The sequence below is a fragment of the Salmo trutta genome, chromosome 18 (assembly GCF_901001165.1).
Source record: "Salmo trutta chromosome 18, fSalTru1.1, whole genome shotgun sequence".
NCBI lineage: Eukaryota > Metazoa > Chordata > Actinopteri > Salmoniformes > Salmonidae > Salmo > Salmo trutta.
The window spans coordinates 7,340,957-7,403,212 of record NC_042974.1 but is presented as its reverse complement, the minus strand read 5'-3'; the positions used below and the strand labels follow the sequence as shown (position 1 = coordinate 7,403,212).

Below are 62,256 nucleotides of genomic sequence, written 5' to 3'. Positions count from 1 at the left end.
GCCAAGTGTATGTTGCAGCAGTATGTAGGAGGGAGATTCTGAAGCGTGAGAAGTGTGCAGGAGGCCATGGGACAAAAAGTGTGTAGTTTAGGTGTAAAAAGTGGAGTGTTTCAATTGTGGTGGTGGCCATGTTGCTGGGGATCAGACATGTCCTGTGCAAGTGACACAGACGGAAGTTTCCAGGGTGAGAGCAGTGCAGAAAGGGACATATGCTGATGTAACAGCTGTCCCTCGAAGACAAGTAAGACTGGTCTCGGCACCAGTGTAACAGATGCGATTGTCTAGTTTCTGGCTTGTCTTGAAATGTGAAGACAGTTATTTTTATCAAATCAATTCTCTATATGTAATTATTATCACGTGATTAAACTAATCATGTAAACTTTAATTAACTAAAAAGTCGGGGAACCACAGGAAAATGTTTATAGAGTCTATTTCCCGAATCGACTCTAAAGATTTTTTCATATCTTATCGAGTGCAGTCTTCTATTAATGAATTACTACCTCATCAGTTCTCATTCCAAACGTCGTAAAATTCTTGGCTATCTGCAAAAACCCAGCCTTTACTATAAATCATCCATTATTTATTTACTAATTAAACAATTACAGAATATACAATGCATAATAACATTATACAGTAAAATACAGTCCCTTGTGGACTAAACAAGAAAAACAGTTTAGTTATAACACGATAGATTCAGAGAGAAGAGAACTGGGGTTTGGAAGGAAGGCTAAGGAACATGGGTCTTTACCGGACCTGGGAAGCTATTTTCACATGAATACATATGCCACTAACGATCGCTCATTCAGAAAAGAAATGCATTGTATTTATGTGAAGCTGGCTTCGATAGTTGAGCTGGTGGTGTGAGGCTCTGGTTTGCCCAGTCGAGGTCACCATTATGCTTTGTTGATTCTTCCGGGTCATCGTGGCGAGGTTCACGTGGTCTGAGAGGTTCATCTCTCTCCGGAGATGCTTCCTTGTCGGTCAGTGTTTTCGTACTAGATTTGCGCATATGTTCAGCTGCAGTCTGATATAAACTCAGAAAAAAAGAAATGTCCTTTCACTGTCAACTGCGTTTATTTTCAGCAAACTTAACATGTGTAAATATTTGCATGAACATAACAAGATTCAACAACTGAGACATAAACTGAACAAGTTTCACAGACATGTGACTAACAGAAATTAAAGAATGTGTCCCTGAACAAAGGGGGGGTCAAAATCAAAAGTAACAGTCAGTATCTGGTGTGGCCACCAGCTGCATTAAGTACTGCAGTGCATCTCCTCTTAATGGACTGCACCAGATTTGCCAGTTCTTGCTGTGAGATGTTACCCCACTCTTCCACCAAGGCACCTGCAAGTTCCATCACATTTCTGGGGGGGAATGGCCCTAGCCCTCACCCTCCGATCAAACAGATCCCAGACATGCTCAATGGGATTGAGATCAGGGCTCTTCGCTGGCCATGGCAGAACACTGACATTCCTGTCTTGCAGGAAATCCCGCACAGAACGAGCAGTATGGCTGGTGGAATTGTTATGCTGGAGGGTCATGTCAGGATGAGCCTGCAGGAAGGGTACCACATGAGGGAGGAGGATGTCTTCCCTGTAACGCACAGATTTCCTGCAATGACAACAAGCTCAGTCCGATGATGCTGTGACACACCACCCCAGACCATGACATACCCTCCACCTCCAAATCGATCCCGCTCCAGAGTACAGGCCTTGGTGTAACGCTCATTCCTTTGACGATAAACACGAATCCGACCATCACTCCTGGTGACACAAAACCGTGACTCGTCAGTGAAGAGCACTTTTTGCCAGTCCTGTCTGGTCCAGCGACGATGGGTTTGTGCCCATAGGTGATGTTGTTGCTGGTGATGTCTGGTGAGGACCTGCCTTACAACAGGCCTATAAGCCCTCAGTCCAGCCTCTCTCAGCCTATTGCGGACAGTCTGAGCACTGATGGAGGGATTGTGCGTTCCTGGTGTAACTCGAGCAGTTGTTGTTGCCATCGTGTACCACCTGTTCCACAGGTGGGGTGTTTGGATGTACCGATCCTATGCAGGTGTTGTTACACATGGTCTGCCACTGCGAGGACGATCAGCTGTCCGTCCTGTCTCCCTGTAGCACTGTCTTAGGGGTCTCACAGTATGGACATTGCAATTTATTGCCCTAGCCACATCTGCAGTCCTCATGCCTCCTTGCAGCATGCCTAAGGCATGTTCACGCAGATGAGCAGGGACCCTGGGCATCTTTCTTTTGGTGTTTTTCAGAGTCAGTAGAAAGGCCTTTTTAGTGTCCTAAGTTTTCATAACTGTGACCTTAATTGCCAACCCTCTGTAAGCTGTTAGTGTCTTAACGTCCGTTCCACAGGTGCATGTTCATTAAAGGTTTATGGTTCATTGAACAAGCATTGGAAACAGTGTTTAAACCCTTTACAATGAAGATCTGTGAAGTTATTTAGATTTTTACTAATTATCTTTGAAAAACAGGGTCCTGAAAAAGGGATGTTTATTTTTTTGCTGAGTTTATGTTAGTTTAGTATGCACTTCTTCTTTAGGTGATCAATAGTTCAGAGTTAATATCATTTCAAGGATGCCACAAGCTCTCTCGTTTCCTGGCCTGTAGAGTTGAAATTAGACCTTTTCAACGTGGAGGACAAGTCCTCCCGTTATTTGGAACTTAGTTGACGGGGGCGGGGGGTCACGGGGGCTTTTATAGAAATGTAGAAAAGGGGTTGGTTCATCATTTCCAACCAATGTCCACTCACTTGGGTGTGGCTACTGACTTAGTTAAACTTTACAATGAAGGCCAATTCTCTCATTTTAAAGGTTAACATCACATTACATCATTTCGCAAATAGTTTCATCTTTACTCATTCATTTTATACAATAATTAGATGCAAGCCTCATAACTGAGGTGCCTGTATAAAACAGAGTTAGGGTAATATGGCTATATTGTCTTTCTTGAGGTCACAAACATGAATCAAACCAGACAGGGTTGTAGCTGGCTTCTCCACCGACCGTTTACAAATTCTCCAAAATAGGAATATTGTTTAATTATCAAATTCTGGGATGTAGTAGAATTTGGCGGGAGAGTTCCTTTGTTCAATTGTGACCCTCTCTCTCCCATATGGCATGGTCAGGGAGACGAGTCTCTAAAAGGAATTTACGACGTGGTTGTAAAGTTTTAAAACTGCCCCCCCCCTCCATTATTCTTTTTTTTTAACCTTTATTTAACTAGGCAAGTCAGTTAAGAACCAATTCTTATTTACAATGACAGCCTACCAAAAGGCAAAAGACCTCCTGCGAGGACGGGGCTAGGATTAAAAATAAAAAATGTAAAAATAAATAACATATAAATATAGGACAAAACACGCATCACGACAAGAGAGACAACACAACACTACATAAAGACAGACCTAAGACAACAACATAGCAAGGCAGCATGGAAGCAACACAACATGACAACAACATGGTAGCAACACAACATGGTAGCAGCACAAAACATGGTACAAACATTATTGGGCACAGACAACAGCACAAAGGGCAAGAAGGTAGAGACAACAATACATCATGCAAAGCAGCCACAACTGTCAGTAAGAGTGTCCATGATTGAGTCTTTGAATGAAGAGATTGAGATAAAACTGTCCAGTTTGAGTGTTTGTTGCAGCTTGTTCAAGTCGCTAGCTGCAGCAAACTGAAAAGAAGAGTGACCCAGAGATGTGTGCGTTTTGGGGACCTTTAACAGAATGTGACTGGCAGAATGGGTGTTGTATGTGGAGGATGAGGGCTGCAGTAGATATCTCAGATAAAGGGGAGTGAGGCCTAAGAGGGTTTTATAAATAAGCATCAACCAGTGGGTCTTGCGACGGGTATACAGAGATGACCAGTTTACAGAGGAGTATAGAGTGCAGTGATGTGTCCTATAAGAAGCATTGGTGGCAAATCTGATGGCCGAATGGTAAAGAACATCTAGCCGCTCGAGAGCTCGCTTACCTGCCGATCTATAAATTATGTCTCTGTAATCTAGCATGGGTAGGACGGTCATCTGAATCAGGGTTAGTTTGGCAGCTGGGGTGAAAGAGGAGCAATTACGATAGAGGAAACCAAGTCTAGATTTAACTTTAGCCTGCAGCTTTGATATGTGCTGAGAGAAGGACAGTGTACTGTCAAGCCATACTCCCAAGTACTTGTATGAGGGGACTACCTCAAGCTCTTAACTTGACGGGCTCGTCCCGTAAGCGGGACGGACATCCAACGAAAAAATCCTATCGCCATTAGCATAACGAAATGTAATATATATATTTTTTCAAATATAGGACTATGTCATATCGTTTTATAGATACACCTCTCCTGAATCGAACCACGTTGTCCGATTTCAAAAAGGCTTTACAGCAAAAGATTAGATTATGTTAGAGGAGTATATCGTAAAAGTAGCCACATAGCCATTTTCCGACCAACCACATGCATCACAAATAACCAAAAAACAGCTAAATGCAGCACTAACCTTTTACAAACTTCATCAGATGACACTCCTAGGACATCATGTTACACAATACATGCATTCTTTTGTTCGATAAAGTTCATATTTATATATAAAAACAGCATTTTACATAGGCGCGTAACGTTGACTAACTATTTTCCCTCAAATGCATCCGGTGAAACAGTGCTACAATTTACTAAATTACTATTTGAAAACATTTTTTAAATGTAATATTGTCATTCTAAGATTTATAGATTAATATCTCTTGAAAGCACCTGTAATGCCAGATTTAAAAATAACTTTACTGGGTAATCACACTTTGCGATAAAAGGGGATGCGCTACTCAGAAAATAGGCTAGTAATACAGGTCAGCGCCATCTTGGAACAATCGCATATCAAATCTAGTCTTGTATACTATTGTCAATAATCCCTTACCTTTGGTTGTCTTCATCAGAAAGCACTTCCAGGTCCACAACAAATGTATTTTCGTTCTAAAAAATTACTCCTTTATGTTCCAATAGCTTGTTCTTGTTAGCGCGTCTGAAGGCTGCTCCAAAACTTCCGTCGTGCGCGGGACAGCTCTTTCGGAAAAATTCATTTTTTTTTCATTTAGGTTCGTTCAAACATGTCAAACGTTGTATAACATAAATCTTTAGGGCCTTTTTCAACCATAGCTCCAATAAGATTCAAGGGGGATGATTGCATTGTCTTTCAAAACGTTTCGAAAGGGGAGGGTAGCCAGGGGCACCGGCGTCATAATGTTGATGGCCCTCCTCATGTGACCAATTTCAACAGCATCTCATTCATTCAGTTTTCACAGTAGGAGACTCAAATCACTTTGTAAAGACTGGGGATATCTAGTGGAAGCAATAGGAAGTGCTCAATGAACCATTGCTCACTGTGTGAATTACAGGCAAAGTGGTGAAGTTGAGTCCGCAATTCAGAATTCCACATCCTGTTACGATCGGTCTCGGGGTTTTGACTGCCATATGAGTTCTGTTATACATACAGACACCATTCAAACAGTTTTAGAAACTTTAGGGTGTTTTCTATCCACAAGTATTAATTATATGCATATCCTAGCTTCTGAGTTTGAGTAGGAGGCCGTTTAAAATGGCCACAAATGTTTTTCAAAAATCACTGTAGCGCCCCCTATCCTAGGCGACCGTCAAGAGGTTAACGCTCAGAGGTAGTAATCACACCTGTGGGGAGAGGGGCATTCTTCTTACCAAACCACATGACCTTTGTTTTGGAGGTGTTCAGAACAAGGTTAAGGATAGAAAAAGCTTGCTGGACACTAAGAAAACTTTGTTGTAGAGCATTTAACACAAAATCCAGGGAGGGGCCAGCTGAGTATAAGACAGTGTCATCTACATATAAATGGATGAGAGAGCTTCCTACTGCCTGAGCTATGCTGTTGATGTAAATTGAGAAGAACACGGGGCCTAGGACTGAGCCTTGGGGTACTCCCTTGGTGACAGACAGTTGCTGAGACAGCAAATTTTCAGACTTTAAACACTGCACTCTTTGAGAGAGGTAGTTAGCAAACCAGGCCAAAGACCCCTCAGAGACACCAATATTCCTTAGCAAGCCCACAAGAATGGAATGGTCTACCGTATCAAAAGCTTTGGCCAAGTCAATAAAAATAGCAGCACAACATTGCTTAGAATCAAGGGGAATGGTGACATCATTGAGGACCTTTAAGGTTGCAGTGACACATCCATAACCTGAACGGAAACCAGATTGCATACCCGAGAGAATACTATAGACATCAAGAAAGACAGTCAGTTGATTATTGACAAGTTTTTACAACACTTTTGATAAACAGGGCAAAATAGAAATAGGCCCTTAACAGTTAGGATCAGATGTTAATGCGAGTGTAGCGAAATTATTGTGCTTCTAGTTCCGGCCATGCAGTAATATCTAACAAGTAATCTAAAAATGTCACAACAACTACCTTATACACAAAAGTGTAAAGGAATGAATAAGAATATTTACATAAAAATATATGGATTAGCGATGGCCGAACGGCATAGGCAAGATGCAGTAGATGGTATAGAGTACAGTATATACATATGATGAGTAATGTAGTGTATGTAAACATTATATAAAGTGGCATTGTTTAAAGTGTCTAGTGATACATTTATTACATCCGATTTTTAATTATTAAAGTGGCTAGAGATTTGAGTCAGTATGTTGGCAGCAGCCACTCAATGTTAGTGATGGCTGTTTAACAGTCTGATGGCCTTGAGATAGAAGCTGTTTTTCAGTCTCTCGATCCCCGCTTTGATGCACCTGTACTGACCTCGCCTTCTGGATGATAGCGGGGTGAACAGGCAGTGGCTCGGGTGGTTGTTGTCCTTGATGATCTTTTTGGCCTTCCTGTGACATCGGGTGGTGTAGGTGTCCTGGAGGGCAAGTAGTTTGCCCCCGGTGATGCGTTGTGCAGACCTTACTACCCTCTGGAGAGCCTTACGGTTGTGGGCGGAGCAGTTGCCGTACCAGGCAGTGATACAGCCCAACAGGATGCTCTCGATTGTGCATCTGTAAATGTTTTTGAGTGATTTTGGTGTCAAGCCAAATTTCTTCAGCCTCCTTCAGCTGCTGCATCTTCATCACCACGTTGTCTGTGTGGGTGGACCATTTCAGTTTGTCCGTGATGTGTACACCGAGGAACTTAAAACTTTCCACCTTCTCCACTACTGTCCCGTCGATGTGGATAGGGGGCTGCTCCCTCTCCTTTGTTTTGTTGACATTGAGTGTGAGGTTATTTTCCTGACACCACACTCCGAGGGCTCTCTCCTCCTCCCTGTGGGCTGTCTCGTTGTTGTTGGTAATCAAGCCTACCAAATCAAATCAAATTTATTTATATAGCCCTTCGTATATATCAGCTGAAATCTCAAAGTGCTGTACAGAAACCCAGCCTAAAACCCCAAACAGCAAGCAATGCATGTGAAAGAGGCACGGTGGCTAGGAAAAACTCCCTAGGAAAAACTCCCTAGAAAGGCCAAAAACCTAGGAAGAAACCTAGAGAGGAACCAGGCTATGAGGGGTGGCCAGTCCTCTTCTGGCTGTGCCGGGTGGATATGAACAGGTCAGGGTTCCGTAGCCGCAGGCAGAACAGTTGAAACTGGAGCAGCAGCATGGCCAGGTGGACTGGGGACAGCAAGGAGTCATCATGCCAGGTAGTCCCGAGGCATGGTCCTAGGGCTCAGGTCCTCCGAGAGAAAGAAAGAAAGAAAGAGAGAAAGAGAGAATTCGAGAGAGCATATTTAAATTCACACAGGACACCGGATAAGACAAGAGAATACTCCAGATGAAACAGACTGACCCTAGCCCCCCGGCACATAAACTACTGCAGCATAAATACTGGAGGCTGAGACAGGAGGGATCAGAAGACACTGTGGCCCCATCCGATGATACCCCCGGACAGGGCCAAACAGGCAGGATATAACCCCACCCACTTTGCCAAAGCACAGCCCCCACACCACTAGAGGGATGTCTACAACCACCAACTTACCGTCCGAAGACAAGGCCGAGTATAGCCCACAAAATTCTCCGCCATGCCACAACTCAAGGGGGGGGCGCCAACCCAGACAGGAAGACCACGTCAGTGACTCAACCCACTCAAGTGACGCACCCCTCCCATGGACGGCATGGAAGAACACCAGTAAGTCAGTGACTCAGCCCCTGTAATAGGGTTAGAGGCAGAGAATCCCAGTGGAAAGAGGGGAACCGGCAAGGCAGAGACAGCAAGGGCGGTTCGTTGCTCCAGCCTTTCCGTTCACCTTCACACTCCTGGGCCAGACTATACTTAATCATAGGACCTACTGAAGAGATAAGTCTTCAATAAAGACTTAAAGGTTGAGACTGAGTCTGCGTCTCTCACATGGGTAGGCAGACTATTCCATAAAAATGGAGCTCTATAGGAGAAAGCCCTACCTCCAGCCGTTTGCTTAGAAATTCTAGGGACAATTAGGAGGCCTGCGTCTTGTGACCGTAGCGTACGTGTAGGTATGTACGGCAGGACCAAATCGGAAAGATAGGTAGGAGCAAGCCCATGTAATGCTTTGTAGGTTAGCAGTAAAACCTTGAAATCAGCCCTTGCCTTAACAGGAAGCCAGTGTAGGGAGGCTAGCACTGGAGTAATATGATACATTTTTTTGGTTCTAGTCAGGATTCTAGCAGCCGTATTTAGCACTAACTGAAGTTTGTTTAGTGCTTTATCCAGGTAGCCGGAAAGTAGAGCATTGCAGTAGTCCAGCCTAGAAGTAACAAAAGCATGGATTAATTTTTCTGCGTCATTTTTGGACAGAAAGTTTCTGATTTTTGCAATGTTACGTAGATGGAAAAAAGCTGTCCTTGAAACAGTCTTGATATGTTCTTCAAAAGAGAGATCAGGGTCCAGAGTAACACCGAGGTCCTTCACAGTTTTATTTGAGACGACTGTACAACCATCCAGATTAATTGTCAGATTGAACAGAAGATCTCTTTGTTTCTTGGGACCTAGAACAAGCATCTCTGTTTTGTCCGAGTTTAAAAGTAGAAAGTTTGCAGCCATCCACTTCCTTATGTCTGAAACACAGGCTTCTAGCGAGGGCAATTTTGGAGCTTCACCATGTTTCATTGAAATGTACAGCTGTGTGTCATCCGCATAGCAGTGAAATGTAACATTATGTTTTCGAATGACATCCCCAAGAGGTAAAATATATAGTGAAAACAATAGTGGTCCTAAAACGGAACCTTGAGGAACACCGAAATGTACAATTGATTTGTCAGAGGACAAACCATTCACAGAGACAAACTGATATCTTTCCGACAGATAAGATCTAAACCAGGCCAGAACTTGTCCATGTAGACCAATTTGGGTTTCCAATCTCTCCAAAAGAATGTGGTGATCGATGGTATCAAAAGCGGCACTAAGATCTAGGAGCACGAGGACAGATGCAGAGCCTCGGTCTGACGTCATTAAAAGGTCATTTACCACCTTCACAAGTGCAGTCTCAGTGCTATGATGGGGTCTAAAACCAGACTGAAGCGTTTCGTATACATTGTTTGTCTTCAGGAAGGCAGTGAGTTGCTGTGCAACAGCTTTTTCTACAATTTTTGAGAGGAATGGAAGATTCGATATAGGCCGATAGTTTTTTATAATTTCTGGGTCAAGATTCGGCTTTTTCAAGAGAGGCTTTATTACTGCCACTTTTAGTGAGCTTGGTACACATCCGGTGGATAGAGAGCCGTTTATTATGTTCAACATAGGAGGGCCAAGCACAGGAAGCAGCTCTTTCAGTAGTTTAGTTGGAATAGGGTCCAGTATGCAGCTTGAGGGTTTGGAGGCCATGATTATTTTCATCATTGTGTCAAGAGATATAGTACTAAAACACTTTAGTATCTCCCTTGAGCCAAGGTCCTGGCAGAGTTGTGCAGACTCAGGACAATGGAGCTTTGGAGGAATACCCAGATTTAAAGAGTAGTCCGTAATTTGCTTTCTAATGATCATGATCTTTTCCTCAAAGAAGTTCATAAATGTATTACTGCTGAAGTGAAAGCCATCCTCCATTTGAGAATGCTGCTTTTTAGTTAGCTTTGCGACAGTATCAAAAAGAAATTTCGGATTGTTCTTATTTTCCTCAATTAAGTTGGAAAAATAGGATGATCCAGCAGCAGTGAGGGCTCTTCGATACTGCACGGTACTGTCTTTCCAAGCTAGTCGGAAGACTTCCAGTTTGGTGTGGCGCCATTTCCGTTCCAATTTTCTGGAAGCTTGCTTCAGAGCTCGTGTATTTTCTGTATACCAGGGAGCTAGTTTCTTATGACAGATGTTTTTAGGGTATTGCATCTAGGGTATTGCGCAAGGTTAAATTGAGTTCCTCGGTTAGGTGGTTAACTGATTTTTGTCCTCTGACGTCCTTGGGTAGGCAGAGGGAGTCTGGAAGGGCATCAAGGAATCTTTGGGTTGTCTGAGAATTTATAGCACGACTTTTAATGCTCCTTGGTTGGGGTCTGAGCAGATTATTTGTTGCAATTGTAAACGCAATAAAATGGTGGTCCGATAATCCAGGATTATGAGGAAAAACATTAAGATCCACAACATTTATTCCATGGGACAAAACTAGGTCCAGAGTATGACTGTGGCAGTGAGTAGGTCCAGAGACATGTTGGACAAAACCCACTGAGTCGATGATGGCTCCGAAAGCCTTTTGGAGTGGGTCTGTGGACTTTTCCATGTGAATGTTAAAGTCACCAAAAATTAGAATATTATCTGCTATGACTACAAGATCCGATAGGAATTCAGGGAACTCAGTGAGGAACACTGCATATGGCCCAGGAGGCCTGTAAACAGTAGCTATAAAAAGTGAGTGAGTAGGCTGCATAGATTTCATGACTAGAAGCTCAAAAGACGAAAACGTCATTGTTTTTTTTTGTAAATTGAAATTTGCTATCGTAGATGTTAGCAACACCTCCCCTTTGCCGGATGCACGGGGGGTATGGTCACTAGTGTAACCAGGGGGTGAGGCCTCATTTAACACAGTAAATTCATCAGGCTTAAGCCATGTTTCAGTCAGGCCAATCACATCAAGATTACCACTGCAGTGTCGTCTGCAAACTTGATGATTGAGTTGGAGGCGTGCATGGCCACGCAGCCATGGGTGAACAGGGAGTACAGGAGAGGGCTGAGAACGCACCATTGTGGGGCCCTAGTGTTGAGGATCAGCGGGGTGGAGATGTTGTTTCCTACCCGCCCCACCTGGGGGTGGCCCATCAGGAAGTCCAGGACCCAGTTGCACAGGGCGGGGTCGAGACCCAGGGTCTTGAGCTTAATGATGAGTTTGGAGGGTACTATGGTGTTAAATGCTGAGCTGTAGTCGATGAACAGCATTCTTATATAGCTATTCCTCTTGTCCAGATGGGTTAGGGCAGTGTGCAGTGTGATTTAGATTGCGTCATCTGTGGACCTATTGTGGCGGTAAGCAAATTGGAGTGAGTCTAGGGTGTCAGGTAGGGTGGAGGTGATATGATCCTTGACTAGTCTCTCAAAGCACTTCATGATGATGGAAGTGAGTGCTACAGGGCGATAGTCCATTAGCGCAGTTACCTTAGCTTTCTTGGGAACAGGAGCAATGGTGGCCCTCTTGAAGCATGTGGGAACAGCAGACTGTGATAAGGATTGATTGAATATGTCCGTAAACACACCAGCCAGCTGGTCTGCGGATGCTCTGAGGACGCGGCTTGGGATGCCGTCTGGGCCAGTAGCCCTGCGAGGGTTAACACGTTTAAATTAGAGGTCAACCAATTATGATTTTTCAAAGCCGATACCGATACCGATTATTGACGGGCCCGAAAAAAGCCGGTACCGATTAATCGGCCAATTTAAATAAAAAAAAATTTGTAATAATGACAATTACAACAATACTGAATTAACACTTATTTTAACTTAATATAATACATCAATAAAATCAATTTAGCCTCAAATAAATAATTAAACATGTTCAATTTGGTTTAAATAATGCAAAAACAAAGTGTTGGAGAAGAAAGTAAAAGTGCAATATGTGCCATGTAAGAAAGCTAACGTTTAAGTTCCTTGCTCAGAACATGAGAACATATGAAAGCTGGTGGTTCCTTTCAACATGAGTCTTCAATATTCCCAGGTAAGAAGTTTTAGGTTGTAGTTATTATAGGAATATTTCTCTCTGTACGATTTGCATTTCATATACCTTTGACTATTGGATGTTCTTATAGGCACTTTAGTATTGCCAGTGTAACAATATTGCTTCCGTCCCTCTCCTCGCTCCTACCTGGGCTCGAACCAGGAACACATCGACAACAGCCACCCTCGAAGCAGCGCTACCCATGCAGAGCAAGGGGAACAACTACTCCAAGTCTCAGAGCGAGTGACGTTTGAAACGCTATTAGCGTGCACCCGCTAACTAGCTAGCCATTTCACATCGGTTACACCAGCCTAATCTTGGGAGTTGATAGGCTTGAAGTCATAAAAAGCGCAATTGCGAAGAGCTGCCGGCAAAACGCACGAAAGTGCTGTTTGAATGAATGCTTACGAGCCTGCTAGTGCCTACCCGGCTCAGTCAGACTGCTCTATCAAATCATAGACTTAATTATAATATAATAAACACACAGAAATACGAGCCTTATGTCATTAATATGGTCGAATCCGGAAACTACCATCTCGAAAACAAAACGTTTTTCCTTTCAGTGAAATACGGAACCGTTCTGTATTTTATCTAACGGGTGGCATCCCTACGTCTAAATATTTCTGTTACATTGCACAACCTTCAATGTTATGTCATAATTACGAAAAATTCTGGCGAATTATTTCGCAACGAGCCAGGCGGCCCAAACTGTTGCATATACCCTGACTGCGTGCAATGAATGCAAGAGAAGTGACACAATTTCACCTGGTTAATATTGCCTGCTAATCTGGATTTCTGTTAGCTAAATATGCAGGTTGAAAAATATATACTTCTGTGTATTGATTTTAATAAATAAAGGCATTGATGTTTATGGTTAGGTACAGTCGTGCAACGATTGTGCTTTTTTCGCAAATGCGCTTTTGTAAAATCATCCCCCGTTTGGCGAAGCAGGCTGTCTTTGTTTGGAAGAAATAGTCTTCACACAGTTCGCAACGAGCCAGGCGGCCCAAACTGCTACATATACCCTGACTCTGTTGCAAGAGGTGACACATTTTCCCTAGTTAAAAGAAATTCATGTTAGCAGGCAATATTAACTAAATATGCAGGTTTAAAAATATATACTTGTGTATTGATTTTAAGAAAGACATTGATGTTTAAGGTTAGGTACACGTTGGAGCAATGACAGTCCTTTGTCGCGAATGCGCACGGCATCGATTATATGCAACGCAGGACAGGCTAGATAAACTAGTAATATCATCAACCATGTATAGTTAACTAGTGATTATGATTGATTGATTGTTTTTTATAAGATAAGTTTAATGCTAGCTAGCAACTTACCTTGGCTTCTTACTGCATTCGCGTAACAGGCAGGCTCCTTGTGGAGTGCAATGTAAAGCAAGTGGTTAGAGCGTTGGACTAGTTAACCGTAAGGTTGCAAGACTGAATCCCCGAGCTGACAAGGTAAAAATCTGTCGTTCTGCCCCTGAACAAGGCAGTTAACCCACCGTTCCTAGGCCGTCATTGAAAATAAGAATGTGTTCTTAACTGACTTGCCTAGTTAAATAAAGGTGTAAAAAAAAAAAAAAAAATTAAATAAAAGAAATCGGCAAATCGGTGTCCAAAAATACCGATTACCGATTGTTATGAAATCGGTCCTAATTAATCGCCCATTCCGATTAATCGGTCGACCTCTAGTTTCCATATGTTTGATACTGTTCCATTTATTCTATTAAAATAAAATAAAATTAAATTGTATTTGTCACGTGCCGAATATGTCACGGCTGTCGTCGGTGAAGGAGTACCAAAACGCAGCAGGTAAGTGTATGCTCATTTTGATGATTTATTAACTTCAAACAATGAACGTACAAAAATAACAAACACGAGAAACGAACGAACGACAACAAACAGTCTGGCAAAGCCTCAGCTCAACACAGAACAATCACCCACGAATAACAAACACAAACACACCCTAATATATGGGACTCTCAATCAAAGGCAGATAGACAACACCTGCCTTCAACTGAGAGTCCCAACCCCAATCAGCACAACATAGAAACACACTCACCAGACTACACATAGAAATACTTAAACATAGAACATCAACCCAAAACCCCGGAAATACTAAATCAAACCCCCCTTTGAACAAACACACCACCCTGAACCACATAAAACAAATACCCCCTGCCACGCCCTGACCAAACTACAAAACAATTAACCTTATATACTGGCCAGGACGTGACAGTACCCCCCCTTAAAGGTGCTACCCCGGAAGCACCTTAACAAAAAAAAATAACCCCAAACAATACCCAAAAGAAAAATTCCCCCTTACTAAAGGGAGGGAAGGGAGGGTGGCTGCCGTCAACGACGGCACTGTGCTACACCCCCCCTCCCCAACCCACCTATTTTTGGAGGTGGCTCCGGCTCAGGCCGTTCCAGGCTGTCTGGCAGCTCGGGACAGTCTGGGCAGTCTGGCAGCTCGGGACAGTCTGGGCAGTCTGGCAGCTCGGGACAGTCTGGGCAGTCTGGCAGCTCGGGACAGTCTGGGCAGTCTGGCAGCTCGGGACAGTCTGGGCAGTCTGGCAACTCGGGACAGTCTGGGCAGTCTGGCCACTCCGGCAGTTCAGGGCAGTCTGGCCACTCCGGCAGTTCAGGGCAGTCTGGCCACTCCGGCAGTTCAGGGCAGTCTGGCCACTCCGGCAGTTCAGGGCAGTCCGGCCACTCCGGCAGTTCAGGGCAGTCTGGCCACTCCGGCAGTTCAGCGCAGTCTGGCCACTCCGGCAGTTCAGCGCAGTCTGGCCACTCCGGCAGTTCAGCGCAGTCTGGCCACTCCGGCAGTTCAGGGCAGTCTGGCCACTCCGGCAGTTCAGGGCAGTCTGGCCACTCCGGCAGTTCAGCGCAGTCTGGCCACTCCGGCAGTTCAGCGCAGTCTGGCCACTCCGGCAGTTCAGCGCAGTATGGCCACTCCGGCAGTTCAGCGCAGTCTGACCACTCCGGCGACTGTTGACTGGCGGGCAGCTCCGACGACTGTTGACTGACGGGCAGCTCCGACGACTGTTGACTGACGGGCAGCTCCGACGACTGTTGACTGATGGGCAGCTCCGACGACTGTTGACTGGCGGGCAGCTCCGACGACTGTTGACTGGCGGGCAGCTCCGACGACTGTTGACTGGCGGGCAGCTCCGACGACTGTTGACTGGCGGGCAGCTCCGACGACTGTTGACTGGCGGGCAGCTCTGACAACTGTTGACTGGCGAGGCTGGGTTTACGCACTTGCAGTTTAGTGCGGGGAGCGGGAACAGGGCGAGTTGGACTGGGTGGACGCACTTCCGGGTCCGCACGAGAGACAGGAGCTGGAAACCCAGGGCTATGGAGGCGCACAGCCGGTCTAGATCTTACCTCCTGCACAACCCGCCTTGGCTGGATGGAACTAGTAGCCCTGTACGAGCGGGGTGCTCGTACAGGGCAGACTGGGCTGTGCAGGGGCCTGATGGTAGCTGTGCGTAGAGCGGGAGTTGGGTAGCCTGGTCCTCGGAGGCGTACCGGCGACCAGATGCGCTGCGCAGGCATCCTCCTACCAGGCTGGATGCCCGCTCTAGCACGGCACCTGCGAGGGGCTGGAATAACTCGCACCGGACTGTGCGTGCGTATGGGTGAGATAGTGCGCTTCTCAGCGAAACATAGCGCTCTCCACCCCATACGCTCCTCCATATAACCACGGGTAGCTGGCTTCCGGCTCTTCCTTCGCCTAGCCAAACTACCCGTGTGCCCCCCCCAAAAAAATTATTGGGGGTGCCTCTCGTGCTTCTCCCTCAGCGCGTCTCTGGCCTCGTACCATCGCCTCTCCGCCTTGGCTGCCTCAATTTCCCACTGCGGGCGCTGATAATCCCCAGCCTGATGCCAAGGTCCGGCCCCGTCCAGAATTTCCTCCCAAGTCCACTTCTCCCGCCAGTCCAACTCGAACTCCGTCTGCTCCTTCCTCTGCTGCTTGGTCCTTTGGTGGTGGGTGATTCTGTCATGGTTGTCGTCGGTGAAGGAGGACCAAAACGCAGCAGGTACGTGTATGCTCATTTTGATGATTTATTAACTTCAAACAATGAACGTACAAAAATAACAAACACGAGAAACGAACGAACGACAACAAACAGTCTGGCAAAGCCTCAGCTCAACACAGAACAATCACCCACGAATAACAAACACAAACACACCCTAATATATGGGACTCTCAATCAAAGGCAGATAGACAACACCTGCCTTCAACTGAGAGTCCCAACCCCAATCAGCACAACATAGAAACACACTCACCAGACTATACATAGAAATACTTAAACATAGAACATCAACCCAAAACCCCGGAAATACTAAATCAAACCCCCCTTTGAACAACACACCACCCTGAACCACATAAAACAAATACCCCCTGCCACGCCCTGACCAAACTACAAAACAATTAACCTTATATACTGGCCAGGACGTGACAGAATACAACAACCTTACCTTGAAATGCTTACTTACAAGCCCTTAAAACCTGTACCGGATCGGTGGGTCCCCCGCGGGACAGTTGAACAAAAGTAGGCTAATATGATTAGCATGAGGTTGTAAGTAACAAAAACATTTCCCAGGACATAGACATATCTGATATTGGCTGAAAGCTTAAAGTCTTGTTAATCTAACTGCACTGTCCAATTTACAGTAGCTAGTATAGTTTAAGAATACCATGCTATTGTTTGATGAGAGTGCACAGTTATGAACTTGAAAATGTATTAATAAACCAATTAGGCACATTTGGGCAGTCTTGCTACAACATTTTGAACAGAAATGCAATGGTTCATTGAATCAGTCCAAAACTTTGTGTAGCGTGGTTCGTTCTGCGTTGTGTACTTTTAATTAGGACAGTGCCACAACTGGAATTATGATGGTTGAATCATGTTTATTCGACCTGCACACGAAGAGACAACACACAATATGTTAGCCCTCAGTGCAGTCACAGCTCTCGGGCACCTTGCTAGCTGAAGGTCCGGCAAAAGAGAACGATAAAAGGGTACGTAATTACGGATAACCCGCGATGGACCAAACCAAAATATACAAACTTTTACAATTAGGTGTATTTACAATATAGATATCAAAAAATGTTTGTACACCGAAAAATAATATTAACTATGCTGCTGTAATTAAATAAAGAAAACACATTGAATTATTATTATTGTTATTAACTTATTAACATCCCCTCTTGACCTGGCCTACTTGAACTGTCCTTGCGTGCAACTTGGTGCATAATCTAGGGGAACAACATCACTCTACTACATTTACCCCCACTGTTTTACACTAGATTATAGGCACAAAACAAAACACATTACCTCGAAGGTAACAAAGCAAAGAAAGAAAAAAAAAATTCATAAAAAAAATTCACACCCACAGAGCGACGGAGTAACCCATTGTAGTCCCTTAAGTCTAGACCCACAAATGGTCGATCAGCTGGAAAGCTATCCCGCGAAGGATTAGGAAAAATAAGAGGTAGCTAATCCCTTATTCAACCGTATACAAAAAATGCCAAATACATTTTATGCTGATGAACTACACACAAAGTTACATGAATTGTCAAAAATATTAGACCAACCCACAAATCACTCTAAGACCCAGTTAAATTACCATATACACACAAAAAAAATGAAAAGGTAGGCAATATCCTACCGTCACTGAGAAACCAAGAACGGTTTCATTTCCTGTGTAGACATAGTTTGGATTAACCTATTCACTGGCTTAATAAATCTACCTAGTCTAGTCCGAACACCCTCACCCAAAAACCTAGCAGGAATGTCACGGACAGCACTAACCGTGCTCAGAGGTCTAACCTCAGGTTTGGGAACACTACAACTCGACCTATCCGGAGCCAGCACACTTTCAGTTACAGACTCAACACTAGTAGTGTCAGACGACTGATCAGAATCCTGGTAGATTGCCACAGACCACACTGACAAAGCATCTTCAACCAAGTTAACAACATCTGTCACAGCACCATCCCCACTGAATGGAGTTTCGCCATCAGAACTCTTGTAGGCTTTGGGGATCTCTCTCTGGTCCACTTCTACTGAGCACACCTCACTCAAGGGGACGTCCTATGGCCGTTCCACTTCACTTCCATCAACTGGGACTACACCATCCTCTTGGAATATCCTCCCAGAAGACTCAGGAAGGCTTGCTACTCAGTTGACAGTCCTTGCGTCACTCCCATCCATTTTGCTGGACGCTGCAGGCATCTCAGAGAACACGTCACCACTCGATAGATATCCGTGACTCTCAGGTTCCTCCCATGAAGGCAAAGGCAGAAAGTTGACTGGCATAATCAGGTTCCTATGCACCGTCTTGATGCGTCCAGTGGTAGGGTGCTGTATACGATATGTGTTCAGTGAGCTGTTCTTCGCAACAACTATGTACACCGCACTGTCCCAGCAATCAGCCAGTTTCTTCTTGCCCCTCTCTCCCTTGTTAGCAATTAGAACTCTGTCTCCCTTCTCTACCGAATGACCTTTCGACCGTCTGTTGTAGACCTCGGCTTGTCTCTTTTGTTGCTTACTTGCATGCTGTTGAGCCAATGTCATGGCTTCTCTCAGATCCTCACCCAAAGACTGGACATACTTATCCACATCGACCGTGTCCCCATCCAACAGCACACTTTCAAACATAACATCTACTGGCAACCTAGGGGTGCGTCCAAACATCAAGAAGAAGGGTGGAAACCCAGTAGTCTCGTGAACAGTGCAGTTATAGGAGAATGTCAATGTGTTCAACATCTGAGGCCATTTAGCCTTGGACCTAGCTGGCAGAGCTCTAATCATCCCCCCCAGCGTGCGGTTTAGACGTTCTGCTTGACCGTTCCCCATGGGATGATAAGGTGTGGTGTGGGACTTTCCAACACCAGATAACTGAAGTAATTCTGCAATAAGTGAACTTTCAAAGTTAGCACCCCTGTCAGAATGGATACAATCAGCGAACCCATAAACGCAGAAGAAATTATTCCAGAGAACACGAGCCACAGTCTTAGCAGACTGGTTTGGACACGGATACGCACATGCCAGCTTAGTAAAGTGATCAGTCACTACTAACACATCAATAGACTTGTTGTTTGAATCTTCTGCAGTCCAGAAATCAATACACACAAGTTCCAAAGGTGCCGTTGTCACAATGGAGACAAGTGGAGCTCTTGCTTCAGGCTCAGGTGCTTTACTCAACACGCATCTCTTACAGTGGGCCACGTATTCCTTGACATCCTTTTCCATAGAGTCCCAGTAAAACCGCTGTCTCGTAAGCCACAATGTGCGCTGCTGACCCTGATGACCAGCATCATCATGAACTCCCTTCAACACAAGGCCTCTCAAAGATACAGGTACAACATACTGGAATATTTTCTTCTTACTCACTGGGTGTTTTGAGACACGATACAGAATCCCTAACCACGTGGTGAGTTTTCCCCACTGTCTTAGAGTATAAACTGTTTCATTAGCTTCAAGGACTCGCTCTCTCCTAGATGGGCGCCGGCCTCTATCTACAAAGAACATGACTCTGCTGATGACAGGATCCAGTGACTGGTTATCATACAGCTCCTTGTGTGTAAAGACAGGTAAAGGGCTCTGACCCATGGACATCAACTTCTCAAGGTGCTGCGCATGTGAAATGGCCCTCACCGTGGCACCATCATCCCATCGGCGGTGAGCATGGAGGACAGCAGACACCTCTTCACAGGAAACCAACCCACTGACATCATCTCCAGCTCTACTTAACTCACTCCCAGGAGCCATAGATGTTCCACAGCCAGCCTCGGGCTGTTCACAGGAGAGGCGGAACATGTCTTGCACATCATCCACTCGAAGACCTCTGGCTTCCTCCAGCAGGACATCATATGGAATTCTTGTCAGTCGGTGCAGAACTGTGGAGCGGACAAATGGCTCTCTGCTCAAAGCATCAGCAACGACATTCTTGGGACCTGGTATGTACTGGATATCAAAGTCAAAGGGTGCCAGCTTTGCAACCCATCTCTGCTCGCATGCATCAAGTCTTGGCTTTGTAAGAATATATTTGAGGGGATTGTTGTCGGTCCACACAGTAAACGTATGCCCTCGCAGCCAATGGCTGAATTTATCATGAATGGCCCATTTCATGGCTAGAAATTCCAGCCGGTGAGCAGGATACTTGGATTGTGCATGATTAAGAGATTTACTAGCAAAAGCTATTGGCCTGGCTATTGCCGTTCCATCTTGCACTTGGGATAGTACAGCTCCCAAACCACTAGTAGATGCATCCACAGAAAGTAAAAATGGCTGAGAAAAATCTGGATGAGCCAGCAGTGCCTGGTCAACTAGTGCCGATTTCAAAGCTTCAAAAACGAGTTGACATTCGGCAGTCCAGTCTGCAGCAGTGAGCCTGTGAGAGGGACCAGGCCTCCTCCCACCCTTGCCTCTCCTAGGCTTCTTCTGACCTGTAGTTAGCTGAAACAATGGCCTAGCAACCATGGAACAATTCTCAATGTAGTGCTGATGGTATACTACCATACCAAGAAAATAACGGATTTTGCTAGGAGACGGAGTGACACCATCAGCTTCCATCATCTCGCTCTCAGTCACGTTCAAAATAGTTTGAACTTTAGCAGGGTCAGTGGCTACACCCTCCTGAGAAATGATGTGACCCAAAAACTTAACAGACCTCCTCAAAAACTTGCACTTAGACGGAGACAGTTTAAGATTGTGCTCCTGCAACCGCTGAAAAACCATCTCAAGTCTCTGCAGACTCTCTTCCTCAGTCTTAGCAAAAACCATCAAATCATCCAAATAACAAAGGAGACTTAGAAAGTTTTGGTCACCAAAGATGGTCAGCATCATTCTCATAAACGTAGCCGGGCTGTTGCAGAGGCCCTGAGGCAACCGATTGTACTCGTGCAGACCTAAAGGAGAGGAAAAGGCAGTGTATTTCTTATCCTCTTCATGCAGTGGCACGTTATAATACCCTGACGTCAAGTCCATTGTGCTGAAGAAGGCATTACCTCCCAGCGCGGCCAGTACATCAGCCTGATGAGGCAGGGGATGAGCGTCCTTTACAGTGCGGGCATTTAACCACCTAAAGTCAGTACATAGGCGCAAGTCCCCATTCTTTTTCCATACCAGCACCAATGGTGAGGCATACTCACTGCTGGATTTTCTGACAATTTCCTTTTCCTCCATATCATCCAGTGGTTCCCTGAGTTTTTGATAATGAGCTGGAGAAAGCCTACGATAAGGTAATCGAAATGGGCGGTCATCAGTCAGCCGTATGCGATGGCAGAACCCCTTTGCCTCACCACAATCTAGGCTATGTCTAGAGAACACTGTGTCATACTTCCCAATTAAATTGACAAGTTTATCCTTCCAGAACTGTGAAACTGGACACTCCTCAACAAACAGGCCTTGAAGTCCAAGATTGCTCAGTGTACTGTTGCCATGAACTACACTGCCACCAGCTGAACTCTTAGCTGTCAGACTGCCGTGTGAGCTGTCACATTGAACTTTAGCCACGTTCTGGTAAGCTGCTTGCTGCTTGACATCATCAAAATCCTCTAATGCAATGCAAGGATACACATCCGCCACTTTAGCATTTCGTCTCAGGGTAACTGGTGATGTTGTTGGATTCACTATCTTCACAGGTAGCCATCCATCCCCCCACAGAGGCGTAACTACTCTCCCCACTAGTATGTGTCGATTCACACAACGAGACGTGCTGGGCTCGACAACAACAGTACTGCCCACAGAGAGTTTTGTCTTTGGGGGTAGGCGGCCCCACACTAGATGCTCACTCATGGGTTGGAGCGTTACTGCTCTCTTCAACTTAATGGTGCCAACTTTATCTGGGATAGAGTCTCCTCTCCATCTCTCCAGATTTGACAGGAGACGAAGGAAGTGGCTGTCATCGCACTGGCTAGAGGAACCTGGTGTACCCACCACCCGCCAGTAGCTGTCATTTGATTTGAACTGTCTAATCAAAGACTTCAACACATTAGTGCCCACAATGAGTTCATCAACCTGCCCATCTACAATAAGCACTGGGACTACATAGCTGAAACCATAAAGCTGAATTTTTAAATCACACATGCCCACTGGGCTAGTTTGCTTCCCACCACAACCCACCAGGATAATATCTGAAGGAGCTAGAAAGTTCCCCTCTACCACTCCTGCCTCCCTCAACCGAGGTACAATATCTGCGCGCAGAGTAGTAGCCATGGAGCCACTATCTAACATCCCCTTCAGCTCAACTTTATCCTGTACTAGCACGGAGGTGTAAAACAAACGGTCATTCTGCGGAATTCTCATTGTGTTCTGAAAAATGACTGTGTTGTTCTTGGGTACTGACTCACAAAAGTAAGAATAAACAGATTGGATATCATCATCAGTGGAGGAAAAATAAGACTGCCCCACATTGCCCTCCTCAGAATGGAGGCATTCTAGTTTTCCTGAGATCTGCCAGTCTGTCCACATCCAGGGCTCTGTCGCTGCCCAGCCTCACTACAGTCAAAGCTAATGTGGCCCGGAGAGAAGCACTTGAAGCACAGCTGGTGCATCTGACAGTGAGCTTTGGTCCAGTGATTAGTGCTTCCACAGACGGCTCACTCACGCTGACGTTTGTGGAACTGTTTACAGGGCCCTTTGTTCACAGACTGAGTATTGCTGACCAGAGCCTTCTCTAACAAAGTCAAAACCTTCTCTAATGTCTCACCCTCAGATATAGATGGTGCCTGGTCTGGTTCACGGCCACACTGAGAAACGGATGACACCTTAGGTCTGTTCACAGGACCCACTCCCTCCTGGGGGGAGTCAAAGACGGCAGCCACCTGCTGTGAAAGTTGTGTTCTACATGCTTTACGTTCCCTTAACAGTTCATCCAACTGATCCTGTACCTCACTGGCTGTCCAGTCATGAATGGGTTTGCTCTTGAACACTTGGGCCAACTCTCTATCAGGACAGTTGCGTACAAACATGACTGCCAACTCTGAGCACTCATTGGGTAGGGTCCTGCCCTCACTCACAAGGTACTGTTTGGCTGCCTCTGCAGCTTTGTTAAGCCTAATCCAGAAATCTATTGGACCCTCATTAGCATATGGTTTGATTGAATAGAAATCAGCTAATGGCATACCTGAGCAGACAGTATCCCCAAAGTGTTGCTTGAGAACACTGAACACCGTCTTAACATCTGTGACAACAGGGTTGTTACGCATCCAGACTTTGGTCACATCCCGTGCCCTCCCCATGAGCCTAGACATCACCTCCCCAACATTCTCAGACCCAGTGTAACCCCTCTTCTCTAAGTAGACTCCCATTAACTCCTCCCACTCCAGGACAGAGTACTTATCTGAGCCATCACCCCTAAAGAAAGGTGGAGGACTAACATCGGACTTCACAACCAGATTCAGCTTGGACGCATCAATAAAGGTTGACCCACACTGCTCAGGCAGGGGAAACTGCTGGGGTTGGTGAGGGGGACAGGCAGGAGAAAGACTTGAAACCCCAGACTGCAGTAAACTCGCTCTGATAGATTCCCCTATCTCTGAACCAATCTGCTTAATAATGTCACTAAGCTGACTCGGAGGTGGGATACCCTGGTCAGGTGGAACAAACAGCCTACCCCTCCCAGCGCTTGCAAACTCAGGACTAGCAAACGCTCTACTCCCAGGAGCTGACTGTACAATTGGCGTAAATGCAAGTACACCCCTCCCTCTACCCACACTAAAGTCCCCAGCATAACTAAATTTATGGACTTGAGAGTCTTCCATGGCTCAACAGAGCACTAAAATACAATGTAATTTACTGCATTCAAATACAAAAAAATAATTGCAATAAACAAATTCATCAAAAATATACAAATAAGCACGAATACCTGTATCTAATGAATATGCTACACTCACATTCACTGTTTACAGTATATATTAGCTTACAGCAAACCATCAACAAATGCGCATGCGCAGGTCGTGCGCCTCAGCCACATGCACAGCTCCCGGGGGTCGGCTCGAGCTGACCAGTCGGCAGGTCACGGCACCAGTTTGTAGCGTGGTTCGTTCTGCGTTGTGTACTTTTAATTAGGACACTGCCACAACTGGAATTATGATGGTTGAATCATGTTTATTCGACATGCACACGAAGAGACAACACACAATATGTTAGCCCTCAGTGCAGTCACAGCTCTCGGGCACCTTGCTAGCTGAAGGTCCTGGCAAAAGAGATTGATAGAAGGGTATGTAAGTACGGATAACCCGCGATGGACCAAACCAAAATATACAAACTTTTACAATTAGGTGTATTTACAATATAGATATCAAAAAATGTTTGTACACCGAAAAATAACATTAACTATGCTGCTGTAATTAAATAAAGAAAACACATTGAATTATTATTATTGTTATTAACTTATTAACATCCCCTCTTGACCTGGCCTACTTGAACTGTCCTTGCGTGCAACTTGGTGCATAATCTAGGGGAACAACATCACTCTACTACATTTGCACATACACTGATACCATCTAGTGTCCAAAATCTAAATTGCGCTTAGATTCCTAAGTAATTTTTTGGCCTTTCTCTTGCATTTCAAAGATGATGGTACAAAAAAAAAATACAAGAAAGTGCTTGGTTTGTTCTTTGTATTATCTTTTACCAGATCGAATGTGTTATATTCTCCTACATTAAATTAACATTTCCTCAAACTTCAAAGTGTTTCCTTTCAAATGGTATCAAAAAAAGGGTCAGATCCTTATTAACCAACAATGCAGTTCAAAAAATAGAGTTAAGAAAATATTTCCTAAATAAACTGAAGTAAAAATTTGAATAAAAAGTAAGAATAAAATAATAACACCGAGGCTATATACAGGGTACAACAGTATTACAACTACCGCCTGAGACCCCGAGGAAAGTAGGAGAGGGTGGACAGCACAGAATGACCCGAACAGTTTGTGCTTTAGTAAGGTTGGTTTCTGGTAAGTAGAGTTCCTAAAGATTATACATATGCTTTTGTTGACAGGAAACGTATTTTTTGGGGTGAAGCCGGCTATATTGTGGTAGGGTTGTTTTCCGACGCCACCCACAAGAACAATTCACAACTCAGGGAGTCCAACCAATACAGACTGTCGATGTTGTGTCCCAAAGCTGGCTAAACCGGCTGCACCGGAAATAGACGTGGCAAGCGACTAGATACTTCCTGTTCGCTGTGTTGACAAATGAAAGAGAGACAGCCAGATGGATTCATAATTTTACGATAACTCAGAAGCTAACCCGGTTTTAACTCAGGTTAGCTATCTCATGCCTTGGCAGGCGCCGTAGAAGGTAGTTAGCGAACGAGCCTTGCAGAGGTAATGGACGGGACTAGGCTGTTGTTCGTGTTGTTTGGGGGTTTGTTGGAGGTGTATTGTGGTGTGTCGGCTAACAGAGGGGGATCTCCTTCGTTTACTGATGAAATCCCATTCAAAATTAACTGGCCTGGGGCCGAATTCACCCTGGTGAGTGTTGTGTGGTTGTGTGATAGAGAATAAATATAGTTTTTGTCATAGTTAACGTTAAATCATGGCTGGTTATTTATGAGTTAATTGAAAAGCGAACGTTAGCTAGCTAGTTTTAAATGGTGATAAAGTCTGTTAAGCTTAAGCCTAGCTAGCTGATATTCCTTGTTATGGCTGTCATATGACTGCCAACGCAAAACCTGACCATGCATAGTTTGCCTGTTATGACTGCTGTAAAGTACAGTTACACTACCTGCTGTAAACACTTACACATCTGACCCAAAATCTGTCCTTCCATAGCCAACCTCAGGTGCCCTCTACAAAGAAGATGACTTTGTCATCATGACAACAACAGAGAAGGAGAAATACAAATGTCTCCTGCCTTCCCTGTCAAATGGAGATGGCGTGAGTTAGATTAATCATTTTCAGTTTCACTCTTTTCAACAACATTGCTTGTCTTGCTGATCCTCCTGTCTCTCTCTGTGTCTGTTTGTCTTTCTGCCTCTGTCTCTCCTCACCCTTCTCTCTCAGGATGATGACAAGGTGTACGCTGGTCCCACTCCAGGTGATCTGCTGGACCCACTGTTCAAACAGAACAGCTGCTCCTACAGAGTGAGAACTGAACCGTTTCACTTCTACTTCTGTCTAAATATAGGCTATATTGAGTACCACTGCAACACTAATGTCATGGGTTCCCCCCTAGGGATCACATGCTAAAGATGTACACTGTCTAAACTACTGGCACACAGCTCGGACTCCCATGCATACCCCACAAGTCATGCCACAAGAGGCCTCTTCACAGTCCCCAAGTCCAGAACAGACTATGGAGGCACACAGTACTACATAGAGCCATGACTACATGGTACTCTAGTCGACATCAAGTAACTGACGCAAGCGTAAAATTTGATTTAAAAAAACAGATAAACACCTTATGGAACAGTGAGGACTGTGAAACAACACAAGCATTGGCACAGACACATGCATACACACACACACACACACACACGATAACATACACACTATACATACACTTGGATTTAGTAATGTAGATATGGAGTAGGGACCTGAGGACACAGTGTGTTGTGAAATCTGTGAATGTATTGCAATGTTTTAAAATGGTATAAATCACCTTAATTTTGCTGGACCCCAGGAAGAGTAGTTGCTACTTTGGCAGCAGCTAATGGGGATCCATAATAAATACAAATAAATACTACCGTTCAAAAGTTTGGGGTCATTTAAAACTTTCCTTGTTTTTGAAAGAAAAGCTATTTTTTTGGTCCATTAAAATAACATCAAATTGATCAGAAATACAGTGTAGACGGCAGATTTTTTTGTATGGAATATCTACATAGGCGTACAGTGGCCCATTATCAGCAACCATCACTCCTGTAGGTAATCCGTAAAAAATCTGCCGTTTCCAGCTACAATAGTCATTTACAACATTAACAATGTCTACACTGTATTACTGATACATTTTATGTTATTTTAATGGACAAAAAAATGCTTTTCTTTCAAAAACAAGAACATTTCTAAGTGACCCCAAACTTTTGAACGGTAGTGTATGTCATGTACTGTGCTGTCACTTTCTATGGATAGGCTAACCACGGTCTCTTCTGGCATTTGTTGTGGTGTTAATTAATAGATCGAGTCATACTGGACGTATGAGGTGTGTCATGGGAAACATGTGAGACAATACCATGAGGAGAAGGAGACGGGACAGGTCAGTGGGAAATTATGTTACTTCAAAATTGGCATCATTATAATGTCTACCATCAAGTATGTTGCAATAAATAAGAAAAAATGATTTTCGTGTTGATCTGGCAGATCAAAGTTCAGGAGTACGTCTTGGGAAGCATGACCAAGTCGACAGAGTCTTCAGCCACTTCAGGAACAGAGATTGTAGAGAAAGTCGAGGAGATGGATCCTACGCCAGAAGCTGAGAAAGAGGTTGGTTGTTCAACATTTTGGCTCATACACATAAAAGAAAATTAAAAAACACTTCTTAAGACTTCTTTGAACTTTGTCTTTTCTTGTTTTATTTCTCTCTCTAATCATGGGTCGCTATTTTGAAGGTTTTACTTGCAGTGATTAGTTTATCTACCTAAGTTGAATGCGCCGATGTCTCTGCTAAGCGACAAAAATATAAATGTTTCTAGGTTCCCACTAAGAACGTGGAAGGCCAGCTGACTCCATACTACCCGGTGTTGATGGCCCACGGGACAGCGTGCGTCCTGAAACAGAACACGCCTCGCTCCACCAACGTGCTGTATGTCTGCCACCCCGAAGCCAAGAACGAGATCCTCTCTATCGCTGAGGTCACTACCTGCGAGTACGAAGTAGTGGTGCTGACCCCTCTGATCTGTGCACACCCCAAATACAGGTGGGTAGAGAGAGAATGAGGTACACACCCAAAATACAGCAGCATACCACCCTTCACCCCACTGCTGGCTTGCCACTGAAGCTAAGCAGGGTCAGTCCCTGGATGGGAAACCAGATGCTGCTGGAAGTAGTGTTGGAGGGCCAGTAGGAGGCACTCTTTCCTCTTGTCTAAAAAAATATCCCAATGCCCCAGGGCAGTGATTGGGGACATTGCCTTGTGTAGGGTGCCATCTTTCGGGTGGGACGTTAAACGGGTGTCCTGACTCTCTGTGGTCACTTAAGATCCCATGACACTTATCGTAAGAGTAGGGGTGTTAACCCCGGTGTGCTGGCTTAATTCCCAATCTGGCCCTCATACCATCACATTCACCTAATCATCCCCAGTTTACAATTGGCTCATTCATCCCCCTCCTCTCCCCTGTAACTATTCCACAGGTTGTTGCTGTAAATTAGAATGTGTTCCCAGTCAGTTAATTAAAAATATGGGTAGCAGCAGGTCTACTGTAAACTGCATCCCCAACCCAACCAATTCCCCTCATGATGTATTTCACAACTACCATAGCTGATTTAGCTAATGCAACTAGAAGTAAAGGGGACTACCTTGTTTGAAATGTTATGGAGGCTTATATCTTTATCCCGTGGTCTGTTAGGTTCAAGTCGTCCCCAGTGAATGCCATCTTCTGCCAGGCCATGTCTGGTTCTCCCCTGCGGCCTCACAGTCTCTCTCAGATGGACCGGGAGCAGGAGCTGCTGAAACCGACCTTCACTGCCGCTGCCCCGGAAAGAGAAGTGAGAAAGGAGGAGGATGGAGAGAGGGAAGGGGGGGAAGGAGAGAGACTAGGGGAGGAGAAAGAGAGACTGAGAAAGAAGACAGGAGAGAAGGGAATGTTGAAGATAAGAGGCGATGGTAGTGGGGCACAGTGGTGGAAAAAGTACCCAATTGTCATACGTGAGTAAAAGTAAAGATACCTTAATAGAAATGACTCAAGTAAAAGTCACCCAGTAAAATACTACTTGAGTAAAAGTCTAAAAGTATTTGGTTTGAAATATACTTTAGTATCAAAACTAAAAAGTATAAATTGTTTCAAATTCATTATATTAAGCAAACCAGATGGCACAATCTTTCATGTTTTATTTTTTTTTACAGATAGCCAGAGGCACACTCCAACACTCAGACATCATTCAGAAACAAAGCATTTGTGTTTAGTGAGTTGTCAGATCATAGGCAGTAGGGATGACCAGGGATGTTGTGTTGATAAGTGTGTGAATTGGACCTTTTCTGTCCTCTTAAGCATTCAAAATGTAACGAGCACTTTTGGGTGTCAGGGAAAATGTATGGAGTAAAGTACATCATTTTCTTTAGGAATGTAGTGATGTAAAAGTTGTCAAAAATATACAGATACCCCCAAAAAACTACTTAAGTAGTACATTAAAGTATTTTTACTTAAATACTTTACACCACTGATGGGGCAATACAGGGTCATGATCAGAAGAATGAAAATGTGTGTTCCTGTTGGACAAGTTCGGGTAGGTAGCTATTCCCGCTGTTTGAAAACTGTTTTGTCTGTACTGAACACAACCCAGGTTTAGAAGCTGTCTGTGTAATGTCTTCTAACTAAACACCTCCTCCCCTCTCTTGTCCTCCAGGAGGAGAGTACGTCCCCCGTGAGAGAGGAGGCCTTCTCCTCTACCCATAAGCCCCTGGTGGTGGGCGGGCAGACCCAGGTTACCGTGGGAACCACCCACATCTCCCGTCTGACAGACGAGCAGCTGATCAAAGAGTTCCTGAGTGGCTCCTACTGTCTCCATGGGGTTAGTATGAGGCCTGCTGATAGGCTGGCTGTTGAAAGAGACACCTGCTCATTGGCTACTGCTCATTGGCTTGTGTTAATTCAATGTAATATGCAGTACCTTCAAAGTATTCAGACCCCTTGACTTTTTCCACATTTTGTTACGTTACAGCCTTATTCAAAAATGTATTAAATAAGTAAAAACCCTCAGCAATCTACACACAATACCCTATAATGACATAGCGAAAACTGTTTCTTAGAAATGTTTGCAAATTTATAAAACACGTAGCTTATTTACATAAGTATTCAGCCCTTTGCTATGAGACTCGAAATTGAGCTCAGCTGTATCCTGTTTCCATTGATCATCCTTAAGATGTTCCTACATCTTGATTGGAGCTCACCTGTGGTAAATTCAACTCCCACAACTCTTCATACTGTAGCCTCTGTCTGATGTCTGGAACGTGTGTTGCAGGGAGTGGGATGGTGGAAGTATGAGTTCTGCTATGGGAAGCATGTACATCAGTACCATGAGGTAAGGGTTATTTACTTAGTAGCTCAGTAATGTTGAAATGCTTAAAGCACAATATTTCCTGTAGACCGAAAGATGTTAGTATTGGCTGGCTGGGTGCCTCATGTATTTTTTGCTATGTTAAAGTATCTAATACAGGATGATGAATTGATTCTCTCCCAGGATAAGGAGCAGGGGAAGAACATTGTGGTAGTGGGCAGTTGGAACGCTGAGGAACATCTGCAGTGGGCTCAGAAGAACGTGGCCCGATCCTACCAGTTCAAAGACGACGGGGTCCAGAAAGTCAAGTACGTCCGTCAGCTATACAATACGTTTTTTTTTACATTTTATTTCACTGATCAGCACTATGTTAATGAATATTGGGGTATTAGGGGCTGGTGTCCTGGACAAAGATTAAGCTCAATGGAGAATATCAATTGAAAGGGCGTTTTAGTCCAGGAATAGGATTCATCAGTATCCAGGAAACCTGATTGATAGTGAGGATAAGGACTTCATGGTTGTTGTACTTCCTCCCCAGACTGGTGTCCCTCTTCTACGGCCATGGGGACGTGTGTGACCTGACGGGGAAACCCAGACAGGTCATCGTCAAGCTCAAGTAGGGTCTCTTGATATTCTTATATACAGTTGAAGTCTGAAGTATACATACACTTAGGTTGGAGTCATTAAAACTTGTTTTTCAACCACTCCACAAATTTCTTCTTAACAAACTATAGTTTTGGCAAGTCGGTTAGGACATATACTTTGTGCATGACACAAGTAATTTTTCCAACAATTGTTTACAGACAGATTATTTCACTTATTATTCACTGTATCACAATTTCAGTGGGTCAGAAGTTTACATACACAAAATTGACTGTGCCTTTAAACAGCTTGGAAAATTCCAGAAAATGATGTCATGGCTTTAGAAGGCTGATTGACATCATTTGATTCAATTGGAGGTGTACCTGTGGATGTACACTGCTCAAAAAAATAAAAGGAACACTTAAACAACACAATGTAACTCCAAGTCAATCACACTTCTGTGAAATCAAACTGTCCACTTAGGAAGCAACACTGATTGACAATACATTTCACATGCTGTTGTGCAAATGGAATAGACAACAGGTGGAAATTATAGGCAATTAGCAAGACACCCCCAATAAAGGAGTGGTTCTGCAGGTGGGGACCACAGACCACTTCTCAGTTCCTATGCTTCCTGGCTGATGTTTTGGTCACTTTTGAGTGCTGGCGGTGCTTTCACTCTAGTGGTAGCATGAGACGGAGTCTACAACCCACACAAGTGGCTCAGGTAGTGCAGCTCATCCAGGATGGCACATCAATGCGAGCTGTTGCAAGAAGGTTTGCTGTGTCTGTCAGCGTAGTGTCCAGAGCATGGAGGCGCTACCAGGAGACAGGCCAGTACATCAGGAGACGTGGAGGAGGCCGTAGGAGGGCAACAACCCAGCAGCAGGACAGCTACCTCCGCCTTTGTGCAAGGAGGAGCAGGAGGAGCACTGCCAGAGCCCTGCAAAATGACCTCCAGCAGGCCACAAATGTGCATGTGTCTGCTCAAACGGTCAGAAACAGACTCCATGAGGGTGGTATGAGGGCCCGACGTCCACAGGTGGGGGTTGCTCCTAATGCAAGACAATGCTAGACCTCATGTGGCTGGAGTGTGTCAGCAGTTCCTGCAAGAGGAAGGCATTGATGCTATGGACTGGCCCGCCCGTTCCCCAGACCTGAATCCAATTGAGCAAATCTGGGACATCATGTCTCGCTCCATCCACCAACGCCACATTGCACCACAGACTGTCCAGGAGTTGGCGGATGCTTTAGTCCAGGTCTGGGAGGAGATCCCTCAGGAGACCATCCGCCACCTCATCAGGAGCATGCCCAGGCGTTGTAGGGAGGTCATACAGGCACGTGGAGGCCACACACACTACTGAGCCTCATTTTTACTTGTTTTAAGGACATTACATCAACGTTGGATCAGCCTGTAGTGTGGTTTTCCACTTTAATTTTGTGTGACTCCAAATCCAGACCTCCATGGGTTGATAAATTGGATTTCCATTGATTATTTTTGTGTGATTTTGTTGTCAGCACATTCAACTATGTAAAGAAAAAAGTATTTAATAAGATTATTTCTTTCATTCAGATCTAGGATGTGTTATTTTAGTGTTCCCTTTATTTTTTTGAGCAGTATATTTCAAGGCCTCCCTTCAAACTCAGTGCCTCTTTGCTTGACCTAATGGGAACATCAAAATAAATCAGCCAAGACCTCATAAAACAAATTGTAGACCTCCACAAGTCTGCTTCATCCTTGGGAACAATTTCCAAATGCCTGGAAGGTACCATGTTCATCTGTACAAACAATAGTAGGCAAGTATAAACACCATGGTACCACGCAGCCGTCATACCGCTCAGGAAGGAGACGCGTTCTGTCTCCTAGAGATGAACGTACTTTGGTGCGAAAAGTGCAAATCAATCCCAGAACAACAGCAATGGACCTTGTGAAGATACAAAAGTATCTATATCCACATAACCTGAAAGGCCCGCTCAGCAAGGAAGAAGGCACTTCTCCATAACCGGCATAAAAAAGCCAGACTACGGTTTGCAACTGCACATGGGGACAAATATTGTACTTTTTGGAGAAATGTCCTCTGGTCTGATGAAACAAAAATAGAACTGTTTGGCCATAATTACCATTGTTATGTCTGGAGGAAAAAGTGGGAGGCTTGCAAGCCGAAGAACACCATCCCAACCGTGAAGCACGGGGGTGGCAGCGTCATGTTGTGGGGGTGCTTTGCTGCAGGAGGGACTGGTGCACTTCACAAAATAGATGGCATCATGAGGCAGGAAAAGTACGTGGATATATTGAAGCAACATCTCAAGGCATCAGTCAGGAAGTTAAAGCTTGGTCGCAAATGGGTCTTCCAAATGGACAATGACCCCAAGCATACTTCCAAAGTTGTGGCAAAATGGCTTAAAGTCAATGCCAAGGGATTGGAGTGGCCATCACAAAGCCCTGACCCCAATCCTTTAGAATATTTGAGGGCAGAACTATAAAAGTGTGTGCGAGCAAGAAGGCCTACAAACCTGACTCAGTTACGCCAGCTCTGTCAGGAGGAATGGGCCAAAATTCACCCAACTTATTGTGGGATGTTTGTGGAAGGCTACCCGAAACGGTGATGTCTGGTGAGGACCTGCCTTACAACAGGCCTATAAGCCTATTGCCGACAGTCTGAGCACTGATGGAGGGATTGTGCGTTCCTGCTGCAACTCGGGCAGTTGTTGTTGCCCTCCTGTACCTGTTCCGCAGGTGTGGTGTACCGATCCTGTACAGGTGTTATTACACGTGGTCTGCCACTGCGAGGACGATCAGTTGTCTGTCCTGTCTCCCTGTCTTAGGTGTCTCACTGTACGGACATTGCAATTTATTAGAGTCCGTAGAAAGGCCTCTTTAGTGTTCTGTTTTCATAACTGTGACCTCAATTGCCTACCGTCTGTAAGCTGTTAGTGTCTTAACGACCGTTCCACAGGTGCATGTTCATTAATTGTTCATTGAACAAGCATGGGAAACAGTGTTTAAACCCTTTACAATGAAGATCTGTGAAGTTATTTGGATTTTTACTAATTATTTTTGAAAGACAGGGTGAAAAAGGGCCGTTTACATGATTCCATAGTTTTGATGTCTTCACTATTATTGTAAAATGTAGAAAATAGTAAAACATAAATTAAAACCCTTGAATTAGTAGGTGTGTCCAAACTTTTGACTGGTACTGTATATTGTGAGTCATCATCGGTGTGGTCTAGTAAGGTCTCTTAATATAATATACAGTACCAGTGAAAAGTTTGGCCATACCTACTCATTCAAGGATTTTTCTTAATTTTTTACTGTTTTGTACATTGTAGAATAATACTGAAGACATCAATTATGAAATAACACATATGGAATCATGTAGTAACCAAAAAAGTGTTAAAACAAAACCAAATTATTTTGAGATTCTTCAAAGTAGCCACCCTCTGCCTAGATGACAGCTTTGCAAACTTGGCATTCTCGTTCAGAACGTTTCATGTCACTGAATACACAGCCGGTCTCTGATTGAAGCCCGTCCTGTGTCTCAGGTGTAAGGAGTCTGAGTCTCCCCATGCCGTCACTGTGTACATGCTGGAGCCTCAGACCTGCCAGTACGTCCTTGGGGTAAGAATGCACACACACACACACACACATCACTCTCACCATGTTATGGTTAAACACTTGAACCCATTCTTGCTGTTTTTGTGTTTTTCCCGCAAGCGGTTGGGCGAGTCAGATTTCCAATGTATTCACTACACCTGGCAAATAAACATGATCAGGTCATTTTCTTCTCCATCAGGTTGAGTCTCCAGTTATATGCCAGATCCTGGACACAGCTGATGAGAAAGGCCTTCTATCCATCTCCAGCTAACAGCACTGACAGAGGAGACTGAAGAGACGGCAAAAAGGAGGGATGAGCAGAACTAAAAATGAAGATGTTTTACTACATTTAAATTGAGAAATTGATGTGCACATCTAGTAAAACGTATTCTTTGTTCTAGAAAATAAAGGACAGGGATTTAGGCAAAGACGTCCTGAAATGGAAGACTTGATGAACCAAGGCCCATGGCACTACTCAGGAGGTCCAGACTGACATGGACTTGGAGAGGAGCGTGTTGATCCTGGAACGGCCCTTGGAACCCAGGACCACAGCCCCCCTCTTCCACCCTGGCTTAAACCTCCTATGTACTGAACCAACTCCATGTTGCATCAAAAACCTTATGATAAACCTTACATTTGATCTGAGTTGGAAATGGGACCCTGTTCACTCCACAAGGCTCTATGGACTGGACTTCAGATCTTCCTCTTAGGGCAGGTTAGTTCTGGTGTTCTCTGGCCAAGATGCCAGGACAGAACAACCAATCATTTAAACAGCATCATCAGGAGAACCAGCTTCCATGTTGTAGTTGGTTTTATCAGCTATAAAAATAGAGTCGAACACTATAAATATATATAACTCCCAGTAATTTATTGGGTAAATCACCAACATTTCGGCATCACTGTGCCTTCTTCAGGGTAATGTCATGAATGTTAAACCAGGTTATATAGACAAACAGTGCAACCAATGACAATAGTGAGGGGTGTGTCATAACTCTTTCTAATGAACTTAATAATTGAGTGAAACTGTTAAAAAACATTGACTATCCAGTAGCAGCTCACTTTGTTGAAGCTAATCAACCAATCTTCTCCCTCAAATACACAGGCATTGAGCATGTTGCTCGACCAAGGAGAGGAGGTATCATGGAGATTCTACTACTACAAAGGGAGGCTTACTGGATATCCTATCTAAAAACATTGACCCCTAGTGGTCTGAATATTGACTTTGATCTCAGGCCCATTTTATAAACAAGTCTTATAAATGGATATATTCTTTGTACAGCTTAGCAGCATACACCTGTTGATGATTCTGATTATGCATTATGGTTGAACCAAAAGATTACATGGAACCATTTTTTTTTTAAATGAAATAGGAAACAAATAATGTATACAATATTTATGTTTCCATATGATAACAATAGCCTATCATTTTTATTTTTTAATAGTTTCACTCAATTCATTCTAATGAACCTAATTTTGACACACTCTTCACTATTGTCATTGGTTGCACTAATTGCACTGTTTGTCTACATAACCTGGTTTAAGCATTCATGACATCACCCTGAAGAAGGCACAGTGATGCTGAAACATTGGTGATTTACAGAGTGTGCGACTCTTTATTTTTAGAGCTGATAGTTTATTCTCCGGTAGTCAGCACCTCTACATAAAATAATTTTCTCTGCTCGTGTTTTTTATACGTAGCTGGTTTTATCGTCAACATTTTAACTGTATTTATTTGGGTTTAATTTCAGTATGATTACATGCTTGTCCTTGACAATTATACAGATTTTTTTTTGTAGATACAGTATCTTTTGACAAAGTCAGTTTGAATTTAAAAATATGTGGACAAACAATATCTGGGCATATTAAGACTGGGGCTTTGGTGTTGGGGTCAATTGAGGAAGTAAACTGAAATTCCAATTTCTATTTCCTCATTCGAAAGCAGTAAGGAAAATTAGGATTTGAATTTCAGTTTACTTCCGGAATTGACTGGGATGAAAAGGAATTGACCCCAACCCTGTTTGTTGTTACGTTACAGGGTGAGTGAGAGTATCTTATATACTGATGTGCTGTGAATTCAATCCCCGGATGTTATTGACGAGCGCTGATGATTAACATTGGATATGCACTGAATCGGATGTCATTTCTGTGGATTTCTAAATCTGGTGTGTTCTGTGGTTTAAATGAGGGATACACTGAAAAAATAAATAAAACTATCTGAACAAAGTTAGGTTAAAATGAATTCTAGTCATACCCCATTGTCTTGGATAGCCACAATGTGATAACCTGAATGGCCCTCAGCTCTCAACCATTATAGATTTAGTAAAAGGCCAACTGATGCTTTTCTCTAAAGAAAAAGTGACTTCTGTCTGATCACTGGTAGATCATGTGATACAATAGATCAGGGGTTCTCGGTAACCCCGTACATTCCATGTATTTTAACTATTCCACAGCTTGCTCACCTGATTGAACTTGTCAACTAATCATCAAACCCTTGACTAGGTGAATCAGGTGAGTTAGTTCAACAACATGGTGAAACGTCTGGGGGTTGAGAACCACTGTACTGGACATGACAAACGCTTGGACAGTGAGTTGCAGGTTGATTAGTTGACCACCAGAGGTCTCTTACTCCATAAGAGGTGTTTACCTTTGTGGATCTACAATACAAATTAAATTTAGATATTTTCTTTGCCAGGAGCTCACTGGACACATTGCACTTGCAAAACATTTACTGATATCATAGAACATGTATGAGACTCACAAATACAGTATTATTATGACGAGAAAGACCATTAAATTGTACAATATGAAAAATGTCATGTCAGTGTAAAAATTGATTCCACTTATTTCAGTAACATCAATAACAATATGGGATCAGTACTGTTTCTCTCCCTCTACACTAAGAGATCTTCCATTTTATATTCTAAAGTCAATGGGGGTTATTCTTTACCTCTAACAGTTCAATACCACATGATATTCAGACAATTGGTATCCCTTTACTCTGGTGTCTTGTGGTAATAGTCGTATAATATTATAGTAACTGTTAGCATCCCTGATCTATATTCCCAATCCCTCTCCAGTTTCAGCATGGTGGCTAGGTTACACTCAAAGTACAGTATCTGATCAATAAACAAATCAATTCATGTATAAATCATTGTAAGTTAGACTGAAGGTATGGAGATCTGATGCACCGAGGTGCTCGCAAAGTCCGGCAGACCCGCAAGACTATGTTAGCCCACTGAACTAAAGCCTATTGGCATTAGATTGGCGAGCCAACACAAATCTTCAGGTCTAAGCCAAGGTTATTCATCAGTTTAGACTGAAGGGATCCAATCAATCATGGTGGTTAGTCAGACTGAAGGTATGGGTATCTTATAGGCTGAGGTGCTCTCAACGTCCTGCAGCACCTCCTGGTGGATGTGATAGTGCATGGCAACGTAGGACTTATTGAACCCAAAGGCCTGGGAGGAGGAGGAGTTGGCAGCAGGCTGCAGACTGTTGGTAGGGGAGCCGGGTCCTGCAGAGGGGCTGCTGTTGTAGATACTGTAGTAGGGCTCAATACGGGTGTTGATGGGGGTGGAGGTGCTAGGGGGCCGGGGCTTACGCCCACCATGCCCGCCCGTAGCTCTCGGACTGGGGGCACAGTCCCGGGAGTGACTGGGTCCACAGGCTTGATCCACCAGTCTCCTTTGTGGCTTGGGTGAGAGGACATAGGCAGAGTTGGTCTCGTGGTGCGAGGACTTGTTACGGTTGACCTCGAGACTGCCTTTACCCATGGCATGGAGCCGCGTCTTGTGCTTGCAGCAGAGGAACACCAGCGCCACCCATTGGAGGCAGCAGAGGACACGCCGGCGAAGCCCGGCACTGTTGCGAGAGTACACGAATGGGTTGATGCACGACTTGAGGAAGATGAGCGCGAAACCGCACAGTTCGAACTGGTAGTGAGCGAAGCTGCTCTCTGGAGAGAGGACGTCCTGGGCTAAGGAGACGCCCATGGGGAGGCAACAGAGAAGGACGGAGAATACAATCACCACACAGGTTACTACAGCCTTGGAGTCTTTAACTGTGGCCAGGTTGACTGTAGAGACAAGCTGGCAGCAGGTAGCTCCCTGGGCAGCCCCGGGTACTAGACCCTGGCTGGTGGGTCTGTTAGTGTAGGAGTGAGTCTGAATGTGTTGGAGCTTGTTATAGGTCTGGTTGCGGTAGAGTGAAGGAACCTGGACGGCACACTGCATGCTCTCTAAGCCGGCCGCCATGAGCGGGGGAGGGGGTTGTGGTAGCGGAGGGCGCGTGGCGTCTACAGTGATGACGCGGCACTTCCTCACCTGGGGACAGGATGGGAACAACCACTTAGCATTGAGAGACATAACATGATATAAGTCATAACACATTATTTCGCTTTATACATGCTTATAGCAAGTTCTAAGAAATTAAGTGTGACTAAAGTTTCTTAAAAACGTGTCAAATAATCCCGCAAGGGGTAGGTCGCTAAGGTGATTTACCTGACACGAAAATCAAATGTCATCCCTCCCTTCCACCCTCACCTGTGCGTTCTTCCTCAGCGTCTGAGCGATCATCAGGTAGCAGACAGACACCACCGCCACACAGAAGGCAAAGTCTGCCAGGTAGACATATAGAACCACCCTTGCTGGCCCACCCGTTAGGCCGAAGTGAGGCAGGCATGGTCCCTCCTTCATGGGGTAGGCTCGCAGGGTGAGCAGGGCAGCCATAGTAAAGCTAGAGGTCCAGAGGAGGGCGGTGAGAGCCAGAGTACAAGGGAGCGAGGCCATGCGGTTGGGCTGCTGGCCCAGGACCATACGGAGCCGATGGAGGGCGATTACAGCTACTGTCTCCAGAGACATGATGATGAAGGCAGAGCTGGTCAGGTGGAAGGTGAAGCAAAAAGTCTTTGACACGCCACCCCCTCCTCCTGGAACAAAAAAAAAGTTTACTCTTTAGACTTTTGTAAACCTTCAAGAATCAGACCAGGGTTGAAATACTTGGAAAAATACTTGGATAATTTGGTTGAGTCAGCCTGGAGTGCTAGATGGGAACAGTTTGCAGTTTTGGGACTTTTCTATTGGTTTATTAAGCCAAGCAAACTCAAATAGGCACACAACAGAATAATAATAATAATTAGGTGGGTGATTACATTCATCCTATTTCACACAAGTGTGTATTATATGCATGTGAATTAGAAAAGTGTTTTTTTTTGGCATATACCAACTCCCCGAGATAGCCTCGGAGAGTGAGGTCACGACCAGGGTCAGCCATTATCACCGACAATCCTGAAGCAATAAGGGCTAAGTGCCTTGCTCAAGGGTACATCAACAGATTTTTCACCTTGTCGGCTCTGGGATTCTAACATGCTCTAACGCTACCTGCCACCCAAAACAGACAGACAGGGCCTAGTGTCTTAGCTGAAGCAAGAGACAAGAACAAAACAATGAACAGAAGGAAGTAAATATCATAGAGATCCTATGAAATGACTATAGAGGCCATGTTATAAATCCTCAAAGTTCCAGAATCGTTTTCTTATTCCAAATTCTATGGTAAATACAGTCTACTGACCTGAGTCCAGGAAAAGCACCAATGCGAACATCGGCGCAGTCACGCAACATATAATCATATCACAGAATGATAAGTTCAGGATCATGAAGTCGAAGTTGGTGCGGAACTTGCGGAAGGCCGGGTGGAAGAAGGAGAGGAACACCACCAGGTTGCCGTAAGAGCCCAGAAAGAAGATGAAGATGAGGAGGAGGGAGCAGGAAGTGAGGGTAGCCGTGTGGATCAGGGTCCAGCCAGGGGAGGAAGAGGAGGAGGACCTAGAGGGAGGAGGAGAAGATGGCTGATACATATTTCTTACATTTCACAGAAATGTGTTTTTCTTTTCAACCCACGCACCTCGGGCCCAGGCTGCTGTTGTAGGTGTGGTGGTGGCAGACTGACGGCAGACTGGTCACATTCATCATACACATAGGGCTGGTTTCCCGGACACAGATTAAGCCTAGTCCTGGACTAAAAAGCTGTTTGAATGGAGATTCTCCATTGGGTTAGTAAAGACTGGAGAACAGCCTCACAGGTGTTCACATCATTTCACTGAACAGGATGGTGAAGGTATCTGCTGTCTCCTCCATTGACATGGTCCCCTTGGTCATGAGAAAGACCCCAGATTTCTACATAGAAACAGAGGAATCTGAGTTAAGTACAACACCATATTATTACAATGAAAGACATCTATGAGGACCATTGTGAATGATAATTCTGCTCTTTCAATGGAAAAAGCCCTCCCCTTCCTGCCAGACAAACACTGAAGTCTAAATAGGCCTAGGCTGAAGCAGGAGCAAGCAAATAAAATGTGTAGCCTACACAGTAATCTAATCCTTCTATCATTATTGTCGAGGGTTTTTCATACATGTTTACACAATAGATTTGGATAGAATGATAGAATGTGGCTGAACTTACGACGACAATAGGAGGTGCAGCTTTTGTGTAGGACTATCGATAATGAAAATGTATATGGAATTCTAAAATTATCACATTTATTTAGTGAAACATACAGGCTTACCGCATCTGCATTTATCTGTCTGTGCGTGTGAATGCTCCGATGCAAAACGATTTCAATATGATAGTCGAGTCATCATGGTCATTTGATTATGATTATGAAAACCAATACAATACTCAAGGTGTTGCTCTCCATCCAGCCACCACCACAGCTACAGGCATTGGAAAAATAAAAAAAAACACCGAAGTATTCCTTCACAGATAATCAGAAGCAATAATATACGATATTTATATTCTGTATGCAACCTAATATTGCGGCTTACTTGAAAATGATAAAGGCATTGTCATATTGATGTGAACGCTAATAGAGAAAGAAAATACGCGAAAATAGACACAGGCCTAATTGTTATACAACCCATATGTTACATTTTCATATTCGGAATTGGCAACTTACCGTCCGCATGCATTATAACCACACGCACTTTTATTCTCAGTATATCATTCAAAAAGAGCGTGTATTTTATTGTCGATGTGATGTATCCATTTTTGTTTTTATCCGGGAGAAGACGAAGACCGGGCGCAGTTGATCCGTAAGACGTGGGATATGACATACAGTACTGGGCGCGTTCCCCTGCCTAGGTATTGCTGACGCATGCCAGATCTTACCAGGCCTGGATAGGTATTTTATATGTCAGCTAACCACATATTCGACTCGGTACTGGTACTCCATGTATGTTATTAACTGTGCATATATTCGTGTCACTATTTCTATTTAATGTTTGTACATCTTTAACATCAGCGCTTGCGGGTACCAGTTACTGCCTTGGGCTGTCAACCTCTAGCTTGAACATCTCATTCTAACGGAATCAGAAGGATACGAATCCATTCTCATGGGCGATATGCTGCAACGTTTAGTCTAGAAATACATTTAGGTAATATTGGGTTCCAACTCGTTCTAGAATTCCCTCTCTTTGTAGGGTACAGTATCTTTGTACATTGAGACCCAACTCCTAGCCCTCGATGGATTAAGGTACCCTCTCAACCTGGTAGGCTACGGTAAAACCAGTCAAAGTACCATCTAATATTGCACAATTAGCACTGCACATCAAAGATGTACTTGGTGTATAGGAACTGTATCACGGCTGCCCTATAGAGGATACATGTCGCTGTGACTAACTTCAATAGGAGCAGTGGTGGAAAAAGTACCCAATTATCTTTTTTTTTACATTTAACCTAAGCAAATCAGTTAAGAACAAATTCTTATTTACAATGGACGGCCTACACCAGCCAAACCCGGACGACGCTGGCCCAATTGAGCGCCACCCTATGGGACTCCCAATCACGGCAGGTTGTGATCCTGCCTGGATTCGAACCTGTAGTGTCTGTAGTGACACCTCTAGCACTGAGACGCAGTACTTTAGACCACTGCACCACCTGGGAGCCCAAATGGCATATTTGAGTAAAAGTAAAGATTCCTTAATTGAAAATTACTCAATAGTCACCCCAGTAGACTACTTGAGTAAAAGTCTAACAGTATTTGGTTTAAAATATACTTATATATCAAATGTAAAAATAATTTCAAATTGCTTAAATTAAGCCAGACGTTTTTTGTTATTTATTTAGGGTTAGACAGGGACACACTCCAACATGCAGACAAAATTTACAAAGGAAGCATTTGTGTTTAGTGAGTCCACCAGATCAGAGGCAGTAGGGATGACCAGGGATGTTCTCTTGATAAGTGCATGAATTGGGCCATGTTCCTGTCCTGTTAAGCATTCATAATGTAACCAGTACTATTGGGTGTCAGGGAAAATGTATGGAGTAAAATGTACATTATTTTCATTAGGAATGTACTGAAGTAAAAGTTGTCAAAAATATAAATAGTAAAGTAAAATACAGATACCCCCAAAAACTACTTAAGTAGTATTTTTACTTAAATAAATACTTTACACCACTGAATAGGTGCCATCCCAGAACCAACCAGCACAAAGACACACACAAAAAAGTTTGTTACAAACATCCATGAATTTCTTTATTTTCTTCAGAAAACAGTACATCTAAAAAGAATCACTGCAGTTTTGGCACTACACTAAACAGGTGTGAAGTACTACACTGAACAGGTGTGAAGTACTACACTGAACCAATGCGACTAGATTTTCAAGTCTTCATGGAAAAGTAAATATTGAATCCAAAATAAATCTCTCACTAGGGTTTTTAAAAAAGAATGGAGAACAATGTTATATTGAGGAGTAGAGGGGAAGGGGTGCGATGCTAAGGTGGTGGACAGGATGTTTGGCTATTCCTTGGGCCCTGTTTCCCAGACACAGATCAAGCCTAGTCCTGGACTAAAAAGCTTTGTTTCAATGGAGACTCTCCAATTATCATGTTTTTTAGTCCAGGACCAGGCTTGACCTGTGTCCGGGAAACGAGTCCCTTGGGATTTTGAGAGGGGTTTAGACATGCCATGATGATTAAACTGTACTCATCAGCTGAAAACCGTGCACATAGCCTTGAGGAATGAACACACACTCACTCTGCTATATAGTCATCATTGCCCAAGCGAGAGCAGATTACATCAAATGCTCCGTCACTAACAAGCTGAACAATCTACTCACAAACCAAAAGCTTTCATTACCAGCAACTCTTAAGAATAATAAAATCAGCACTTCAAACAAATAAATAAACATGTTTGTGCATTTATGTTACATACACATGTTATATACACATAATAAAATATGCATATAGCAGAGATAAACAAAGTACACAAACATCCAAGTATGTAAATGTGTGTGCCAGGTTAAAATGTCCCAAATGAGACCCTATTCCCTATATAGTGCACTACTTTTGCTCAGAGCCTTATGGGCCCTGGTCAAAAGTAGTACACTAAAAGGAAAAGGGTCCATTTGTGAAACACTCCTAATCTAAATGATAATGAACGATCATCTGAACACATAGACTGTGGCTAAGAACACTTCACTGGAGACCTGGGACAATATGGTTCCTATCCTCTAGAGCAGGGCTCTCCAACCCTGTTTCTGGAGAGCTAGCCTCCTGTAGGTTTTAACTCCAACCCTCGAGTTAACTCTAACTCTGTTCCTGGAGAGCTACCTGTTCCTGGGGAGCTAGGTTTTCACTCCAACCCCAGTTGTAACTATCTTAATTCAGCTGATCAACCACGTAGTTATTAGAATCAGGTGTGCTAGATTAGGGTCAAAGTGAAAACGTACAGGACGGCAGCTCCCCAGGAGCAGGACTGGAGAGCCTTGCTCTAGTGGGATAATATAGTTAGTTGGTGCAGAGTTGATAACATTGAGCAATAGTACGGGGGAAACTAGCTCTGGTCCTACGGCGTAGTGCTGCACTAATGGGGGAACACGCACTACATGTTGGACCAGAGATAGGGGGAAACCTGCAGGCATCTTCATCAAGCATTCCACTTCCCCACAGACACACAAAGGAAAAGAACAAGAGAAATCAACTGTACAGTAACATTACAGTAATATTACAGTAATATTACAAACTGCAGATCAATCATCCATGCTATGGTTTATCCTTAAATATTAAGTATAGTAGAAATGTAAATGAGCACTAAAAACAAATACACAACTCTATTTTATTCCATCCAGCCATTACGTATGCATATTCCCCCCTTCCCCTTCTCAAGGTCCTCAGGGTGCAGGGTTGTATTCGTTACGGCACAACGTAGCAAAAACCTTTTTCTAAGGAAACATCCAGGTAGTTCCTCCTCGTTTCATTACGTTTGGTGCCTAGTGAAAACGACCCAGGTGTCATCCGTTGGTCTGGTCAGAGGGCAGGGACCTGGACGTGAGGCCCGTCTCCCCTCATGCAGGCTCGTCTGTTCTGGTATTCACACAGCGTCTCAGAGTAGCGCTGCTGATCGAGGATCAGGTCGCCATGTCCATATAATGGTATTCACTACGATCTGAAAGGCAAAACTGATCCTAAATCAGCAATTGTACTCAGACGCTTTGTGAATACGGCCCTGTTCTGTTCAGTCTGAGGCTTTCCCAGACTAATAACAGAGTGAGGAACTGTTGAGTGGCTCAGAGAGGGCATTCAGGGTGTCGTTCCTCTGTTAAGAAAACATAACAATCTCCATCTGAAAGTTGTATCAGGGCCCTAAAGAGAGACCAAATGGACAGCTGGATTAATGGTTGGTGCCTTGTAGTTTATAATGTACTGTAACTTGTGTTGGTGAGGTTTCCACCCAAGCATACGTTTGAATTGATCTACAATGAGTGAGCATTTTAGGATGGGAGTGTGTGTCCTACCAGGTATCTAGGCATAGTAGCAGGGAGAGACCAGCAGGTCGGTCAGAACCAGCAGCTGGTCGTCAGTGAACTGCTGTTTGTGTTCCTGCCAGTTGTCATGATGAGTCCGCCGGAAGTTAGACAGGGTCTTCTTCACAGTCATCTTCAGGAGAGAGAGAGAGAGAGAGATATTCAGGGGCGCGAGATTCAGGGGCGCGAGAGAGAGAGCGCGAGATTCAGGGGCGAGAGAGAGAGAGCGCGAGATTCAGGGGCGAGAGAGAGAGAGAGCGCGAGATTCAGGGGCGAGAGAGAGAGAGAGCGCGAGATTCAGGGGCGAGAGAGAGAGAGAGCGCGAGATTCAGGGGCGAGAGAGAGAGAGCGCTAGAGATTCAGGGGCGCGAGAGAGAGAGCGCTAGAGATTCAGGGGCGCGAGAGAGAGAGCGCTAGAGATTCAGGGGCGCGAGAGAGAGAGCGCTAGAGATTCAGGGCGCGAGAGAGAGAGCGCCAGAGATTCAGGGGCGCGAGAGAGAGAGCGCTAGAGATTCAGGGGCGCGAGAGAGAGAGCGCTAGAGATTCAGGGGCGCGAGAGAGAGAGCGCTAGAGATTCAGGGGCGCGAGAGAGAGAGCGCTAGAGATTCAGGGGCGCGAGAGAGAGAGCGCTAGAGATTCAGGGGCGCGAGAGAGAGAGCGCGAGATTCAGGGGCGAGAGAGAGAGAGAGCGCGAGATTCAGGGGCGAGAGAGAGAGAGAGCGCGAGATTCAGGGGCGAGAGAGAGAGAGAGCGCGAGATTCAGGGGCGAGAGAGAGAGAGAGCGCGAGATTCAGGGGCGAGAGAGAGAGAGAGCGCGAGATTCAGGGGCGAGAGAGAGAGAGCGCGCGAGATTCAGGGGCGAGAGAGAGAGAGCGCGCGAGATTCAGGGGCGAGAGAGAGAGAGCGCGCGAGATTCAGGGGCGAGAGAGAGAGAGAGCGCGAGATTCAGGGGCGAGAGAGAGAGAGCGCGAGATTCAGGGGCGAGAGAGAGAGAGCGCGAGATTCAGGGGCGAGAGAGAGAGAGCGCGAGATTCAGGGGCGAGAGAGAGAGAGAGCGCGAGATTCAGGGGCGAGAGAGAGAGAGAGCGCGAGATTCAGGGGCGAGAGAGAGAGAGCGCGAGATTCAGGGGCGAGAGAGAGAGAGCGCGAGATTCAGGGGCGAGAGAGAGAGAGCGCGAGATTCAGGGGCGAGAGAGAGAGCGCGAGATTCAGGGGCGAGAGAGAGAGCGCGAGATTCAGGGGCGAGAGAGAGAGCGCGAGATTCAGGGGCGAGAGAGAGAGCGCGAGATTCAGGGGCGAGAGAGAGAGAGCGCGAGATTCAGGGGCGAGAGAGAGAGAGCGCGAGATTCAGGGGCGAGATTCAGGGGCGAGAGAGAGCGAGAGGGAGAGTGACAGAGAGCATGTCGTTGAGCTGTGTGTGTTAGTCCTCCTCACCTCAATGGGCTGTGTGTCGTTGAGGTGGACGCTCAGGTTCATCAGTAGCTGGGGCATCCAGCTGGGAACATCGTAGGGGCTGGACAGGATACAGGCACTCAGACCTAACACTCCAGCATGTCGCCTCACTAGATCTACACACACACGGGGGGTGGGCATTGAAAAACTGAGCTAGAACATGTTCAGCAAGGTCAAGACAAATGCTTTTTTGAAGTTTATCTAACACAACCATGGCAACTGTGTTCCAAGTAAACAATTGACCATTGGCTGTAGACAGCTATGTTCTAATACCCATACTAGTGTGCCACTTAAAATGAAGATACAGTAAATGTACAAAAGTATGTGGACACCCCTTCAAATTACTGGATTTGACTATTTCAGCCCCACCCGTTGCTGAAAGGTATATAAAATTGAGCACACAGCCATGCAATCTCCATAGACAAACACTGCAGTAGAATGGCCTTACTGAAGAGCTCAGTGACTTTCAACGTGATGCCACCTTTCCAACAAGTCAGTTCGTCAAATTTCTGCCCTGCTAGAGCTGCCCTGGTCAACTGTAAGTGCTGTTATTGTGAAGTGGAAACGTCTAGGAGCAACAACGTCTCAGCCGCGACATGGTAGGACACAGAACGGGACCGCCGAGTGCAGGAGGGCATAAAAATAGTCTGTCACCGGTTGCAAAGTTCCACACTGCCTGGAAGCAACGTCAGCACAAGAACTGTTCGTCGGGGGCTTCATGAAATGGGTTTCCATGGCCAAGCAGCCACACACAAGCCTATCACCATGCGCGGATGCCAGGAGAACACTACCTGCCCCAATGCATAGTGCCAACTGTAAAGTTTGGTGGAGGAGGAATAATGGTCTGGGGCTGTTTTTCATGGTTTCATGTTTTCCTTAGTTCCAGGGAAGGGAAATCTTAATGCTACAGTATACAATGACATTCTAGACAAATATGTGCCTCTAACTTTGTGGCAACAGTTTGAGGTAGGCCCTTAACCTGTTGAGTATAGGGGGCAGTATTTTCATGGCCGGATGAAAAACGTACCCAAATTAAACTGCCTCCTACTCAGACTCAGAAGGTAGGATATGCATATGATTAGTAGATTTGGATAGAAAACACTGAAGTTTCTAAAACTGTTTGAATGATGTCTGTGAGTATAACAGAACTCATCTGGCAGGTAAAAACCTGAGAAAAATCCAACCAGGAAGTTTGACCTCACATGGTTGTAGTCATTTCAAATGATGTTCTATCTAAACTAGTGTCTGTGATGTCATATTGCACTTCCTAAGGCTTCCACTAGATGTCAGTCATTAGAACCTTGTTTGAGGCTTCTACAATGCAATTTGATTGAATAATACCCGGAACAGTAAGTGGTCGACCTGGTGTCATTGACTTACCTCGTGCGATCACGCAGGGCTAGCCATTTTTATTTTTCTTCTTTAATGAATCTGCTATTGTCCGGTTGGAATATTATCGAAATTCTACGTTAAAAACACCCTAAAGATTGATTGTGAACATGGTTTGACATGTTTCTACAAACACTGAGGGAACTTTATAACTTTTCGTCGATGGTGGATAGATGCATTTTGGAATGGTGATCTGGATGTGCCATCAATACGAATTTATTTCGACATAAATTATAGACTTTATCGAACAAATGAACATTTCTTGTGGAAGTGGGAGACCTTCCGAGTGCATTCAGCCGAAGATCAGCAAAGGTAAGATAATATTTTTAACATATTTCAGCGTTTTGTGGATGCCGTGGCTGGACGGCTAACTGAATAGCTTGGGGCTCAGTACTCAGAATATTGAACAATGTGCTTTCTCCGTAAAGTTATTTTGAAATCTGACAAAGCGTTTGCATAAAGGAATAGTTCATATATACTTCTTTAATTAATTGTTATATATTTTGTCAGCGTTTATGATGAGTATTTCTGTAAATTATGGTGCACATTCACCGGAAATTTTGGGGTGAATACATTTTCTGAACGTCACGCGCCAATGTAAAATGTTTTTTTTTTGATATAAATATGAACTTGATGGAACAAAAAATGCATGTATTGTCTCACAATGTCCTAGGAGTGTCATCTGACGGTGATGGTCAAAGGTTAGTGCATAATTTTAGCTGGTTTTGTGCTTTTGAATGGCTACCCTTGCTTGGAAAATGGCTGTCCTTGCTAGGAAAATGGCTGTGTTGTTTTTTTGCTGTGGTGGTATCCTAACATAATCTAATGTTTTGCTTTCGCTGTAAAGCCTTTTTGAAATTGGACCAAGTGGTTGGATTCAGAAGAAGTGTATCTTTAAAATGATGTAAAATAGTCGTATGTTTGAGAAAATTGAATTGTGGTATTTTAGTTGTTTTTGTATTTCGCGCCATGCGATCCCATTGGCTGTTGGCTAGGGGTTCCGCTGGCGGAACAGGGTTCCACTAGCGGAATGCCTAGATGTAAGAAGTTAATGAAACATGTTCAATTTGGTTTAAATAATGCAAAAACACAGTGTTGGAGAAGAAAGTAAAAGTGCAATATTTGCCATGTAAAAAAAGCTAACGTTTAAGTTCCTTGCTCAGAACATATGAAAGCTGGTGGTTCCTTTTAACATGAGTCTTCAATATTCCCAGGTAAGAAGTTTTAGGTTGTAGTTATTATAGGAATGATAGGACTATTTCGCTCTATACCATTTGTATTTCATATACCTTTGACTATTGGATGTTCTTATAGGCACTATCGTATTGCCAGCCTAATCTCGGGAGTTGATAGGCTTGAAGTCATAAACAGCGCAATGCTTGAAGCACAGCGAAGAGCTGCTGGCAAACGCAGGAAAGTGCTGTTTGAATGAATGCTTACGAACCTGCTGCTGCCTACCACCGCTCAGTCAGACTGCTCTATCAAATCATAGACTTAATTATAATATAAAAACACACAGAAATACAAGCCTCAGGTCATTAATATGGTCAAATCCGGAAACTATAATTCAGAAAACAAATCGTTTATCCTTTCAGTGAAATGCAGAACCGTTCCGTATTTTATCTAAAGGGTGGCAATCCTAAGTCTAAATATTGCTGTTACATTGTAAAACCTTCAATGTTATGTCATAATTATGTACAAATCTGGCAAATTAATTACGGTCTTTGTTAGGGAGAAATGGTCTTCACACAGTTCGCAACGAGCCAGGCGGCCCAAACTGCTGCATATACCCTGACTCTGTTGCACAGAACGCAAGAGAAGTGACAACTTCCCTAGTTAAAAGAAATGCATGTTAGCAGGCAATATTAACTAAATATGCAGGTTTAAAAATATATACTTGTGTATTGATTTTAAAGAAAGGCATTGATGTTTATGGTTAGGTACACATTGGTGCAACGCCAGTGCTTTTTTCGCAAATGTGCTTGTTATATCATCACCCGTTTGGCGAAGTAGGCTGTGATTCGATGATAAACTAACAGGCACCGCATCGATTATATGCAACGCAGGACAGGCTAGATAAACTAGTAATATCATCAACCATGTGTAGTTTACTAGTGATTATGTTAAGATTGATTGTTTTTTATTAGATAAGTTTAATGCTAGCTAGCAACTTACCTTGGCTCCTTGCTGCACTCGCATAACAGGTAGTCAGCCTGCCACGCAGTCTCATCGTGGAGTGCAATGTAATCGGCCATAATCGGTGTCAAAAAACGCAGATTACCGATTGCTATGAAAACTTGAAAATCGGCCCTAATTAAATCGGCCATTACGATTAATCGGTCGACCTCTAATTAACATGTTTGTCACTTAGCAGACACTGTTATCCAGAGTGACTTATGGGTACAATTAGGGTTAAGTGCTTTGTTCATGGGCACAGACCGATTTTTCACCAAGTCGGCTCGGGGATTCGAACCAGCAACCTTAACCGCTAGGCTACCTGCTGCCCCATAGTAACACAGTCAGGGAAAGTGTGTGCTCTAAGTAATGGATTGGACAGTTAGTAGCTACCTCCAGAAGGGATGGTGTCCACCACAGAGCCCAGCTCCCTCTTCCTCTTCTTGGGCAGGCGGGTCTTGCAGAGGGCCTCAAAGTGGCTCTGCATGGGGCCCTCTATGGACAGGAAGTTACACTGAAGGAAACCGCTCAGAGTGGTGGCAGCCATCTCCCTCACCTGGGGGAGAGAAGGAAAGAGGGTTCATTATTTCTACATACATATGTGGAGCTGGCTGGTCCAGTCTGTACTGACCAGATCTACTCAACAGACAGAAGCTCCATCTAAACTCGTCTCCTCCTCAAAATGCAGTGAAGGGCTGAGGGGAGGGACCATAGTTGGACCATATCCTCCAACACTCTTGAGAAGTAGTCAAGATAGGAAGAGATAAATCACTGAAAGATGAATTGAGATAGAGCAGGGAGAGAGAGCAGGGAGAGCGAGCAGGGAGAGCGAGCAGGGAGAGCGAGCAGGGAGAGCGAGCAGGGAGAGCGAACAGGGAGAGCGAACAGGGAGAGCGAGCAAGGAGAGCGAACAGGGAGAGCGAACAGGGAGAGCGAACAGGGAGAGCGAACAGCGAGAGCGAACAGGGAGAGAGACAGAGCGAGCGAGCGGGGAGGGGTAGCGAGGTCAGACACACACACACACACACACACACATATACTTTTATATACATACATATATATAGATAGAGGAGGGCAGGTCAGACTATATATATATATATATATATAATTATACACATATATATAAATAGAGGAGGGCAGGTCAGACTATATATATATATACACATATATATGCATACTGGACCCTATTCCAACTAAACTACTGAAAGAGCTGCTTCCTGTGCTTGGCCCTCCTATGTTGAACATAATAAACGGCTCTCTATCCACCGAATGTGTACCAAGCTCACTAAAAGTGGCAGTAATAAAGCCTCTCTTGAAAAAGCCGAATCTTGACCCAGAAATTATAAAAAACTATCGGCCTATATCGAATCTTCCATTCCTCTCAAAAATTTTAGAAAAAGTTGTTGCGCAGCAACTCACTGCCTTCCTGAAGACAAACAATGTATACGAAACGCTTCAGTCTGGTTTTAGACCCCATCATAGTACTGAGACTGCACTTGTGAAGGTGGTAAATGACCTTTTAATGACGTCAGACCGAGGCTCTGCATCTGTCCTCATGCTCCTAGATCTTAGTGCCGCTTTTGATACCATCGATCACCACATTCTTTTGGAGAGATTGGAAACCCAAATTGGTCTACATGGACAAGTTCTGGCCTGGTTTAGATCTTATCTGTCGGAAAGATATCAGTTTGTCTCTGTGAATGGTTCGTCCTCTGACAAATCAATTGTAAATTTCGGTGTTCCTCAAGGTTCCGTTCTAGGACCACTATTGTTTTCACTATATATTTTACCTCTTGGGGATGTCATTCGAAAACATAATGTTAAATTTCACTGCTATGCGGACGACACACAGCTGTACATTTCAATGAAACATGGTGAAGCCCCAAAATTGCCCTCGCTAGAAGCCTGTGTTTCAGACATAAGGAAGTGGATGGCTGCAAATTTTCTACTTTTAAACTCGGACAAAACAGAGATGCTTGTCCTAGGTCCCAAGAAACAAAGAGATCTTCTGTTGAATCTGACAATTAATCTGGATGGTTGTACAGTCGTCTCAAATAAAACTGTGAAGGACCTCGGCGTTACTCTGGACCCTGATCTCTCTTTTGAAGAACATATCAAGACTGCTTCAAGGACAGCTTTTTTCCATCTACGTAACATTGCAAAAATCAGAAACTTTCTGTCCAAAAATGACGCAGAAAAATTAATCCATGCTTTTGTTACTTCTAGGCTCGACTACTGCAATGCTCTACTTTCCGGCTACCCGGATAAAGCACTAAACAAACTTCAGTTAGTGCTAAATACGGCTGCTAGAATCCTGACTAGAACCAAAAAATTTGATCATATTACTCCAGTGCTAGCTTCCCTACACTGGCTTCCTGTTAAGGCAAGGGCTGATTTCAAGGTTTTACTGCTAACCTACAAAGCATTACATGGGCTTGCTCCTACCTATCTTTCCGATTTGGTCCTGCCGTACATACCTACACGTACGCTACGGTCACAAGACGCAGGCCTCCTAATTGTCCCTAGAATTTCTAAGCAAACGGCTGGAGGTAGGGCTTTCTCCTATAGAGCTCCATTTTTATGGAATGGTCTGCCTACCCATGTGAGAGACGCAGACTCAGTCTCAACCTTTAAGTCTTTACTGAAGACTTATCTCTTCAGTAGGTCCTATGATTAAGTATAGTCTGGCCCAGGAGTGTGAAGGTGAACGGAAAGGCTGGAGCAACGAACCGCCCTTGCTGTCTCTGCCTTGTCGGTTCCCCTCTTCCCACTGGGATTCTCTGCCTCTAACCCTTTTACAGGGGCTGAGTCACTGACTTACTGGTGTTCTTCCATGCCGTCCATGGGAGGGGTGCGTCACTTGAGTAGGTTGAGCCACTGACGTGGTCTTCCTGTCTGGGTTGGCGCCCCCCCCCTTGGGTTGTGCCGTGGCGGACATCTTTGTGGGCTATACTCGGCCTTGTCTTCGGACGGTAAGTTGGTGGTTGTAGATATCCCTCTAGTGGTGTGGGGGCTGTGCTTTGGCAAAGTGGGTGGGGTTATATCCTGCCTGTTTGGCCCTGTCCGGGGGTATCATCGGATGGGGCCACAGTGTCTTCTGATCCCTCCTGTCTCAGCCTCCAGTATTTATGCTGCAGTAGTTTATGTGTCGGGGGGCTAGGGTCAGTCTGTTACATCTGGAGTATTCTCTTGTCTTATCCGGTGTCCTGTGTGAATGTAAATATGCTCTCTCTAATTCTCTCTTTCTTTCTTTCTTTCTTTCTCTCTCTCTCGGAGGACCTGAGCCCTAGGACTACCTGGCATGATGACTCCTTGCTGTCCCCAGTCCACCTGGCCATGCTGCTGCTCCAGTTTCAACTGTTCTGCCTGCGGCTACGGAACCCTGACCTGTTCACCGGACGTGCTTGTTGCACCCTCGACAATTACTATGATTATTATGATTTGACCATGCTGGTCATTTACGAACATTTTAACATCTTGACCATGTTCTGTTATAATATCCACCCAGCACAGCCAGAAGAGGACTGGCCACCCCTCATAGCCTGGTTCCTCTCTAGGTTTCTTCCTAGGTTTTTGGCCTTTCTCAGGAGTTTTTCCTAGGGAGTTTTTCCCAGCCACCGTGCTTCTTTCACATGCATTGCTTGCTGTTTGGGGTTTTAGGCTGGGTTTCTGTACAGCACTTTGAGATTTCAGCTGATGTACGAAGGGCTATATAAATAAATTTGATTTGATATATATAAATAGAGGAGGGCAGGTCAGACTATATAAATAGAGGAGGGCAGGTCAGACTATATATATATATATATATATATATATATATATATATATATATATATATATATATATATATATATATATATATATATATATATACTGCTCAAAAAAATAAAGGGAACACTAAAATAACACATGCTAATTAATTACTTAAAAATCATACAATGTGATTTTCTGGATTTTTGTTTTCGATTCCGTCTCTCACAGTTGAAGTGTACCTATGATACAAATTACAGACCTCTACATGCTTTGTAAGTAGGAAAACCTGCAAAATTGGCAGTGTATCAAATACTTGCTCTCCCCACTGTATATAGAGGACGGCAGGTCAGACATAGAGGAGGGCAGGTCAGACATATATATTTAAATACATACACATAGAGGAGGGCAGGTCAGACTATATATAGGAGGGCAGGTCATTAGACTAGAGGGCAGGTCATTAGACTAGAGGACAGGTCATTAGACTAGAGGACAGGTCATTAGACTAGAGGACAGGTCATTAGACTAGAGGACAGGTCATCTGGGGTATTTTTTCTGAATAGAAATACAGAAAAGCCTACATCACCCTCCCCCTTATCCCCTCCCCATAGCAACAGAATACTCCTGCAGTCTGTGGTTTCCATAGCAACAAGTGAGAGGGGGACCGGAGGGGGAGAATAAGGATGAAGAGTGCTGTAAGACAGGGAGGAGAGGGCCTGTGATCACACACACTTTGTAACCTCCAGACATACCATTCTGTCTTCTTCAATGTGATCGGTAACCGCCAGACCTACCTATCTACCATTCTGTCTTCTTCAATGTGATCTGTAACCTCCAGACCTACCTATCTACCATTCTGTCTTCTTCAATGTGATCTGTAACCTCCAGACCTACCTATCTACCATTCTGTCTTCTTCAATGTGATCTGTAACCTCCAGACCTACCTATCTACCATTCTGTCTTCTTCAATGTGATCTGTAACCTCCAGACCTACCCATCTACCATTCTGTCTTCTTCAATGTGATCTGTAACCTCCAGACCTACCCATCTACCATTCTGTCTTCTTCAATGTGATCTGTAACCTCCAGACCTACCTATCTACCATTCTGTCTTCTTCAATGTGATCTGTAACCTCCAGACCTACCTATCTACCATTCTGTCTTCTTCAATGTGATCTGTAACCTCCAGACCTACCCATCTACCATTCTGTCTTCTTTAATGTGATCTGTAACCTCCAGACATACCCATCTACCATTCTGTCTTCTTCAGTCATGACACCATCTGTCATTCAGTCTGTTGTGTACTATGATCATCCTCTCTGTTGAACTCATTTTCTACATTCAATCAAATTTATTTATAAAACCCTTTTTACATCAGCAGATGTCACAAAGTGCTTAAACAGAAGGAACAACTACCTAGAAAGGCAAGAACCTAGGAAGAAACCTAGAGGAACCAGGCTCTGAGGGGTGGCCAGTCCTCTTCTGGCTGTGCCGGTGGAGATAAGAGTACATGGCGATGAAGGCCAGATTGTTCCTCAAGATGTTCAAACGTTCATAGATGACCAGCAGGGTCAAATAATAATCAGTGATTGTAGAGGGTGCAACAGTTCATCACCTCAGGAGTAAAATATCAGTTGGCTTTTCATAGCTGAGCATTCAGAGGTCGAGACAGCGGGGGGAGCGAGAGAGAAAGGGTCGAAAACAGCATGTCCAGGATATGTGTGTGTGTGTGTATTACCTCCAGCTGCTCATCCTCCAGCAGGCGTATGACCAGTGCTCTGACGTCGTTGACGGCTCCCTGGTCGCTCATAAAGGTGAACAGGTTGTAGAAGACCATGATCTGTAGGTACGTCAGCACCGTGTAGCGTGCATGCCACGAACTGCTGCCTGCTATCTGGAATATAACGGAACTATGTTCATTTCAACATGACGGTAATGATCTTTAGGGACGTCAGCACTGTATAGAATGCATGCCACAAACTACAGTAACATAATCCAGAGAGAACAGCATCCAGCGTGTACCACAAACTACAGTAACGTAATCCAGAGAGAACAGCATCCAGCATGTACCACAAACTACAGTAACGTAATCCAGAGAGAACACCATCCAGCGTGTACCACAAACTACAGTAACGTAATCCAGAGAGAACACCATCCAGCGTGTACCACAAACTACAGTAACGTAATCCAGAGAGAACACCATCCAGCGTGTACCACAAACTACAGTAACGTAATCCAGAGAGAACACCATCCAGCATGTACCACAAACTACAGTAACGTAATCCAGAGAGAACACCATCCAGCGTGTACCACAAACTACAGTAACGTAATCCAGAGAGAACACCATCCAGCGTGTACCACAAACCACTGTAACATAATCCAGAGAGAACAGCATCCAGCGTGTACCACAAACTACTGTAACATAATCCAGAGAGAACAGCATCCAGCGTGTACCACAAACTACTGTAACATAATCCAGAGAGAACAGCATCCTGCGTGTACCACAAACTACTGTAACATAATCCCATGAGAACACCATCCAGTGTGTACGTACCACAAAACTCAGAGCAACTTCAAACAAACATTTTGCAGAGGCTCAGAGAGTAGTTAGAACCAGAGTCTTGACAATGGGGGATTTGACATGTTTTTTAACCGTTTTCTCTTTGGAGATTGCAGTGAATGGAGAAAGTGGTTATAGATGAGTCTGGCCTGTTTTTTTGTGTGTGCACACACACCTCTTGCAGGGCCAGCAGGACCAGTGGTATCTGCTCTGTGTAGAGTAGTCCCTGGGACATCAGAGACAGACAGGTCTTAGCATCCCTCTTCAGCTCATCATAACTGTCATCATTCTCCACCGGAGCGATCTACAAGAGGAGACAGATGAGGGTTGTTAGCATTCAGCCAGAGGATGATAGACCTCCCATCAGTATGGTTCCTCTCAAGGTTTCTTCCTTCCTTGACCCACCCACCTTGAACAGCAGTGGTAGCAACTGGAGCTGCTCTGGAACGGCCGTGGAGAAGGAGCGTCCAGCACTGGCCATCAGCCACTTGAGTACTGGAAACACATACATAACCTTTTTACATCGTATGCTCTGACGAAGGTCTTCATAACTAAACGTTTGGCACATTCAATTACTGAAATCTGCATCGTGCAGTGATCCAGTGAGCCGGGACTCTTTTCTCTTGGCTTTACACATTGGTTTATTAGCTCCATCAACTATATCCCTGACCTGTCTTCAGTAGTTTGATGGGTTAGGGGTCGTACCTGTCTTCAGTAGTTTGATGGGTTAGGGGTTGTACCTGTCTTCAGTAGTTTGATGGGTTAGGGGTCGTACTGGCGTTTTAGTAGTTTGATGGGTTAGGAGTTGTACCGGTCTTTTGTAGTTTGATGGGTTAGGGGTCGTACCTGTCTTCAGTAGTTTGATGGGTTAGGGGTTGTACCTGTCTTCAGTAGTTTGATGGGTTAGGGGTCGTACCTGTCTTCAGTAGTTTGATGGCCTGTGTCCTCTCGTCCTGCTCCCCCACATCGTTCTCCTCTACCACGTGGTTCTGGATCTCCTCGTCCCCCTCCGTCAGGGGTTTGAGGCGCAGCAGTACTCGCTCTGTGAACTCCTTGATGCGGGGCGAGGCCGTGGGCTGGGTGTATGGCAGGTTGACGTCTATCATGAAGATGTAGGTGAGGACGCTGGAGAGAGGAAAGAGAGCGAAAGAGGAGGCAGAGGGAGATTAACACCTTTAGTTAATTCATGAATCTAGATTTTTGTATTTAGGTCTACATTTTTGATGTATTCCTCTTTTTCGACAGTTTGCTTGTCTCTACCTCTTTCAGTACTCTCATGAATGATAAAATCAACAATTCTACCTGGTTTTACATAAATAAAAAGCATAAGGTGATCTCTTGGCCAACCTGTTTGAAAAGTTACGGACAAATGTTTACCTGCTATGACCGACGTGTGGTTAGATACCTAGCTGAATGAACTATGACCGACGTGTGGTTAGATACCTAGCTGAATGAACTATGACCGACGTGTGGTTAGATACCTAGCTGAATGAACTATGACCGACGTGTGGTTAGATACCTAGCTGAATGAACTATGACCGACGTGTGGTTAGATACCTAGCTGAATGAACTATGACCGACGTGTGGTTAGATACCTAGCTGAATGAACTATGACCGACGTGTGGTTAGATACCTAGCTGAATGAACTATGACCGACGTGTGGTTAGATACCTAGCTGAATGAACTATGACCGACGTGTGGTTAGATACCTAGCTGAATGAACTATGACCGACGTGTGGTTAGATACCTAGCTGAATGAACTATGACCGACGTGTGGTTAGATACCTAGCTGAATGAACTATGACCGACGTGTGGTTAGATACATAGCTGAATGAACTATGACCGACGTGTGGTTAGATACCTATCTGAATGAACTATGACCGACGTGTGGTTAGATACCTATCTGAATGAACTATGACCGACCTGTGGTTAGATACCTAGCTGAACGAACTATGACCGACGTGTGGTTAGATACCTAGCTGAACGAACTATGACCGACGTGTGGTTAGATACCTAGCTGAATGAACTATGACCGACGTGTGGTTAGATACCTAGCTGAATGAACTATGACCGACGTGTGGTTAGATACCTAGCTGAATGAACTATGACTGATGTGGCAAGTGGCAGTAAGCTGCTATGGACAACAGCGTCAGCAATGAAAATGTTTGTGCAATGTGTAGGTTAGGTCCTACCTTCCGATGCGCTCACGGACGTTCTTGTAGACCTGTGTGAGTTTGGGCTCTAGGTACTGCAGCAGTCTGTGGAGCAGCTCAGGGACCCTCCACTCCTGCTGAGCCAGGCCTCCCTGCAGCACATACAGACGACTGGACAGGAGAGAGGAGAGTTACACACACACACACACACACACCTAACCCTTCTGCTAAGTCAGGCCTCCCTGCAGAGTACACAGAAGACTGGACAGGAGAGAACAATAAAATAATCTTTTTTTTATTTTTTATTGTCCAACAAGGAGAATATTCTTCACTCACAGACAAACATTTTACACAGACAAACAAACCAAGAAACCATCACCGACCCAGACTCCATAGCGGTGTTCGAATACCCATACTAACATACTGTATACTACATACTTAATGGGTATATACACACTACATACCATTAGTTCATTTTAGTATACTGTAAACAACTAGTATCCTTTCAGTTGAGCGTACTTTGCCTGTCTACCGGAAGTTGATGCTGTGGCTGTGCAACCTCTTGCTGGCTAGTTAGCATAAATAACTAGCCAAACCTTTTACGACTTTAGGTGTGTTTGTAAATTCAATCTGGAGTGCATTCTGGGCGTATGTAAATTCAGAGTGTTTCGCTCTCGGAGCATTCAGAGCGCACACTGGACCCTCTGGCCGAGGAGTAGGGTTGAGCCGAGCGTTCGAATATACTGGCAAGTTCGACGTATTAGTACTAGCCTACTAACATTAGGTAGCTAGCTAACATACCGGTACATAGTGCTGTAATGATATGTTGCAGTTCGTAAGGAAAGCATAGCTAACAAATTGTCAGCCAACGTAACTTTTTTGAAAAGTCATTACTTCATTACATTGCTCAAAATATCTTAACATTTGTCATAATTAGTTAAAGCAATGAAATTGTATCCGCTCTCGTCGGACTTCGGCGCAAATCGGCTGCATATTCGCCGCCATTTTCTTGAAATCTGAAACCGTTGTGAAGCCACGCCCATTCTCTGAAGAATTGTATTATGGGCTCTAAAAGCAAGGAAATAGTGTCCACTGCTTGTATACCTCATATTTTGGCAAATTTAGTATGACATCCGGGAACTTTTGGCACACTAACTATATCCATACTATGACCAATAAGCACACTACATACTCAATTTACATCACAAAAAGTACAGTTAGTATGAGTATTCAAACAAACACAGCACATCTCTTCCATGCAGGACTAGTCATCTGAGCACATATGGAGCAGAATAAATACACCCTTCCACAAAAACACCAAGACACTGTCTAGGATGAGAATTAAAGGAGGCAAAGTTTTTCCTTACCAGGCATCTACGAAGGATCCCCCCTCCCCATTGACTGGAGATTCCATCAGCATTTCAAACAACCAGTGGAGCTTCCTGGGGTCTCTGCTCTCCTGTACAACACAACCAACCTAAAGTCAATGGCTGCTCTCCTGAACAATAACAAGGTCAAATGTCAACAGCATGGAAGCAGGAAATGAACAGGCCAGGCAAGTACTAGACAGAAGATTCAGGAGGCTATTTCTCAATATCTGTCCTCAATTCTTCACTCTTCGCCTTTTTCTCAAAATGTATTGGAAGAGAAGATCCAAGTTCCCCTCCCATTCAGGCCTTCTCCTCTACTGCGTTTCGAGAAGGAAACAAGGGGAGAGGATGCAATTGGGAATAGAGGAAGTACCAATTGAGAAAGAACCTGAAAGAAATGGACTGCTGAATGAGAGGGATGGGAGGGCTAGCAGCTTACACAGGCTGTGGCGATGCAGGTGCCCCAGTCAGCGTAGGTTTCTACAGTGATGTTGTTCAGAGCTGTACGGATCAGAGGACACAGCAGCTCCCACAGACTCTCCACCTGGGAGGGGAACATAGGTCAAAAGGTCAAGGACTTAACAAATACTCAACTTTTATTTATCCAACGAGGATCTGGCAAATTGCAAGTGCAAATATGTAAAGCACTGATTATAAGCATGGTGTGTGACCACAGCGTCTGTCTCTCTCCACTACCTTTCCATAGCTCCAGTGTGTGTTCCTTCCTCTCCCCTACCTTTCCATAGCTCCAGTGTGTTCCTTCCTCTCCTCTACCTTTCCATAGCTCCAGTGTGTTCCTTCCTCTCCCCTACCTTTCCATAGCTCCAGTGTGTTCCTTCCTCTCCCCTACCTTTCCATAGCTCCAGAGTGTGTTCCTTCCTCTCCCCTACCTTTCCATAGCTCCAGTGTGTTCCTTCCTCTCCCCTACCTTTCCATAGCTCCAGTGTTCCTTCTTCTCCCCTACCTTTCCATAGATCCAGAGTGTGTTCCTTCCTCTCCCCTACCTTTCCATAGCTCCAGAGTGTGTTCCTTCTTCTCCCCTACCGTTCCATAGCTCCAGTGTGTTCCTTCCTCTCCCCTACCTTTCCATAGCTCCAGAGTGTTCCTTCCTCTCCCCTACCTTTCCATAGCTCCAGAGTGTTCCTTCCTCTCCCCTACCTTTCCATAGCTCCAGTGTGTGTTCCTTCCTCTCCCCTACCTTTCCATAGCTCCAGTGTGATCCTTCCTCTCCCCTACCTTTCCATAGCTCCAGTGTGTTCCTTCCTCTCCACTACCTTTCCATAGCTCCAGAGTGTGTTCCTTCCTCTCCTCTACCTTTCCATAGCTCCAGAGTGTGTTCCTTCCTCTCCTCTACCTTTCCATAGCTGCAGAGTGTGTTCCTTCCTCTCCCCTACCTTTCCATAGCTCCAGAGTGTGTTCCTTCCTCTCCTCTACCTTTCCATAGCTGCAGAGTGTGTTCCTTCCTCTCCCCTACCTTTCCATAGCTCCAGAGTGTGTTCCTTCCTCTCCTCTACCTTTCCATAGCTCCAGAGTGTGTTCCTTCCTCTCCTCTACCTTTCCATAGCTCCAGAGTGTGTTCCTTCCTCTCCTCTACCTTTCCAAAGCTCCAGTGTTCCTTCCTCTCCCCTACCTTTCCATAGCTCCAGAGTGTTCCTTCCTCTCCCCTACCTTTCCATAGCTCCAGAGTGTTCCTTCCTCTCCTCTACCTTTCCATAGCTCCAGAGTGTTCCTTCCTCTCCCCTACCTTTCCATAGCTCCAGTGTATTCCTTCTTCTCCCCTACCTTTCCATAGCTCCAGTGTGTTCCTTCCTCTCCCCTACCTTTCCATAGCTTCAGTGTGTTCCTTCCTCTCCCCTACCTTTCCATAGCTCCAGTGTGTTCCTTCCTCTCCCCTACCTTTCCATAGCTCCAGAGTGTGTTCCTTCCTCTCCCCTACCTTTCCATAGCTCCAGTGTGTTCCTTCCTCTCCCCTACCTTTCCATAGCTCCAGTGTGTTCCTTCCTCTCCCCTACCTTTCCATAGCTTCAGTGTGTTCCTTCCTCTCCCCTACCTTTCCATAGCTCCAGTGTGTTCCTTCCTCTCCCCTACCTTTCCATAGCTCCAGTGTGTTCCTTCCTCTCCCC

General features: G+C 44.6%; 3 protein-coding genes and 1 long non-coding RNA gene across 8 annotated transcripts in view; 1 reads left to right on the top strand and 3 right to left on the bottom strand.

Moving 5' to 3' along the window:
- The first annotated feature begins 25,312 nt into the window (after nt 1–25,312).
- erlec1 (endoplasmic reticulum lectin 1) lies at nt 25,313–36,722 on the top strand. Its single transcript, XM_029697620.1, has 14 exons — nt 25,313–25,629; nt 25,930–26,034; nt 26,161–26,241; nt 27,272–27,349; nt 27,454–27,576; nt 27,786–28,009; nt 28,659–28,797; nt 29,656–29,820; nt 30,271–30,330; nt 30,490–30,614; nt 30,845–30,922; nt 34,432–34,507; nt 34,683–35,198; nt 35,586–36,722. The coding sequence occupies exons 1-13, from the start codon at nt 25,486–25,488 to the stop codon at nt 34,752–34,754; spliced, it is 1,470 nt and encodes a 489-aa protein (XP_029553480.1). The 5' UTR covers nt 25,313–25,485; the 3' UTR covers nt 34,755–35,198; nt 35,586–36,722.
- A 469-nt stretch (nt 36,723–37,191) lies between these two features.
- On the bottom strand, nt 37,192–41,640 carry LOC115152806 (probable G-protein coupled receptor 75). Of its 3 annotated transcripts, none has more exons than XM_029697617.1 (5): nt 41,049–41,640; nt 40,385–40,656; nt 40,052–40,305; nt 39,025–39,410; nt 37,192–38,805 (listed from the first exon to the last, which is right to left on the bottom strand). In XM_029697617.1, the coding sequence occupies exons 2-5, from the start codon at nt 40,456–40,458 to the stop codon at nt 37,831–37,833; spliced, it is 1,689 nt and encodes a 562-aa protein (XP_029553477.1). In that variant the 5' UTR covers nt 40,459–40,656; nt 41,049–41,640; the 3' UTR covers nt 37,192–37,830. The 3 variants fall into 3 exon arrangements, with proteins under 3 accessions (XP_029553477.1, XP_029553479.1, XP_029553478.1); XM_029697619.1 differs by having other exon boundaries at nt 40,385–41,196; nt 41,439–41,640; XM_029697618.1 differs by having other exon boundaries at nt 41,439–41,640.
- A 1,350-nt stretch (nt 41,641–42,990) lies between these two features.
- The window catches only part of LOC115152802 (proteasome activator complex subunit 4B), a 100,333-nt gene continuing 81,067 nt past the window's right edge, over nt 42,991–62,256 (bottom strand). For 2 of the 3 annotated variants that reach the window (XM_029697613.1, XM_029697616.1), the window contains 11 exons: nt 60,573–60,677; nt 60,131–60,222; nt 58,803–58,934; nt 57,527–57,735; nt 57,020–57,105; nt 56,786–56,914; nt 55,789–55,944; nt 50,695–50,857; nt 46,720–46,853; nt 45,277–45,418; nt 42,991–45,124 (listed from right to left, as the gene is read on the bottom strand). In XM_029697613.1, the coding sequence (XP_029553473.1) occupies nt 45,284–45,418; nt 46,720–46,853; nt 50,695–50,857; nt 55,789–55,944; nt 56,786–56,914; nt 57,020–57,105; nt 57,527–57,735; nt 58,803–58,934; nt 60,131–60,222; nt 60,573–60,677 (1,341 nt within the window). In that variant the 3' untranslated portion in view covers nt 42,991–45,124; nt 45,277–45,283. The remainder of the gene's footprint in view (nt 45,125–45,276; nt 45,419–46,719; nt 46,854–50,694; nt 50,858–55,788; nt 55,945–56,785; nt 56,915–57,019; nt 57,106–57,526; nt 57,736–58,802; nt 58,935–60,130; nt 60,223–60,572; nt 60,678–62,256) is intronic. The other variant, XM_029697614.1, reaches the window with a different exon arrangement.
- Nucleotides 60,989–61,296, bottom strand: LOC115152804 (uncharacterized). The gene is made up of 2 exons (XR_003867581.1): nt 61,098–61,296; nt 60,989–61,023 (listed from the first exon to the last, which is right to left on the bottom strand). It is a non-coding gene; the product is annotated as an uncharacterized LOC115152804 (long non-coding RNA).

Excerpts from the sequence above, each read along its gene's own strand:
- erlec1 (XM_029697620.1), top strand. The coding sequence starts at position 25,486 with ATGGACGGGACTAGGCTGTTGTTCGTGTTGTTTGGGGGTTTGTTGGAG. Across the intron at positions 30,923-34,431 it reads CAGGTCATCGTCAAGCTCAA|GTGTAAGGAGTCTGAGTCTC; the intron begins GTAGGGTCTCTT and ends CCTGTGTCTCAG. Across the intron at positions 34,508-34,682 it reads CCTGCCAGTACGTCCTTGGG|GTTGAGTCTCCAGTTATATG; the intron begins GTAAGAATGCAC and ends CTTCTCCATCAG.
- LOC115152806 (XM_029697617.1), bottom strand. The coding sequence starts at position 40,458 with ATGTGTATGATGAATGTGACCAGTCTGCCGTCAGTCTGCCACCACCAC. Across the intron at positions 39,411-40,051 it reads GGTGCTTTTCCTGGACTCAG|GAGGAGGGGGTGGCGTGTCA; the intron begins GTCAGTAGACTG and ends TTTTTGTTCCAG. Across the intron at positions 38,806-39,024 it reads CGCTGAGGAAGAACGCACAG|GTGAGGAAGTGCCGCGTCAT; the intron begins GTGAGGGTGGAA and ends TCCTGTCCCCAG.